Source organism: Papaver somniferum, chromosome 7 (genome assembly GCF_003573695.1).
Source record: "Papaver somniferum cultivar HN1 chromosome 7, ASM357369v1, whole genome shotgun sequence".
NCBI classification, from domain to species: Eukaryota; Viridiplantae; Streptophyta; class Magnoliopsida; order Ranunculales; family Papaveraceae; genus Papaver; species Papaver somniferum.
Window position 1 is genome coordinate 240761867 of NC_039364.1, and position 72089 is coordinate 240833955.

The window sequence follows — 72089 nt, forward strand, 5'->3', positions numbered from 1 at the left end:
ACAAACTATGTACACGTCTATAAAAATCCAAGGCCATGAAATCATGAGAGATCACAATGGTTGATAAAAATGTACACACGTACAAAAATCCAACATTTATACCACAAAACATGCATATATTATTGAGATAGCACAATGGTGTACAACTATGTACACACCTATAAAATATCCAACACCTATACACATTAGTGTTTCCCCTAATTTTTAGTTTGTATACATAAACTATAGTTCTGCAAGTGCACAACTATTTACACCTAAATAATCAATATGTGGACAACTATGTACACTAAATAACATAACATGTGTGTAAAACTATGTACATATTAATAATCATAAGGTGTACAACTATGTACAAATTAACAGCCAATAAGTAAACGACTATATACACATTAAAAATCAACATGTATGCTTCTACACAGGTGAACATCACAGGGTCAAGGAAATGAGAGTAACCAAAGAGGACCGACTAGTTCAAGTATAAAAAATAGAATTAAAGAGAGTGAACATCCATACATAGAGGTACAAATTTAGTGTTACATATTCATGTCTATGAACACACACCACTAGTCTATTGTTGTTTGTTAGATAACTAAGCTATCTTGGTTACAAACAGTAGCACTGCAGCTAAATAGAAAATTGAAAGCATACCAATTTATTATCCCGGTCTAAATACATCTGTGGTATGTACGCATAACAATTCCATCATGTTTCCTACTTAAGATGTTTCCCCACCAAAATGACGGTGGTTAGTCATTTTTTTCATTTGACATTAAATTGGGCGAACTACAGTTTGCATACTAGAATTGCGATGGTTCCCGGAATGCTACTTAACTTGCTCCTATTAATTATGGCTTGATATTTCTTTTCTATCATATAATTATCAAGATTTCACACGCTGATTACAACAACTGTTTAGCATGCCTATGTCTCATAAGGACCCTACATTGACCCTACTTAAAGAAGAAAACAAATGTTTGGAAAGCTTCAACGAAGTAAACAACAAATGATTTCCTATGTAAACATAAAATTGTAAAACATATATTCCAAACCTTTTTTGATCAATATTTGAGTTATCCTCTTCTCGAAGCTTACGACGATAATTTTGTTCGACTCTATTCAGGGCATGCTATTCATGATGTAATTCCTTACATAAATTTTTCAAATTCCTGCAGCTTCAGACATTGGATTAATAAACAAAAATACACAAATACACAAATACAAATACTAGAGTCAACAGAACAAAATATCAAGTGATTATAGTTCTAAACTCTCATCACGAATCGGATAAGAAATTCCAACTTCAATTGAAGTAATTAGGTTTTTGAAACCGTAATTTTTTCCTAATTAAAATCGATCTCGAAATCAATAAATTAACAATTGCGATCGAATTAAAGAATACGAGTAGATTAAACTTATCTTTCAAATGGCTTTCTATGACGAGTTCTAAAAATTAATTTGCTGAAACTAAATACGACTTTATATTCCCTTCGGTCTTTAAGAAAATGTACTGATGATGACAATATAGGGTTTTCAAGATAAATTTATTTGATTAACGTGTTTATTTGAATATCGGATTCATGTTTAGGGGTTGAATTTTCATCGAGACGAGATTAGATTTTAGGAATCGTTTCTCCGCTAGAAGAAAGAGCAGCGAACAACCATTTAAAAATTGGACGAGTGAACAAGAAAAGCTAACTAAAAAAAAAAACTAACAAGATTAAAATGATTGATGGGTATTTTTTTCATAAAAACATATTTTGGAATGAATCGTTTAAAAAATGACTGATTCGTTCCAATTCGGGTAAATTTGGACCTCTTAGTACCAGGCTTTAGAGGGGATGACTAGATCGTCCAAAGCCCAATAATTTTGGGACTAAACATTAATTCCTACTTTGAAAATCTCTTATAACTGACCAGAGTTTTCTCAGTAAGATGAAGGATTGAAATATATGCTCGAAGCCAGATGTTGGAAACCTGTCCATAAAAAAATGGCCCGGTCCGTTTGAATCCACGAATTTGAGATTGAATTCGTTGTATCACATAGGGGTGAATGTTTGGGATCGAGTCCACGTATCCGATATAAATTAATGGATTGGATGCGGAGTTAAAAACCCGTTGGACATCCACATCCTATGGGTTGATAGTTATTTTTTCGGTATGTTTATATTTTCCACAAGACTTAATATTAGTTGTTTAGTTGAAATACGGTACATAAATCTCATGATATCATTACACTACGCATTAGAAATTAAATTACTATATTTTATATATATACAACTTTAGTTGGATCAAGGGAGTATTATCAGGGGCGGAACCAGAAGATTTCCCTTGGGGAGACAAAATATTTTGAAGGAGGCAAAAGGTAAAAACATAAGCTTGGGATAGCGAAAGAGGGCTTATAATAGGGCAGAGTTGGGCTTGTGAGCCAGGCGGGTAGGAACCTCCTGCCCTTAGCATGGGTTGGCTTTGCTTCTGAGTATTAGATAAAATTGGGAATGTTATTATAAAATAAAATCGATGATTTTTTTACAGGAATTTGACGGGAAATGAGTTTCTTTACTGCTATTTGATGGGTGGGCAAAGAAATGTGGCAGGGGTTATGTGTATTTGAGTTGGTAATAAAAATCAGGTTAGTGGTAATGTGACCTTAATCATTTTGTAATAATTTCATAGAAAAATGTATCGGATCATCATCATTCAATTCGTTGGATGTTGGATTGGACGCAGATGTTAAAAATGAAATTTTCCATGGATTGGGTGCGGATGAGGCGAAAATCGGACCAACCCGGACCATGGGGCTTAGTTTGTTTTCTAAAATATATTTGTGGAAGAGAAAAAAGACAGATAAGTATATGACTTGTTGAGTCAAGGCGTGAACAAAACTCTCAAATATGTAGATTATATTCGACTAATCAATATTTTTGAAGGGTGGGCATCCTATCTGTTTTTCCGCGGATTTGACGCAAATGAATCTTTGAAACCTATTATTTTTACGGATTGGACGCAGGTGCAACATCACCATCCGCTGGACTTATGATCATAAGGATAATGTTATGATTGATATATGTGAAGGTTATCATAATAAATTGGTGGATAATATATAGAGTTTCATATGATTAAGGCTTAAGTATGTTTTCTCTTCATAAAAATTTGTTCCCTACTTCCCCATTCAGCGATCCCTCCCTTGTTCTCTTTGTGTTTTTCTGTTTTTCTTGCATTGAATCTTCATTTATTTCGTCGTGAATAAGAAATTTACATCATCTTTTCTATGGACAAATAAAATTAAGATCAAGTAAAAGTTTGGGGGAAATTAAAACATTGTGTTACTCTTGTTAAGTTGTAACTACTTAAACTTCAGTGATCTAAGTTTTAAAACTAAATTATATAACTCTTGTTAAATATTATTTACTTATTTTCTTATATTTATTTAAATATGGAAATCTTCTCATCCGCTTACCAGCATGCATTAATGTTAGAGCATTATTTGTTCGAACTCGCAAGCGTTGCTATCTCAAGCTTGTTTGTCAAATTTAGTTGTCAAAACTATGTGTCTTGATTTCTAGTCTACTTATAACTAAGTCTCGGACTAGGATAGTTAAGTGTAGTTGAGCTCCAGACTCCATGACGATCATCTTACGAAGACGAAGAACTACTTAAGGAACCAGTGGAACTTCATCCGACTAAAACGTATGTGGAGACTTGAACTTATATATCACTCAAAACTCTATCTACCCTATCTCCTACTCTTGAGATAAAAGTTGTATAAGCATGATAGTTTTCATACATACACATTTGTTATTTCGAGCCGAGTTTACTCGCCTATCTTTTTCTCGAAATATGTGTTGGTAAGCTTTCGCTTTAACCATTTTTCATCTTTACCCGTGACGAAAGTCATGATGACGTTTCAATCTTGAAAATAGCATTGATGATGGTAGTTGTGAATAACGACTATTATAACATTATAGAAGAATGTTTCAATGATTGAAATGTAGAGTTGAGATTACCATCTATAGATATAAGCATATATAGTGTGTTCGCACATTAGTGTATAAATCCATGTATCAGAGACCAAGTGTGTCCATATGTGTGCATACGGTATTGGTGAAAGAGACAGGTTGGGTACGCGTACTGGCAGAACTTTTCCTCCCGGAAAATTCTACTAAGTTTGGAGTTTACAAACTCATATACCAGTCACCTTAGGTACGCGTACCCATACGCGTACTAGCGGAACTTTTCTACCCGAAAAATTCTGTTGAGTTTGGAAACCAAAACCAACTCAAATCCGGTAGCTAAGGTACGCGTACCCAAGCTGGTTATTTCTCAAATCGGTAGTTCATGAACTTAAAACTATAAATTATAAGAAATGAAATCTTTGCAAACCTTGACTATATTGTTCATGAATTGATTCAAATGAATCAAATAAGATTTTTTTTCAATTGTGTCTATGAATAAATACCTAAGCAATTGAACAACTCTTCAACTATTTCTTATGAGTCATTTGAACTAGTTATGAGAAAGATGAATATGATTAATATGAAAGTGCTCATATGGCTAACCATTGGTTAACTATTTGTGAACCAACTAAGTGTACATGTTAAGGTACCTTTACTCAAACCTAAATGAAATATATTTCATTTGTGTGTGACAAGCTAAGTTTCGATCTAACGGTTGAAAGATATTAGCTTGTATCTAATCAGGTTTTCATCTAACGGTGAATTTTGAATGCTTTGTTACTAAGCTAACATAGATTGCAAACTCTTATTTGAAAACTATATAAGGGAGAACTCTAGCAACTAGAAAAACTAATCCCCAAACCTCCTGTGTGATACTAGTTGGTTTTGCTAGAGTCGATTCTCATTTAACCTTAGGTTTCTACTCGAGACCCTGTAGGTTAACGACTTAAAGACTTCATTGGGATTGTGAAGCCAGACGAAACTACTTCCTTTGTAGTTGAGCGATCTGATCTTGCCATTTTCTATCGTACGAGTTCAAAAAGAATTGACTTGAGGTTATATCTCCGATAGGGCAAGATAAAAAGAAATCACAAACAGCTTCGTCTCATCGTTTGTGATTCCACAATATCTTGTTTCGCAACCATACGATTAAGATTATTATGAGGTGGTTGATAATACTAGGATGTTCTTCGGGAATATAAGTCCGGGTTATCAATTAGTTCATGTTCACCTTGATTTCTATCAAAAGACGGAAAAAACTCTTAGGTTTATCTGTGGGAGACAAATTTATCTATTATCATAGACTTTTCTGTGTGATACAGATTTGTTTATTCAAGTCTTCGACTTTGGGTCGTAGCAACTCTTAGTTGTGGGTGAGATCAGCTAAGGGAATCAAGTGTGTAGTATCCTGTTGGGATCAGAGACGTAAGGAGCGCAACTGTACCGTGAATCAGTGTGAGATTGATTATGGTTCAACTACAATCCAGACCGAAGTTAGTTTGTAGTAGGCTAGTGTCTGTAGCGGCTTAATACAGTATGGTGTTCAATCTGGACTAGGTCTCGGGGTTTTTCTGCATTTGCGGTTTCCTCGTTAACAAAACTTCTGGTGTATGTGTTATTTCTATTCTGCATTATATTTTGTTATATAATTGAAATATCATAAGTTGTGTGTTGTATCGATCAATTGTGAAATCCAACCTTTGGTTGTTGATTGGAAATTGATTGATCCTTGGATATTGGTGTTTGGTACCATCCAAGTTTATATCTCTTGTATTTGACTCACATATTTTTATTTGTTTGAGTATTGATCAAATCGAGAGATAGAGATATTAACTCCTTGATATACTTTTTATTAATATTAAGTCTGACTGTCTAGTTGATTCTCTTAAAAGTATATTAGAGTTAGTCCATACAGATTGCTAATCGAAATATTGGGTGAGGTTGTTAGACCCCCTCTTTTTCAATTGTTATCAGAGAAGGCAAACACATTTAAGACCTCAAAAGTCTGTGTTTGTAGCGATATGACTCTATGGACAGAGGTGTTATCTCTATTAACATACCACCATTCTTCGATGGATCAAACTACTTATGGTAGAAAATCGCTATGCGAGCTTTTCTTCAATTGCGTGATTTTCAATCATGGGTATATGTTGTTAATGGCTATGATGCTCCCGTTGTGGCAATAGGTAACGCTACTGTTCCAAAGAATATTGGCGAATACGATGTTGCTGAGATACTTGCTGCAAAGAAAAACTCCGACGGTTTGAATGCCATCATACATGCCATTACCCCAAATCTTCAGCACCATGTGTCAAATTGCACTAGGTCTAAAGATGCTTGGGATATCTTAGAAACCGTATTCGAAGGAAATACCAGTGAAAATGAAGCCAGGCTTCATAACCTAAATTCCGATTGAGAAAACCTTCGTATGGCAGATGAAGATTCATTTGATGAGTTTAATCACAAAGTGTCTGAAATTGTTAATGCATCTTTTGCATTGGGTAAGACTATTCCTGAAAAGGACATTGTGATTAAAATTCTCAGATCGCTGCCATCTAGATACGATTCTAAGAAGCATGCCATCGTTGAGGGAAATAACCTTGATAATCTCTCAAGAAACAAGTTGGTTAGGAAGCTTAAGATCTTTGATCACGAACATTCATCCAAATCTAAGGATGTGGCGTTCAAAGCACTAAAAGATACAAAATTACTTGATAAAAGTAAAAATGTGTATATCTCTGAAGATGATCACTCTGAGACTGACTTATCAGATAAAGATCTTGACAAATCGGTCTCGATGATCACAATACAGTTTAGGGATCTTCTGTTGAAGAGAAGTAACGGTTCTCCAGAGATAAGCCAAAAGCATCAGTCAAACCTCATAATCGTATTCCTCCTAAAAACAAGGACACGGATGAAGCTAATGACGAGGATATGCCTCAGTGCTTTAAGTGTAAGAGGTTTGGTCATTTTGCAAACGAGTGCCCAAATCATAGAAAATACACTGGGAACAAAAGTCTTGCTGCGACACTTGATAAGATGTCTGACAATTATGATTCTGATGAAGACAAAAAATTAAGTGTTGCTCTTCTATGTGAAAATATTGATTTTGATAATTGTAGCAATACATATATCAATCTTGATAATATTTTAGAAGAGAACCCAATCAAGATGGAATAATCAATTGACCCCTTTGTTGGAAACTCTATGTTTAATGTTTCAGGATCAACTATGTGCCTAGCAGCTTGCGCATCTCGGGCGTCTGAACCATATTATGCGTTGACATGCTCCTATTGTTCTCTCAAGGGTCATGAACTTTCAAAGTGTTTCAAGTACAAACACAAGATGACATATATCAACAAGCTTCAACGAAGAACAGATCGTCTAGCTACCAAGCTTAAAATCGCGGAGAAAACAGCTGAGGTATGTAAGACCTTATCTTCCTCTAAGAAAACAGTTTCCAAAGATAGATTTAGATCATTAGAGAAGAAAACATGGTCTAAACATATGGAAAGTCAAGGTCCCATAAATTCCATCCAAAAGGGTCATGGTGGATAGATTGTTGTTCACCACAGCACAACTTGATTGTGTTGTCTCGTACATCCTGTCTCATGTGCATGTTCAAAAGAGACAAGATCTTGCACACCTCAGGCTTTAAAAGAATTTTTTTTTTTTAGCTTTGCGTTGTTTGGTGTTTGGAATTCCTCCATATCACTGTTGATATTGGAAAGGACCTGTTTGCCAAAAGAAGAGGGTTATTATCGACAATTCCACTCTTTATAGGGTTGTGAGCTGTGCGTACACAAACATTTTTAAAGGTTTAAAAACTCTACATTCATTTTTCCTTCTCTGATACTCTTTATATCTTAAGACTGCTTGTTGAGTTTTGAATATGAATTCCTCTCACAAAACAGTGCTTTCATGGAAACTCCAAGCATCGTGTCTTCTGATGGAAAAGATGTCAATATGATTGTTAAGCCATCAATCACTAAGGAAAAAGAGAAATCTCAATTGTCTCCAACTCTAAAAAAGAAAAAGAAGGAATGTGAGGAAGTCAAGAGTTGTTCCTTCAAACTCTCAGAAGTTTTCTGATGTTCTTGAAGAGTTAAAGCTGGCAACAAAAGAGATTCAGCAAATAAAGGCTTGTGTTTTAAGATCATTGGAAATTCAGAAGGCCCTGGTTCGACATCATCAACCAAGAAGGTTTATTGGTATTGACTCCTTTATCCATGATCCATATGTTCCAATGGCTGTTGACGACAAGGAGTTCGGGGACGACAAGGAATTTTTCAAAGATCTTAATGTCTAGGAAAATTCTTAAGAGAATTTTTATTCTTGTTTTGTTTAAGAAGGATAATTAGGGTTTGGAATAGTTATTATTGTGAGTACACATAGCTATGTCCAACGTTTTCATCTTGCAATGTTTTTAGATTTATTTATTTAAACTCTAAAGTTGATTTGGAAGATGATTTTTGCAGTATTAATCTTTATGGTTTTGTATATTGCAATATGTTATGGGATATGTGTGTTTGCGTCCGTGAACTATTATTGTCCCATACGATGTCAAAATTTATCTCTTTCATATGTCGATATGCATGTATTGATACAAGATCGATGAACTTTTGACAAACAAAAGTTAAGCCTATTATGTCATTTATTGATGGAAGATAGATTAAATCTTTTGTTTACGAGAATTATGTCTATTGTATGTCATTGTGCAAATAGTGATGGAAAATAGAATGAATCCTTGTCTATTCCGCAGTATTGATCTTCCCTGATCTATATTTTATGTATATACGTTGTGCGGCTCCATAAGTCTTCTTATGTGAGCATTTCCAACTAGACTAATCATGGATTCGTTTGTGGTTAATTTGGTTGTGTATTCCGATTGAATTAATCATGAGTCCTCTTGTGATTAGTTTAATTGAGATTTTTGGATACAAAATCATTCTTATGATTTTTGGTGTCCAAAGAAATCCTTCTTTTCTCGTAAAAGTAAGGTCGCTCTTGTTGTTCTTTCGGGAATGACATCAAATGGCGGAGAGTTCTTTTGAACTTGCGCTTAATTTCCACATCTTTGTGGGGAGTGCGGTTGTACGTGGAATATTTGAGGAGTTATCTTGTATCTTTATAAACTCCGCGATGAATGCATTTAGCTTCGGCTTTATGATTGCATCTAAACAAAGTTGATATGTACTTTTCTTTGGTCTTGAAGCTTCTCCATGAAAATTTCATTAGGATCCCGTTTTCGTACCTTTGCCAATTTTATTGACAAAAATGGGGAGAATTAATATGTAGCTCACACTACAAATAAATATGGTTTTCGGATCATTATGTAAGGGGGAGTGGTTTTCATGTTGAGATGAAAGTATTGACTAAGGGGGAGTGATACATATCACCATAGTATTGTTGTCAAAGTTGTGATACAATTGAACTTTGATACTGTGTAATAATACTATGACATTGTATAATAATGATCGAGAGCTTTTGTTTTATCATTGTTATGGATACGGATCTTCAACAACTATGATGCTGAACTGAACATCTATGGAATCATGGGAGTACTTGGAAAAGACGAAGTTTTCGAGTAATGTTAAAGCACCAAGGAGATCAAGTATGTGGACGAGAAGCTACAAAGTTTTATCTATTTTGTATTCCATATGTATTGATAGTTTTGTCACTAAAATTGACAAAGGGGGAGATTGTTAGATCATTGCTCGGTCGAACTCGCAAGTGTTTTTATCTCAAGCTTATTTGTCAAATTTAGTTGTCAAATCTATGTGTCTTGATTTCTAGTCTACTTATACCTAAGTCTCGGACTAGGATAGTTAAGTGTAGTTGAGCTCCAGACTCCATGTCGATCATCTTACGAAGACGAAGAACTACTCAAGGAACCAGTGAAACTTCATCCGACTAAAAGGTATGTGGAAACTTGAACTTATCTATCACTGAAACGTCTATCTACTCTATACCCTACTCTTGAGACAAAAGTCGTATAAGTATGATAGTTTTCATACATACACATTTGCTATTTCAAGCCGAGTTTACTCGCCTATCTTTTTCTCGGAATATGTGTTGGTAAGATTTCTCTTTAACCATTTTTCATCTTTACCCGTAACGAAAGTCATGATGACGTTTCAATCTTGAAAATGGCTTTGATAACGATAGTTGTGAATAACAATTATTATAACATTATAGAAGAATGTTTCAATGATTGAAATCTAGAGTTGAGATTACCATCTATGGATATAAGCATATATAGTGTGTTCGCAAGTTAGTGTATAAATCCATGTACCGGAAACCAAATGTGTTCATATGTGTGCATATGGTATTGGTGAAGGAGAAAGGTTGGGTACGCGTACTGGCGAAACTTTTCCTCCCGGAAAATTCTGCTGAGTTTGGAGTTTACGAACTCATAAACCAGTCACCTTAGGTACGCGTACCCGTCCGCGTACTGGCGGAACTTTTCTACCCGAAAAATTCTGTTGAGTTTGGAAACCAAAACCAACTCAAATCCGGTAGCTAAGGTACGCGTACTCAAGCTGGTTATTTCTCAAATCCGTAGTTCATGAACTTAAAAAAATAAATTATAAGGAATAAAATCTTTGCAAACCGTGGTTATATTGTTCATGAATTGATTCAAATGAATCAAAAAGATTTTATTTCAATTGTGTCTATGAATAAAGACCTAAGCAACTGAACAACTCTTCAACTAGTTCTTATGAGTCATTTGAACTAGTTATGAGAAAGATGAATACGGTTAATATGAAAGTGCTCATATGGCTAACCATTGGTTAACTATTTGTGAACCAACTAAGTGTACACATTTAGGTACGGTTACTCAAACCTAAATGAAATACATTTCATTTGTGTGTGACAAGCTAAGTTTCGATCTAACGGTTGAAAGATATTAGCTTGTATCTAATCAGGTTTTCATCTAACAGTGGATATTGAATGCTTTGTTACTAAGCTGACATAGATTGCAAACCCTGATTTGAAAACTATATAAGGGAGAACTCTAGCAACTGGAAAAACTAATCCCCACACCTCCTGTGTGATACTAGTTGGTTTTTCTAGATTCGATTCTCCTTTAACCTTAGGTTTCTTCTCGATACCCTGTAGGTTAACGACTTAGAGACTTCATTGGGATGTGAAGCCAGACGAAACTACTTATCTTGTAGTTGAGCGATCTGATCTTGCCATTTTCTATCGTACGAGTTCAATTGAAAGAATTGAACATTTTCATCTCATCGTTTGTGATTCCACAATATCTTGTTTCACTACCATACGATTAAGATTATTGTGAGGTGATTGATAATACTAGGCTGTTCTTAAGAATGATTTTTTTTATATCCAAAAACTCAATCAAATTAATCACAAGTAAAACCCGTGACTAATTTAATTTGTATACGCAATCAAATTAAACACAAAAAATGATCAATTCAATTGTTTGTGCTCAACATAAGAAAACTCATGGAGACACAAAAATACTCAACTAGATTAATTACAAGAGAATCCATAATTAATATAATTGGAATACACAACCAAACTAATTACGAAAGCATTCAATTTAATTGTCAATTGTTTTGCTTGACATAAGAAAACTTACGGAGCAATAACTGAATAACCAAACAATATGATTAATTTAGTTCAAAATTCTCAACATAAGACACATTACAGAGCCTCTATCATAGGAGCATCTGTTTTCCAAGAAGAAAATCTGTCAAAATTGCCGAATTATAATTCTGAATACTGAAAAAGCGGGGGTCTAACAACCTCACCCAATATTTCGTTTAGTCAATCTGTATGGACAAACTCCGATATAATTCCAAGAGAATCAACTAGACAGTCAGACTCAATCAATGAAAATATATCCAAGAGTTGTATCTCTGTTTCACAATGTAATCAGCAAATCAAACAAATAGAAATCCGTGAGCCTGATTATTATATGAAACAACATGAACGGTACCAAAGACCAATGTTCAAGTGTCAATCAATATAGTCAACAACCAAAGGTTGGATTCATAATCGATTGAACTTACGCACAACCTGTGATATTTCAATTATATAGAAAATATAATGCGGAAAAGAAATAACACAGACACCAGAAATTTTGTTAACGAGGAAACCGCAAATGCAGAAAACCCCGGGACCTAGTCCAGATTTGAACACCACTCTGTATTAAGCTGCTACAGACACTAGCCTACTACAAGTTAACTTCGGACTGGAATGTAGTTGAGTCCTAACCAATCTCACGCTGATTAAGGTACAGTTGCGTACCTTACGTCTCTGAATCCCAGCAGGACTCTACGCACTTGATTCCCTTAGTTGATCTCACCCACACCTAAGAGTTGCTACGACCCAAAGTCGAAGACTTGATAAACCAATCTGTGTCACACTGAAAAGTTTTTTGAATAGATAAATCTGTCTCCCACAGAAATAACTATGAGTTTTGTTCCGTCTTTTGATAAAATCAAGGTGAACAGGAACCAATTGATAAACTTACGGAGCAATAACTGAATAATCAAACAAGATGATTAATTTAGTTCAAAATGCTCAACATAAAGTACCTTACAGAACAACCAACAAAGCTAATCAAAAATAGTCAACTTGGTTGTATCGTGCTCAACATAAGACACATTACAGAGCCTCGCAGTAATACATACGAATATGGATCAGGGATGATCAATACTGCGGAATACACAAGGATTCATTATATCTTCAATCATTATTTGCATAACAACAATAATAGACATAATCCTTGAAAACAAAAGATTTTAACCTATCTTCCATCAACATAATTGACAATATATGCTTAACTTTTGTATTTGTCAAAAGTCCATTCATCCTTTTACCAGTACGTGAATGTCTAACACGAACGACTTTAATTTTGACAAACTATGGGACCTTCAAGTTCATGGACGCAAACATACATATCCCATAACAAGTTGCAATATCACAAATCATAACAATTAATACTGCAAAAACATCATCCTCCAAATATTTTTAGAATTTAAAATCAATAAACCTAAAAAATAATACAAGAAGATGAAAAATAATAGCTATGTGTAGTCACAATCATTGTTATTCAAAGCACTAGTTATTCTTCCAAGTAAAGCAAAAAGAAGACATACTAGGCAACAATAAACACACGTTACTCATCTTCTTCCTCATCGGAGATACTCCAAGATGCTTTAATTGTGTTCAATTCTTCCTCGAGCTCGGGAAACTTCGTTGCAACCAAAGACAATTGTTCTTGAACACACTTCACTCTTGAATCAACCTTACACACACACTTATGAATTTTTTGAAGAAGGCTCATGGTAGTAGGGTCACTAAAATCAAGAGAAGCGATTCTTTGTCGTTTGCAAGCATTTTCACTTATGCGCCTAAAGGTACACGGACGAACCGGTTTGGGGACCCCAAGAAAGTTTCCAATAGAATCACACCCACGATCACGACAAATTTGACTAATCAAGCAAGGGTAACCCAACATCTTGATGGGTGAAGTCATCGAAATCATTTGAGAGATAATGAAACAACAAATATCGAGACTTGAAATACCCGAAACAAGGAAATAGACCGATTCCGCAAACTCGTGACTCCACCAAGAATTTTCAATTGTGGAGGGACAAAGATTGGGGATACCAAGTTTTCCAAAAGCCATCAAAGCAATACTAAGATCATTAGTAGGGAACTTTCCTTGACTCCAAACGACCTTCTTTCCACAAATCCCAACCGATATCATCACAAGATGAGCGTTCATCACTTGGTCTAGGAAGCCGTACGTTCCCCAACAGGATTTTGGTAGTCCTTGAAATTAATTCTCTATCAACAAGAAACCTTTCTCTACGAATCATGGATTTGAATTCCATCTTGTTGTAATCAACATCATGAATATTGGCATAGAAAATCCTTGTAAGAGAATCAAATCCTTGACCAAGTCCATCAAAGATATTTCCAAGCTTGAATTTTTTAAAGCATACCAAATCCTCTGCATGCCCACAAGAAAAATCCAATTTCTTTTCTAGGATGAAACCTTTTGAAGCAATCTTATCAATCACTCTAACACAAGAATCATTCGCAAAAACTAATTCTAAGAGAGTTTTGGTCACAAGAAGAGTTCAAGCTAGATGTTTTTGGGTTTTTATTGCTCCTTTTATTGCTTCTAGAATTCATCATGGGACTAGAAAAATGAAAGGATCAAAAATACTTACTTGGATTGAATCTTGAACACCCTTTCTTTCAATTTTTCCAATGAAGCTTCAATGGAGGAAACACACAAAACCCTAGAGGTTCACGTACGCGGACGGGTGATGAAGAAGACTAGGGTGCGCGAACTTCTTCTTTATAAGGCCACAAATGGGCTTGGACCCGTTCATGAACCGAGACCCATATAAGAAAGATGGGATTTCCTTAGCCATTTGCACATTAAATGTTATGCATTCCGTGACAACACACATGTGAACGACAACAGATCGAACAAACACAAACTTATTAGGTTTAAGGTGTTTGCCTGCTCTGATACCAATTAAAAAAGCGGGGGTCTAACAACACCACCCAATATTTCGCTTAGCAATCTGTATGGAAAAACTCGAATATACTTTTAAGAGAATCATCCAGACTCAATCAATTAAAAGTATATCAACGAGTTTATATCTCTCTCTTGATTTGATTTCCTCAAACAGAAACTGCAAGTACTAATCAAATACAAGGAATAACTTGGATGGCACCAAAGACCAATATCCAAGTGTCAATCAATATCAATCAACAACCATTAGGTCGGATTCTCCAATTGATTGATCTAACGCACAACCTGTATTATTTCAATTATAAAGATAAAACAATATAAGGCGGAAATTGAAATAACACAGACACCAGAAATTTTGTTAACGAGGAAACCGCAAATGCATAAAAACCCCGGGACCTAGTCCAGATTGAACACACACTGTATTAAGCCGCTACAGACACTAGCCTACTCCAATCTAACTTCGGACTGGACTGTAGTTGAACCCCAATCAGTCTCCCACTGATCCAAGGTACAGTTGTACTCTCTATGCCTCTGATCCCAGCAGGATACTGCGCACTTGATTCACTTAGCTGATCTCACCCACAACTAAGAGTTGCTACGACCCAAAATCGCAGGCTTTGACAATAAACAAATCTGTCTCACACAGACAAGTTTATCAAAGGATCAATCTGTCTCCCACAGAAAAACCTAAAGTTTTTGTTACGTCTTTTGATAATAATCAAGGTGAACAGGAACCAATTGATAATCCGGTCTTATATTCCCGAAGAACAGCCTAGATTAATCAATCACCTCACAACAATCTTAATCATATGGTAGCGCAACAAGATGTTGTGGAATCACAAACAATGAGACAAAGATGTTTGTGATTACTTTTTATATCTTGCCTATCGGAGATACCAAATCTCAAGCCAATCAATCTGATTGTACTCGTACGATAGAAGATGCAAGATCAGATCACACAACTACGATAAAAGTAGTGTCGGTCTGGCTTCATAATCCCAAAGAAGTCTTTAAGTCGTTAACCTGGTTTTAGAAGAAGAAAACCAAAGGTTAAAGGAGAACCGACTCTAATACGCAAACTAGTATCACACGTAAGGTGTGGGGATTAGTTTGCACAATACTAGATGTCTCCTTTATATAGTCTTTCAAATCAGGGTTTTGCCTTGGTAATAAAGCAATCAATATTCATTGTTAGATGAAAACCTGATTTAGATTCAATCAAATATTTCTCAACCGTTAGATCAAAAACTTAGCTTGTTATACACAAATAAACTGCACACTTCTAGGTTTGTTAATCGTACCCAAACGTGTACATTGTTGGTTCAATAATAGTTAACCAAAAGGTTATCCATATGAGCATTTCATATCAACCATGTTCTTCTTCACCATAACTAGTTCAAATGACTCAAATGAACTAGTTAGAGAGTTGTTCAATTGCAAGGAAATCTTATGTAACTACACAAGACACAATTGAAGCAAAAATTATTTGATTAAGTTCATAAATCATCTTCAGAACTTTTATAGCCACGGTTTGCAAACTGCATTCCTTAGTCTTTTTAAAGTTTAAGTTCATAAATCATCTTCAGATATATAACCTTCTCAAGTTCGCAGACTAGGTTTGCGGACTTAAGACACCGGACAGAGTTTACAAACTCCAGCAGAAATTCTCGGGATGAGAACTTCGATGGTTCGCGGACTGGGTTCGCGGACTTAGCTCACGCAAGTAGATTGTCAACTCCAGCAAGAATTCTCGGGTTTGAGAACTTCGGCAGTTCGCGGAATGAGTTCGCGGACTTGGCAACAATCTATTCTTCCGGTTTCTCTTGATCAACAAAGTTCGCAAACTTTGGTTCAAGGAATAGGACTTATACATAAATGTGTTTCCACAACAATGCTTGTGTCCATCATTGGTTATGTAATCTAAACTCTCATTCCAATCATTGAAACATTCTTAGAGGACGTTATATATTTGTTACACCATTTCTCGTCAAAGCAATTTTCAAAGTGATTGCAACATATCATGACTTTTGTCACTAGGTAAAGATAAACTTGGTCGAAGCGAAAAGCTTACCAACACATATTTCGAGATATAGATAGGCGAGGTATACTCGGATCTAAATACCAAATGTGTATAATCTAAGTCTATATTTATAGCATACGACTTTTTGTCTCAAGAAGTAGGAGATAGAGTAGATAGACTTTTGAGTGACAGACAAGTTCAAGTCTTCACATACCTTTTTGTCGAGAAGTTCCACCGGTTCCTTGAGTAGTTCTTCTACTTGTATGATGAATCGCCATGAAGTCCTTGAGCTCAACTACACTTTCTATCCTAGTCCGAGACTTAGCTATAATAGACTAGAAATCAAGACTTATAGTTTTGATCACTAACATTGAAAAACATGCTTGAGATAACAACGCATGCGAGTTCGACCCATCAATGCTCTAACAATCTCCCCCTTTGTCAATTTTACTGACAAAACTATCAATACATATGGAATACAAAAAAGATAAAGAAACTTAAGTAGCTCCTATTCCACATGTCTAATCTTCAACATTCCTCGAAATCTTCGTCACTTACAAGTACTCCAATGATCCCAAAGGTTGTAAGTTTAGCATCACCGCTGTTGAAGATCCGTAACTATAACAATGAGAAAGCATCGGTCTCGATCATTGTTATACAGTGTCATAGTATTATTACACAGCGTCAAAGTTCAATTGTATCACAACTTCAACAATAATACTATGGTAATATGTATCACTCCCCCCTAGTCAATACTCCATATCACATGGAAACCGCACCCCCTTACATAATGACCCGAAGACCATATGTGTTTGTAGTGTGAACTACATATTAATTCTCCCCCTTTTTGTCAATAAAATTGGCAAAGGTACAAGAACGGGATCATAATGAAATTTCCGTAAGAGGCATTTCATGACTAAAAATAAAGAACACACATCATCTTATTTAGATGCGATCATATAGCCGAAGCTAATAACATTCATCAAGGAGTTTAAAGATACAAGATAACCCCTCTAAAAATTCCACATCCGCACACCCCTCAAGATATGACCATTAAGCACAAGTTCAAAAGAACTCTCCCCCATTTGATGTCATTCCCAAAAGAACAACAAGAGCGACCTTAATTTCAAAAGAAAAGAAGGATTTTATTGAACACCAAAAAACCATAAGAATGATTTTTTTTATATCCAAAACCTCAATCAAATTAATCACAAGTAAAACCCGTGACTAATTTAATCGGTATACGCAATCAAATTAAACACAAAAAATGATCAATACAATTGTTTGTGCTCAACATAAGAAAACTCATGGAGACACAAAAATACTCAACTAGATTAATTACAAGAGAACCCATAATTAATCTAATTGGAATACACAACCAAATTAATTACAAAAGTAATCAATTTAATTGTCAATTGTTTTGCTCGACATAAGAAAACTTACGGAGAAATAACTGAATAACCAAACAAGATGATTAATTTAGTTCAAAATGCTCAACATAAAGTACCTTACAGAACAACCAACAAAGCTAATCAAAAATAATCAACTTGGTTGTATCGTGCTCAACATAAGACATATTACAGAGCCTCACAGTAATACATACGAATATGGATCAGGGATAATCAATACTGCGGAATACACAAGGATTCGTTCTATCTTCAATCATTATTTACATAACAACAATAATAGACATAATCCTTGAAAACAAAATATTTTAACCTATCGTCCATCAATATAATTGACAATATAGGCTTAACTTTTGTATTTGTCAAAAGTCCATTCATCCTTTTAGCAGTACGTGAATAACGAACACGAACGACTTTACTTTTGACAAAGTATGGGACCTTCAAGTTCACGGACGCAAACATACATATCCCATAACAAGTTGCAATATCACAAATCATAAAGATTAATACTGCAAAAACATCATCCTCCAAATATTTTTAGAATTTAAAACCAATAAACCTAAAAAATAATACAAGAAGATGAAAAACAATAGCTATATGTAGTCACAATCATTGCTATTCAAAGCACTAGTTATTCTTCCAACTAAACCAAAAAGAAGACATACTAGGCAACAATAAACACACGTTACTCATATTCTTCCTCATCGGAGATACTCCAAGATGCTTTAATTGTGTTCAACTCTTCCTCGAGCTCGGAAAACTTTGTTGCAACTAAAAACAATTGTTCTTGAACACACTTCACTCTTGAATCAACCTTACACACACCTTTATGAATTTTTTGAAGAATGCTCATGGTAGTAGGGTCACCAAAATCATGAGAAGCGATTATTTGTCGCTTGCAAGCATTTTCACTTATGCGCCTAAAGGTACACTGACGAACCGGTTTGGGGACCCCAAGAGAGTTTCCAATTGAATCACACCCACGATCACGGGAAATTTGACTAATCAAGCAAGGGTAACCCAACATTTTGACGGGTAAAGTCATCGAAATCATTTGAGAGATAATGAAACCACAAATATCGAGACTTGAAATACCCGAAACAAGGAAATAGACCAATTCCGCAAACTCGTGACTCCACCAAGAATTTTCAATTGTGGAGGGACAAAGATTGGGGATACCAAGTTTTCCAAAAGCCATCAGAGCAATACTAAGATCATTAGTAGGGAACTTTCCTTGACTCCAAACGACCTTCTTGCTACAAAGCCCAACCGAGATATCATCACAAGATGGACGTTCATCACTTGGTCTAGGAAGCCGTACATTCCCCAACAGGATTTTGGTAGTCCTTGAAATTAATTCTCTATTAACAAGAAACTTTCTCTACTAACAAGAAACCTTTCTCTACCAATCATGGATTTGAATTCCATCTTGTTGTAATCAACATCATGAATATTGGCATAGAAAATCCTTGTAAGAGAATCAAATCCTTGACCAAGACCTTTTGAATTCCATCATGAATAGGATGAAACCTTTTGAAGCAATGCTCTAACAATTAGTTCCTGTTCACCTTGAGTTTTATCAAAAGACAGAACAAACTCTTAGGTTTATTTGTGGGAGACAGATTTATCTATTATCGTAGACTTTTTTGTGTGATACAGAGTTGTTTATTCAAGTCTTCGACTTTGGGTCGTAGCAACTCTTAGTTGTGGGTGATATCAGCTAAGACAATCAAGTGCGTAGTATCCTGCTGGGATCAAAGACGTAAGGAGCGCAACAGTACCTTGAATCAGTGTGAGATTGATTAGGGTTCAATTACAGTCCAGACCGAAGTTAGTTTGTAGTAGGCTAGTGTCTGTAGCGGCTTAATACAGTGTGATGTTCAATCTGGACTAGGTCCCGAGGTTTTTCTGCATTTGCGGTTTCCTCGTTAACAAAACTTCTGGTGTCTGTGTTATTTTTATTCCGCATTATATTTTGTTATATAATTGAAATATCACAGGTTGTGTGTTGTATCGATCAATTATAAAATCCAACCTTTGGTTGTTGATTGGAAATCGATTGATCCTTGGATATTGGTCTTTGGTACCATCCAAGTTTGTATCTCTTGTATTTGATAAAGACTCACAGATTTCTATTTGTTTGAGTATAGATCAAATCGAGAGATAGAGATATTAACTCCTTGATATACTTTTTATTAAGATTGAGTCTAACTGTCTAGTTGATTTTCTTAAAAGTATATTAGAGTTAGTCCATACAGATTGTTAATCAAAATATTGGGTGAGGTTGTTAGACCCCCGCTTTTTCAATTAAATCCCACGGGTGATGGGCAAAGTATCGGTGGAGATTGGTCATTCAGATGGATTGAATGCAGGTGATAGCAAATCCGCATCCTCCCATCTGATGCTCACCCCTAGTTCCATCGCTAATGACTAATAGGGTTCTATATAAGATTGGATATTCTGGTGTAAAAAGTAGAGTTACAACTGCATTGATCTGAGGCTTTACTCTGTGGGGGAAAGTTGTCATGTATTTCTGAATTGGGCTTTGAAAATATGACTCAATACGGATATTATTTTGGGCCAGTGAGAGCAGTTATCCCACTTGCCTCATGCTCCGTCCATTCCCTGAGCAGGAAGTTTTTGTAGTGCATGTCGTCCCTATTTAAGTGTCCTTAATTATTCAAGAAGATGCACACCATGTAAACAACAAACTTGTTCACAACCGCGAAAGGACATTAATATTTTCCATTTTATTATGAAGACACGCCAAGAAAATAAAGCTGAAAATATATACAATGAATTCTTGTTAACATAATTACAAACATGCAAAATTATGTTGTAGACACCGAATTCTGACCTTCTTTGCTAAAATATCTGTGATAGTATTGAATGTTGTAATATATGTAACATCCGCATGTTGTAAGTCGGGAAATTTTTTTCTACACTATTGAATAATGGTCTTCGCATGCCAGAATCTAGTTGGTGTCAGGCGGTTGGCAATGTCCAATAATTGCTTACATTCTGCATAAACTACAAGTTTATTTTTGTGTATTCTTCACTAAAGAGTGCATGTGTTGACGTGTTAGTTTGATTAGTAGATTAGTTAAAGGATGGCTAATTAACAACAGCACCGGTCCATCAATTTTCAACAAGCAACTGGGCCTCGGCATGGAGATCTGACTGAGCTCTATCTAGGGGTGAGCAAAAAGTCCGGAACCACAGATTTCATCCGTATCCGTCCGCAAAATTGCGGGTGAAACTCAATCCGCAAGATCTATGGGCTGGACACGGGTGGGATTCTCAAATCCACACTTTTAGCGGTTTGGTTGCAGTTGGACTTTGAAATCCACGGATTCACCCACACCGTAGTTTACAAGAAAATTTTGATATCTTATTGATGCCGAACTTATTTCCTTGATCTTTCTTTTTCTCATCCGCAATATAAACATGGATCAATCACCAAAAATAACTTGATTTTTCTATAAATCAGCAGACCTGTTGGCATACTCTTGAACTAATGCACCAAATATAGATTGGCGTTCCAGCAAAGGAGCAGGACTATCAAATTCCTTCGCATATCCTGCCAAAGCAACATAGGTTTCAATAAGAAAGTTTACTTTATATATCCCCAGGTAAAGAGCAATTACCAGAATAAATCATTCACTGGAGACATCTTTAGAATGAGAGGTAGGAGGGGAACTTACATGCATCTATTAAAACTCTGCAACAGATACCAATTATTGCAACGATTACTTAAAAATTATCCGTTACAAAATCGGGTGTTACAAATTCCCTGATTTCGTATAGTGAATGCTGATGATAGTACAAGCACTAAAGTCTTCTTGTATGATTCGTTGAATAACACCATCGGTTTGTGAACTAGTAGAAAGTCGTAGCTTCATCTGTTACGCTTCCGAGACAGAGCAACTGTGTTTGTCCCGCACTCCAATTGTCTCCACTATCAACAACTATAAAAAGGAAACGACACGGTACAAAAATATTTTTTTACTTGTTTTACTCTCTTTTTTTCACTAAATCTGTTGTTACTCCGCATCCAACCCATATAACTCGTTGGTCCGCAGATGTAAATTCGTGGATGATTGTGCCGGACACGGTTCGATTTTCCAAATCCGCAACTTCGTTGGATTGGACGTGGTGACCCTACTCCGCGTCCGTCTGTTGCTCCCCTAGCTCTACCGGATCCAGCAGCAAAATGTTCGGATCTTGGAGATGGTTTAAATCCATTTAAGGGAATGTCAGAAAAATAGTTGGAAAATCCAAACAGACCCTAATTTCGTACTTTATTACGTGTCATAAATAAGTGTCCCTTCTAGAGACGTCTAGAGACACAGACACTTTGTCTGGACGGACCTTCTTTTTTCTTTCTCTTTCCCTCTTTAAATTTCACCATTAACACAAACCTAAACCCTAACCTAATTTCCTAAAGGTTTAAATTTTTGCATCAATTGTTTCAGGGCTTTGATTCTTCTCCGTGATTAAGAAAAAGGGTTGTCGTTGAATTTTAACTTAGAAGCTATTTTTATTGATAATTTTGTTGAAGAAGGAAAAAAAATGGATGGATATTTACCCATGAAAATGAAGAGAAAAGATCTTGAAGAAGTTTCTGATGAATTCTCTGATTTCTCCTTGTCTTCTCCTGCTAGAAAAATCCGTAGATTGGTGCGTTAATTTCTTACATTTTCTCTTCAATTTTGGGGTAATTTACAGTTTTGCTTCCTTTTTTACTGAATTGGTTTGTTTTGGTTGTGCTGTAGGATGCTGAGCTATCACCAATAATGGAAGAACCAATAGGTTATGATCAAATTATACCTGATGAGGAGCAAAGGGTTTCTCCAATAATCCCTGTGGTGGAAGAAGTAGAAGATGATGTGATTATTCTCCCTGCTGAAAATGAGGAGAGGGCTATCGTTCTGTATAAACCAATGCAGAATTCTCCTTCGTTGAACTCGTTGTCGTCTTTTGAGGTTACTGTCAATTCGGACTTGATTCCTAGCATCAAGGGTAAGAATCATAATCCTCCTTAATGTTTGCAAATACGTTACTAGATTTGAATTTGGCTGAAATCTTTGTGCCTATGTTGAATCATTATATTGTATGGACATAGGATGCATGTTTAGTATGAGCCGTGTTGGTATCTTTAGTATAATGCAACCCAAAATATTATCAGCTGTTAGCAGCTGTGATGTGCATTTCATCATTACTTAGGTCTTTAGATGGACGGTGTCGCATGATCTAGGAAGATAACATTGGCAATCTACTGGTTGCGTTCGCTGATTTAACTGATTTATTTCAGTTGACCGGATGCTCATATGATGTGCATTCTGGTTTCTCGATTATTGAAAAGACATGATTTGGCTTTCTGGTTGTTAGAGTTGTTCTGACAATTCTTTGTTGCGCAGATCGACATGGTCTTTGGTCTGGTCATCGGGGTTTACTGAAAGATTTAGACAATGAGGAAGAGCGGAGAAGGAAAGAAAATGCAGGCGGAAAGGGTGAGTGCTTGGCTGTTGTTCCATGGGTGGCTTCTCAATTTCCTTCAGCATCGGGAAATAACATGGCAACGGCAGATGTTACTACTAATGACCCTATGGAAGCTGAGGTGGAAGTAGATAATGCAGATATGGATATTGAAATGGACCAAATGGTTAATGACGTGGGTGTCGTTAAAGGACAAGAACAACCCATAGCTATGGGAGCTGGTGGGGGATTTCAGCAATGGAGTCAACCGCAGCAGCACTGTATGACTCCACCACAATTCCCCCAAAATAATTCCACTCCTATCATGTGGTCTTGGTGATCCACAGACGAGAGATGCTCGTGTGTTTATCCTGTTGTGATATCTTCAGATGGAGGAGGATAGCTGGATAAGAATGGTGGAGGAAAGGCACGGAAGATTGCCTTCCCTCATAATTCAGTAGTTCGTTGCAGAGACTTTGTTGCAGAGATATTGTTGATCTCTTTAGTTTTAGTAAGGTGTGGTAGCGAGTGAAATGTGTAGGTGATGTTTTTGTACAGAGTAAGATGTAGGTCTGCGATAAACAGCGGAAAACTGCTGAAATTTTATATGAAATATGTTGTTAAAGTCTCTGCAACAAGATGTAGAGTGCGCATCTCTACTTTTTTGTCATCTTGCGAAATTTATTTATCTTTTTTGGTTTCAGGCCAATTGCTCCGAGTGGTGATCATTGCACCTATAGAAATGATTTACCGATTAGGATGCAAGAGGTTGAAGGCAGCAGGCACTGCCTAAGCTAGGGTTGTCCAAGTGGGGAAACGCATTTCTTTGACATGGACATTAAACGACTTTGAATTTAATGTTCTGTTTTACACCTATTTCAAGCTAATGAACTGAACTAATTTTAACCCAATTGAAAACTACGTCCACCAACATGAAAAGCAAAGGGAATCTTTCTGTATAGTGGAAATAATATCTGATCTTGGTTACCCCGGCCCTTTCTGTATAGTGGAAATAATATCTGATCTTATTTTTACTGTTAATTTTGCAACCCAAATAACCCTGATTTAGAGTTTCTTTGCTTAGTGTTGCAAAATGACCAAGCTGTATTGGTTTGCATCACCCTGATTTTTATGTTTCTGATGGAGAAGAGAATTATATTAAAAGTTTGCATCATATTTCTCACAAGCCAGAAAGTGCCTGGTTATGTCGTGCTCATTTTTTTTCCACAGTGACAGTTCAAACCCTTGCACAGGATCCCGTTACATAGACAGTCAAGCTGAGTGCGACTTGGTTAACAAAACAAATATCATTCTATAACCTTTGGACATGGATGTAAACGACACAACTCACATATGTTCGAAACAAAATTGGGAGTACATAACAGCAAAACCACTTCTAAGTTCGAAACAAAATTGGGAGTACATAACAGCAAAACCACTTCTAAGTTCTAACTTCTACAGCAGTGTCAGTCAGAAATGCATACAACAAAAAGAAGAAAAAAATGGATTTGTACGTATGTGCTGTATCACAAAACAGAAGCATCATCACAAGTATTTGTCTAATTCGCGTTGAAATATATTATCTACTGTTCTTCTATTCTTCGTTACGAACAAATGGACAGGGAGAACCTATCAGTAATACATATTCTTCAGTAGTTACCAGGAACCCTAGGGAAGGAGACTCATTAACGTTTTCTTCTTTTTTTTCTCCTTCTGTTTTCCATTATGTTTCTTCTTGACACCAAAAAAAAATACAAGAATAGGCGTGATTATGATGACCTTCACTATGTAGCATAACACCAAGGATCCTGAGAGATGGGATGAAGCAGGGTAGAAAAAGAGGTTGCAGACCTTCAGCTGTCTAAAGAACTGTTGGAACATGGTTTGTTCTTCACTTTAACGTAGCACCAAGAAACAGTTTGTACGACCTTTTCAGTCGCCTGAAACAAACGTCTTCCCAGCATAGTATCTCTTTTCGCTTTCTTCCTTTTTTGCATTACGTTTCTGCATATGAAGTTGAAAGTTGGTAAAGGTAATTGCTCAACAGAGATGAATCACTTTTATCGAAAGAGACAATATGACGATAGCAAGCTAACTTTCATTTCCCATCACTTTTGCAATAATTTATCCACGTCAAGGAGTCGGTGTAAAGTTCAACATACGTTACTGTAACTGGCAGAGTGTAGTTACAGAATCAAACTAAGATGTTCAAGAAAAAGATCTAGTATTAAAGTACCTTGTAAGCTTCAAGATTAGCAATTATCCTTTTCGCCACTGAGGTGGTGGTTATATTCTTAGGGCTATCAAGCGTGCAAAAAATCCCCATACTCCTTGGAGCTGAATAAGGATCGGGTGAATCCTACATAATTCATGATTGCCTTGTTAGATCTTTCTATTTGAATGCACTTTGAACTGAAGATCGAAAAAAACCTGTTTACACAATCATGCCCATTGATGTACACAATAACTTAAACTTACTTTAAGTAAAGGATTGCTCTCTGCTATGGTTCCATGAACAACCAAAGAGATGTTGAAAGTTGTTATCTGCTCGAGCAAAAGATATTTATCAGCACAGACAAAGGAAGGTCGGAATCTAAAGGACGCTAAACTTTTGTTTCAAGAAGAAGTACAAGACATGTATAGCCAGATGAACAAGAAAAGAAGATAGGTTTGTAAACCGCAAAGCTTATACAGCTACTAATTGCTATAAAGAATAAATACTTGGACAAATACACAACACACCAAATAAGCTCACGTACCATGTCCTTCGTTACTTCCCAGGGTGCCCCGATGATAACCTCATCAACATACCGGCATGCTAACACACTAAGACTACGCTCATGAAGATGCATAATGGGAAGGTTATTTCCTCTGTGCTCACTGCATTGAAGCTAGGAAACGTTAAAAACTCTAATCATACGTAACTGAAATATCGCAAGCCCTGTGAAGACCAGTGATCTCAGATGGAATTCTAGCACGAATTTACATATGAAGGGCGTTGCAAATAAAAAAATAAGTGTGAGAGAGAAAACAATACCTCACAGTTTGGTCAGTGTGGATGCCCACAAGCAGAAAATCTCCAAGCTTCCTCGCACTCCTAAGGATCTGAGCAGAGATAGAAAGAACCCCTAAGTACATTATTCCTATTTTATGCGTAACTCAAATGCATAAGTTCTGTAAGTTTAACAAATGGCAATGACGAAATGGCTTAGCAGCTTTCATGTATTTGCAGACAACTCCTGTCAGCATTGGATATCAAAATATATCCACCTTGTTAGTCGTTAGACCTTATATAGCTTTCCGTTACAGGCTCTTTAGTTAAGTAAGAAATTACTATCCTAAGAAGCAATATACTTTAGATTACCAACTAGACAGAGAAACTAAACATCAAAAATAAGATGTTCAACAAACCAATGACAGCTGTTCAGCAGCAACGAAACCAAATGAACCAAGCACCATGCATGACGACATAAAGTGAGCATACTTCTGCAAATTTTGGTTACAGTACCTCCACATGTCCGGCATGAAAGAGATCAAAAGCACCATCAATATATACCACACGAGCATTTGGTCCAGGTCCCTGAAGAAAAGAAAATGACCATGCGTTGGTAAATCTTCAGAATGTTATATAGTAATGTCTTCACGTTATATTCATTTTCTCACTGTCACCTAATCGGTTTGGAAGATCCAGTTTTACTCCCAAAAATCACTTCGAAGAATTGATGCAAAATTTACTTGATTAATCAAAAGAAAATAAAACTGAAATACCTTGCCATTTGAAAACTGAACAATCCGTCTAGAAGTAGGTAGAAATGATACTTGGGTTTTGCTACCAGTTTTTTCTTGAGCTTGCGTGGCATTCGTGGTTTGGAGGGGTTCAGGCACTGTTGCATTACTAACATTTTCAACAACTTGTGTATCTTTCATCGACGAAAGTATCCTTCCTAGATAATAACAAAAACTAAAGAAGATCAGCACAGGAGAACAGACATAACAAACCAGTACCCCAAAACTTGAGCACCGTAGAAAACTTAAAAATAATTTACTGTTAGATGGATAGGTAGAAATATAGTACCTACAATGTCTGTGCTCGAAACACCTTCAGTTCTTTTTATCTGCTTGTAACGACCCACTTTCTTCGCTAGAGCATAAGCATCAGTACCATCTGGGAGTAGACAAGGATCATCACCGTGAATAACGAAGTCAATCTGATGCTCATTGAATAAACGACTCATGAATTGCTCCGTAATTTCGTATGGAGCGTTGGCAATGACTTCATCTACCCATTTCAAGCCCTTAACAAGAACCAATCTATGAAAGAGTCCTCACATTAGATCACATTACTCAACATCTAGCATGCAAATTCATAGGATTCTCAAATTTATATTAAAGCAAGCCAAAAGATATTATACCTTTCTTCCATAGATAAAACAGGAGGACCTTTGTTTGCGATAATCTCTTCATCACTAACAACACCCACAACCAAAACATCACCCAAAGCTTTAGCTTGTCTCAACGCATTTGCATGACCATAATGCATAAGATCAAAACAACCATCCATATATACTCTGACAGGTTTCTTCACATATTTCTTCTTATGAAACAATCTCAAATCTGGCCAGTAAAATGGCAAATAATGCACACCAATTCCGCTGAAATAACTCGTGGACAACCCGAGAACAGCAGCTGTAAGCATTATACCTCCAAAAAAGTGTGGGTAATAATATACACCATCCCAGATCCAATTATGACTATCATACTCCATGGATCCCATTTTCTCCTTCACCCTGTAAAAACAACAACAAATCCATGGTCAACAAATGGTCAACGAGGGTCAATGCCAACCCCATCTCCAAACAAAATTGAATTCCCAAGTGGAAAAGAAAAAAAACCTAAAAGCAAACAGTAAGACAGGATTTCATTCCATCAAAACACTCAATCTGAAATCTAAAAGAGAAGTTTTTGCAAAACCCACGTTGCAGATACCCTTAATCCTTATACGCAATCACTAAAACATGAAATTAAAGAGAAATCAGAGGTAATGGAGAGAAACCCAGATTTAATTCAACAAGAAAAACATGAAAACATCATAAAGGTACCTCCTTTGAGAGGTTTTAAGAGTTTTTCTCAACAAAATTTAATAGAAGGAACAACAGGAAACAGGGGTTTTAATTGATTTCTGCTCACCTTTTTCAATATTGAAACTATCGAAAGCTGGATGAATGGGTGGATATATGTACGAAATTTGTCAGAAAGGATCTTACAATTTCTTGTTGTGAAGAAAACTTTCAGTTTTGATGAGAAGTTTCCTTCCTTTCTCACTCTTAAAAAAATTACTTTCTTTTTCAGAGAGAGAGGAGGACCTCCAAACTCCAACGGGAGCTCCCATATAATGGATTCTTTGTAATTTTATAATCCCGTAATTATCATATTTAATTTGATAGCAAATACTAACTTATTTAAATAAAAAAATAATTTTCTTATAATTTTTTAATACATTTTGGTTATGAACTGGCTTTTAGTATACAACAAATTTACACCGTCAAATGTGTTTTCACAACCATGTGATAGAGGGGTGGCAGGTTTTAGTCACAAGATTGTGTTTGTTTACTTGCTACTAGCTAGTTGCTTGTCAGGATAAAATAGGATGGAGAGGTTGCCCATATCGTGAGCCTGAAATCTTTTGCCTCTTCTGTTTGATCACTTGTTAATGTAATTTTACATTTCATCCACGAATACCAAATTTTCATGATTTTGAGTAGGGGAGCAAAATATGATCGATATTCCTTCGTAAGCTACGTTCGTTCATAATAAGAGGACTTGAGAATTTTTAAAGGATGGCAAATTGTATCTATTTGGTTTCAGAGATCTTAGACCCGTACCTAATAATTCTATCACTTGTGGTTCATTCTTGTTTATCAGTGACCATTTATTTAAGGTGAATGCTTGTCGGAAAATCAAGACAATATCAAGCATACTATCTTAAGTAGATTTTTCAAACCTATTTTTGTCGCGGCTAAGAAATTGTTGGGCTTGAAGTTTTTTTCGTAAAAAACGTGGAAAAAGTCTTAGTTGAGTCCACGGACGTTGGTATGTCAGATTTGTTGTCCAGAGCTTGGATGCCAAAACTCATACTTGAATCACGTGATAAAGTTGGACTTCCGATTATATTAGGTTGATGAGGTTATAGTGTTTTCCCAACTTTCGTGTAACCCATGGTCGGAAAACATGTGATGTCGTTAGTCATCACTGATTCACTATTGAACTTTTGAAAATAAAAAGATGTAACTTCTAGTAATTGCATAATTTCCGAAAACAAAAACTCTGAACTTTCAGAAATTAAACGTGCAAAATAAAACATATGATACTTTCATAATTAGGTCATCTGTTATCGTAAGTTAGTGAAATAAACATGTTTCACACTCTCGAAAACTGAGTCATCTAGTTGTCGGAAGTGAATTTTTTTTCCTCGCTGCCAAGATTTTAGAAATTGTATTACCTAGCTTTTGAAAGTTAGCTCCTTCTGGACAACTTTCAAATTCATTCGGAAGTCACTTTCTAAACCTGGTATGAGCTAGATTCAATAGTAAGATGAGTTAAAAAGAAAAATCAATTGTTAAACAGGTGAGGATGAACTTCATGCATGCCCCTTGCATAGTTTTCGAATGAAACTCTTTCACGAATATTTTGAAATTATCAATGTTCTAAGGAAAGGTGGTGTCTATGATGGACAAAGGAGGGATGAGATTTTCTCTAAGTTGGATGGATGAGATTGCGTCGCGGCCCACTCAAAGCAAACCATAACCTATAGGCCATCTTGCGACCAGTTGGGACCAGCCGCTCCAACAAAATTCTCAACACCGGAAAACCATGGTGTGTTAGGGTTTTGTTAACCGAGATATAATATGTATCGAGATAATTTGTAAGTCACGACTTACAATAATGTTTTTAACGAAATTGAAATCATTACTCTCGATTATCACTGATTTCTTCCTTAATATTAGAAGCATTATTCATCATCGTAGCCCTCTACTAAACATCAAAATAATGTATTAATCCATCTTGCTCACATCGAAAAGTAAGCTACTTCTTCCTAACTTTAACTCTATGGGTTTTGTTTTTGAAAAACCACTCATTTTTATCAATAGCCCAATGAGTTTTACTTTTAATTTTGGAATTTATAGCTAGATCACATCGAAAGGAACACCAATGACAAAATCAGCAACCGAAGGGGTAGGGCTGACCATAACAACTATCCAGAGAAAATTCCCAACGGAACTCCATCTGGGATTTTAAAGTATGGTTATATTTTTAATTTCCTCAATGAGATCATTTAGTTGATGTTAATATTATCAAGTATTAATAAACTGGTTTTAGCAAATTCCTCTTATCGATTATGACATTGATACTAAAGTAAGAATCTTTGTTCGTAATAATTTAATGTCACTACAGACAGACCAAGCAATAGCGTAATAACAAACATGATGCAAGATGGTTCCATTGATTTTGTGATCGATAGTTGAGATCGTCGAAGTAACTTGAGTTTACAAGGAATTTGGAAATATCGGGACGAATCAGTAGACAGTTTGAGGGTCACTTTAATTCCAATAAAACAGTGGGGAAGAAGATATATTTGGATTTATGAATGGATGATGGAATATTATGAAGGTTCAGAAGACATTGGGTTTTATCAGATTCTATTTTGCAGCAACAATTCAGCTTGAAGAATCATAGCAGGCTTTACACCACCAGGTTACTTACCTTAGCCTTAGCCAGTTAAACTTAAAGTTTCATTCAGTTTCAGTTAAAATAAAACTTCTGCCCGACATTGATGAAACTCTGAATGAGTTCATATAACTTTTGTTTTTTAAATAATTTTGAAATTTGGTAGTGATCTTATATTCTTATGCATGTGTTTAGAGTGTCGTTAAAAATAAACGTTTTAGGCGCCAACTTGAATCAAGGTGAATTATTCTTTACTCGGATCTTTGTATCATACAGAGTGTATGAAGTTCCAATAAGTGTTTCAGCTAGCTACAAAGAGGGAATCAAGGTTTCTTTAAACAAGTCTGAGTGGCATCTTTAAACTTTTGGGAAATTAAGTTTACGAAAGAAATTGGGAATCAAGAAGGAAGTGTTGATGGTGTTCGTTTGATTCAATTTTTGATCTCAAGGTTTCTTTGTTCATGATTTCATATTTTGAATTTTTGTCGTTACGGGATTCTCAGTTTGTCCAGTAGTTTTTCTGGTCATCCGAATTTGTAATCCTAAATATTATTTCATGTTCTTTTTTCGGTTTTACATCAACTCTTAACTTACCGAAGATGTTCACAGATGGTGCCATATCTATAGCCTGAAGTGAAGAAGATTATATTTGAGGCTTAATTCTAACAACTTGACATGCTATATCTATTGGGCCTAGGTTTGTTTTGTTGACTACATTTGTTGATTGACGTACTTATGCTAATTCTAACAACTTGACATGATTGATTGAAAGAAAATATCTCAATCCTAACGACTCATCCGTTACCGTAAATCATTCTCATTAAAACTCCTGCTCTTCCAGCATCACACCCAAAATATAATAAGGTAGCTACCAAAACTAATGAGAAAAAATCTTTGTTCATACCGTTTAAACGATATTGGTTTGTAATAAAAAGTTCTTATTATCTCCCTCTGTTTGACGTGTATTTCTTACGCTAACTTGGTGCATATGACGAGCTTCTATTGTATTTGATCTCATTATAACCTTGGCTTCCGGATGATGGGTTTGGTACATTGAGTTTGATGTGCCAAATTTTCACGGTAGATATTTGACGACATATTTGCATTCATATATTTGCACAGTAGGTGCGCCAAAAAATCTTATTGGTACGAATACATTGATTCGACATATTACAAAACGGTACATAAAGATCCGAGTAATACATTTAAACATATAGTCCACAATGCCTTTGTGTTGTTTGAACACAACTTCAAAATTAAAAAAAAACTAAACTTCTAAGCTTAACCCAACCTTAATCTAGCCATGTCGGAATCATAGTTCTGGACTAATCTTAAAAACTCCTAAAAAGTGGAAGAACTAAACTTCTTAGGTTGATCTAACCATAACACATATGGCGACACCTGCTAACCCTAACAGCCGATTATCTAAAAAACAGGTTGAGCCCCGCCGTAGACCTGGTGATACCTAGTATTATTATATATAGATTTTGTTAATTTGGTGGGATTCTCAAAAGAAACTAATTGCCAAAATATTAAAAATCTAACAATGTGCGCAAAACCAATAAAAATAATCGTTGTCAACACCTACATTTTGCTTATTCAAAGTCTTTCGCAAGTACACTTGCGTGTATATATAAAAGTTCAAAAAGAACATATAAGTTCATCTAAAATGCAGGCACGGCTAATGGCTTGCCATTACTTTTTTCTTTTTCTTTTCCTTTTTCTTTTTGATCGAGTCCATGCCAGGCCCTTACTTCAAACCCCACGTATATTAGTGGAACTAATTAGCGGCTATCAGCTAATTAGGAACTAAAGTGATTCTACTAAAGAAGTCTGATGTATTTAATATTATTATTCAGGAGAATGATGTTGTTTAGCACTAACCATATTTTTTGTTTGTTTACCAAAGGTAAGCATAAGTGTGAACTTTTCTTACATCTTCTCGAGTGATGATCAACAAGTTTTCAAACCTCTTTTCGGTACATATGGTTGCCTTTCACGTCTTCCATCTTCAACTCGTCATACACGTATGTCGTGTGGAATTTTAGTATGCATGCCTTATAGGGCAGGTCTTCCAATTGGTTTGAGATCATGAAGCAATATTTGTGTGAGCAGATACCTGCACTAGATTGCGTTCAGGTTCAGGATTTCAGTTTGCATTTGCACAATGTGCATGCTACTTAAGTACAGTGTGAAATGTGGATGGACGTACGGATCAGCTGCCTTTGTTATTTTTCTTCTTCTTTAGCTAACAAGTAGCGGTAGTCATGGCAGCTTCCAACACCACAAGATTGGTTCTTCACTTACTCATTTTCACTACTATGTTTTCTCTTCATCTAGGAAGTAGCCTCATGCCAGAATCCTCAGCTTCAGAGGCTGCAAGTGCGATTCTTGGAGATCGAAAGATAAAGATTGGTCCATGCATAAAGTGTTGGAGCGATCATGCTGGTGTGGCTAGGGATTGTTGGTGTTGTCAGGCTAATCCCTCCAGTCCCTTCAATGATGGATGTTGGACATTCAAGTCGGATTGCCTTGCTGAATGCAAAGGGAATTAATAGATCATTTAAATCAAACTATGACTAGAAGAGCCAAATTTATAAAGGGAATGGAGTTTAATTTTCGTTCAAATCTTGATTAGTTTATTTTTTTATTTTTTAGAGGCGACCCCGAAAGAATTAGGGGGGACACAAAAAGACAAAAAATGTCACCAAACGTAAAATGTAGCTATCTCTTATCTCCCGTTTTTTTAATGGCCAAACTACCCATTACAATCGGTAGATAACTTCACAATCGAGAAGTTAATCCACAATCGGGAGTCAATTTAGTTTGTATAACTTCCGAATATAAAGTATCCCCAAAATAAAATCCTCTATCTTTTGAATTTTGATTCTCCTATAATCGGTAGTAAAAAAATTTATCTTGACTCCCGATTAAAGTAGATTTTGGCTAAAATGCTATCATAATCGGTAGTGAATTTAGTTTATTTAACTCCCGAATATAGAGTAGCCCCAAAATAAGATTTTGCAACAATTCTCAATCTTTTGAATTTTGGTTGAGCCTATAATCGGGTAGTAAATGAAGGTATATATCCTGACTTCCGATTATACAGTGACTCTCTTTGCAAATATCCTACTATAATCGGCAGTCAAGGTAGTTCAAATAACTACTGAATACAGAGTTGCCCCAAAATGTGATTTTGCAAAAATCCTCAATTTTTTGAATTTTGGTTGAGCCTATAATCGGTAGTAAATGAAGTTATCCTGACTTCCGACTATACAGTAAATCTCTTTACCGAAATCCTACCATAATCGGTAGTCAAGATAGTTCATATAACTACCGAATATAGAGTTGCCCCAAAATGTGATTTTGCAAAAATCCTCAATTTTTTGAATTTTTGTTGAGCCCATAATCGATAGTAAATGAAGTTATCCTAACTTCCGATTATACAGTGACTCTCTTTGCAAATATCCTACCATAATCGGTAGTCAAGGTAGTTCATATAACTACCGAATATAGAGTTGCCCCAAAATATGATTTTGCAAAAAATTCAATTTTTTGAATTTTGGTTGAGCCTATAATCGGTAGTAAATGAAGTTATCCTGACTTCCGATTATACAGTAGATCTCTTTACCGAAATCCTACCATAATCGGTAGTCAAGATAGTTCATATAACTACCGAATATAGAGTTGCCCTAAATTGTGATTTTGCAAAAATCCTCAATTTTTTGAATTTTGATTGAGCCTATGATCGGTAGCAAATGAATTTATCGTTAACTTCCGATTAATAGTAGCCCCAAATACGCATTTAGCACAAATTTATATCAATCGGTAGTATCTTTGTGTTACTTAACTACCGATTTAATATTAACAATCGGACACAAAATAACTTCCGATTGCGGAAGGACATTAACGTATTCTTCTATCTTTTGGACATCCCTTAACCTTGGCTATGGATTGGGAATAAAAAAGTCGTCCCTGATTTTTTTGGGATCGCCCCTGAAAATGCCAGGTAAAATAGTGATACATTTCTTTCAGAAAATTCTTTATTAAAAATAAATAAATGTTAGAATGGTCTGGCATGGTATGGATAGACAAAGCATGCATACCATGCATTGTTAGCTCTCTTTTGAGCCTTTTCTTTTAATATAATTTTCTCTTCGGGGAAAAAAAAAGAAAAAAAGACCTCCATAACCTAACCTTGTAACCTTGAGCTTGTTCTCTTGTTTTTGAAACGCATTTACAATCTTCAATTCTATTTGTGAAAATTTTCATACATTGCTAGTAAAGCATACCAACTTGCAAAGAATACCCCATGTAAATTAATTGGTACTCATTAGCAACCATGTAAATTTAAGGTGTCCAAAAATGGTATTGCCCACTACTCTATAATCGTCTTGTTTTTGCGAAGTACCACTCAATTATTAGTGGTGAGCTGAGCTTTCCCTTTCTTTTGCCGACCGATTTTGGATGAAATACAAGAAGCGAAAGAATCCAGAGTCCTATTGAACACGTCTCGTATTACAATTGGGGATTGCATTCTATAAAATATCTACCGACACACATTTCCACGTCGGTTTTTTGTTGGACTCTGAATATTTCGCCTTTACGAGAAAAAGAGAGGATCTATTCGAAACACAAACTTTTTGTTCTCTAATGTTTAGGGTTGTTCATGGTCGGTTTTGATTCGGTTTCTAGCCAAACCAAAACCGAAATCAATATTATTGGTTTCTAAAAATCTAAACCAAACCAATCCATTAATCATTGATTCGGTTTTCAAATGGTTCCAGTTGGTTTCAGTTTGTCCCGGTGGTTTTTGATTAACCAATAATTATGTCAAACCAAAAAAAAAATACAAATTTACAGATAAAAAAATCGTAGTTGCCGACAGTATTAGTTTACACAAATTTACAGACAAAAAAAAACAAAAAATATCAAGAATAGTTAAAGATTACTCTAATTCTAGAGATCAAAAGAAGATATATAATATATCTTAATTTATTTATTGACAAATAAAAAAGAAGGAAGAAGGGAAGAAAAAAGTCGAGTAGCAGCGGGTGTAGTTGGGGGTGGAGAAGGGAGGCGACTGAGAGAAGGAGAAAGAGAAAGAGGGAGAGTATCATAATGAAATATTAGATTTAGGGTTTCTAGTTATCCTCTAAATCAATGGGTAGAATCTAATACTTGTAAATTAACGGTAGAAACTAAGTTTAAAAATTAATCGGTTTTTCAATGGTTTTTGGTTCGGTTTTAGAGATCAAACCAAACCAAAACCAACACTATCGGTTTTCCACTTTCTACACCGTAACCAATCCATTAGTAAATGGTTCGGACTGGTTTCTTCCTAATTGGTATTGTTTGGTCCGGTTCCAGCGAAAAACCGAAACCATGTTCAGCCCTAGTAATGCTCTCTACTTATCAGCAACTTATTATGTAGAGTCGGAGCAAGACTCCGATGAGAATTAAGGTTAAGATGGTGTTTAGATGTACATTCAGAACTTATTTTTTGATTTTTAACAGTCAAAAAGTCAGAAATCAGTTCGGGAATAAATATTTAGAATGATTTTTAGAATTAAAAAGATCTGTTTTTTGTGAAGCAAAATAGTTTTGCTTCCGACTTCTGTTTCTGGTATCCAATTATGCTATAAGACCAAGTGTATTACAAACATCTTAAAAGATTTCTCGTTCTTTAATCTTGAGCTTCTATGCTCCGTTATTCTCGTTCTTCGAGTGTATTCCGAATCTCCGATTGTTTTCTCTAATCCCAGTTTATTTTTTTCCCGTATTATTTCTTTTATGGTAAAGCGTTTTGCTTTTATAAAGTTCATTCATACAGGCGGGAAACAAACTCGAAGCAAGCTTTATTAAGTGGCTTTGGATGTTTAGCCGTAAGAGTAACAGTGACCATCACTATTAACGCTTTTAATTAGAGTTTCTGGGTCATGCACATGATGACTTTATATAAATAAACAATGCTCCAGACATCACTTTCCCTTTTTAATTTTATGGTATCAAGGCTTGTACAGCCATTTCCTGTTCTCCGCAATATCGACTTCTTTTGTCTAAAACTGACTCTTAAGAACTCTGATTTTGTTGTTGTAACGCGCAATCAATGGCAACAGAAGGTGGTATAGAATTAGCGGCCTGTATTGGAGCAGCACCTCCTGAATTTGCTTCTAACCCCCACCAGATTATCTATGCTGGCATTATCAGTCTCTTTCTAGTAGGCCTGGTTGGGACCTCAATAATTCTTGATCACAAATCATCATACCATGTGTATGATTCTTACTGTTTCATAATTCGATCATGAATAATTCCAAAATGATTTACAGACAGCTCTTTCACAGACAGAAGAATATATGGATTAGCAAGACCCGCCTTGTAGGCGTGCAAGGGGACTTCATGGTCATAGACCCAGTTCATGAATATATCGAATAGCATCCAAATAAGCGTTTCATGATCACCCGAGTGATGATCAACAAATTTTCAAACTTCCTTTGGTATATATGGTTGCCTTTCACGTCTTCCATCTTCAACTCGCCATACACGTAAATCGTGTGGTTTTTTAGTATGCCTGCCTTATAGGGCAGGTCTTCCTTGTTAGTGTGAGATCATGAAGCAATATTTGTGTGACCAGATACCTGTAATAGATTGCGTTCAGGTTCACGACTTCTTGAGCATGCATACTACTTAAGTACAGTGCAAAAATGTGGATGGACGTACGAACCAGCCGCTTTTGTTATTTTCCTTCGTCTTTAGTAGAAAGTCATGGCAGCTTCTAGCACCACAAGATTGGTCCTTCTCTTACTCATTTTCACTACTATGTTTTCTCTCCATCTAGGAAGCAGCGCCATGCCAGAATCCTCAGCTCCAGAGGGCGCAAGCGCGACTTTTGGAGATCGAAAGATAAAAAATAAGTCCATTCATAAAGTGTCGTTGGGTCAAAAAAGTTATCCGGGCTGGGGATTGTTGGTGTTGTCAGACCGATCCCGCCGACTTATGTTGGATATTCAAGGCGGACTGCCTTGATAATTGCAAATGGAACTAATAGATCATTCATCCCGATGGTTATTTTAAACACAAAATAATCTATTGTGATACTTTTATTCCTTGTATACATGATTATAAGTTAAGCATAATATAAAAAAGTTTAAGGAGCTGCAATTGATAAGACTTGCATGATCCTAAGCTTGTCACCTTGACACTTGGATCAAATGTTTGTTCTCTTGTTTTTAGAATGCACTTTTTACGGTCTTTAGTTCTACCTGTGAAATTATAACAACTTGCAAAAGAATGATCTTTTAGGATCATGATCTTTTTGAGGGTATCATGGTTTTATTAGGCCACCTTCCCTATAGTGATAAGGGATGTCCTAAAACGTTGAAATGACTAACCAACCCTTATCTTAATTTAATTTAAAACCAACCTAATAACCATCTATATATATATAACCACCACCTCCTCCCACGACCACCGCCCACCACCGCGGATTACCACCACCACCACCTCCGATTATCACCACCACCAACCACCGATTACCACCACCACCACCACTGCCCACCGCCGCCAATTACCACCACCACCTCCTCCGATTATCACCACCACCAACCACCGATTACCACCACCACCTCCTCCCATCACCACCACAACCGCCTATTTAAGAAATGTAACAACATCAATGCAATCACAATTAAGTTCGGTTACATAATAATTTTATCGAGTATAAAAGACGCCAGCCGCAACCCGATTCTGGCATGGGAACACTCCGGAGGTATTTTCCAACAAACCCTTCGCTTTAATTTGATTTTGATTGCTTCAATTGAATAGAAATCATCAAAATATGGTTTTAATAGGAGTTACAAAGCCATGTTCGGTTAGGTCGATTTTCCAAACAATCCTAGTTTACTAACCGAACTTCTTGAAAATGAAGAACACGAAGAACAGTTCGGTTCTATTGGATTTAAAACTAAGTCACCGAACTCTCTGTTCGGTTGTTTCGCAAAAAAATTTAAAATTACAAAGTAACCGAACTCCACCCTTAGAACCGAAAAAAACACAAACAAATCCAGTCTAACCGAACTGTGTTGTTGTGGCCACTATGTTGAGTTCCAAAATAACCGAACTTAGCCAATAGAGTTCGGTTTGTTCGCAAAAAATTTTAAAACTACAAAGTAACCGAACTTAGCCAATAGATGCTGGAACTTCACATTTTTTTTGTTTGTTAAGTTCGGTAACTTCACAATTTTATCGCAGAAACCGAACTCAAAGTTCGGTTGGCTAGTTGTTAGGTTCAAGTTTGCGAAAGAAACGAACTTTGTAAACTTATATACTCTTATATTACGTAAAGTTCGGTTAGATCAAAAGTGCATGCAGTTTGCGAACCAACCGAACTTTGTACACCAAAGTTCGGTTAGTTGAGAACCAACCGAACATAACGCTGTAACTCCTAGAAATTATTAGAGAGTTCGGTAACCTGCGTGTTTGGAACAAGTAACCGAACTACACTTTCAGATGAGTTCGGTTACTTGTTCATCTCACGGGGCAACCGAACTACAGCTTCAGATGAGTTCGGTTACTTGTTCTTCATATAAAGTAACTGAACTGTTCAAAATCCAGTTCAAATCCGGATTATTTTGAAGATTAACAAATATTCTAGGAGAGGATGGAGATGAAGAATCAGATGAGTTTTCATCATTTGAATACTCAAACTTAGTGAATTAGAAAAAATAATTATTTCCCATGTTTTTCTCCTTCATCTTCTCTAACTCTAATCTCTCAATAATTCTACTCAACTAATAATAAACCCATCTTTTAATTTAATCTCACTAATTATTTTCAACTAAATCATTCACTAATCATAACCTAAAATTAATTAAGAGGATAGATTAAATAAATAAATAATTAGATATGAGATGACTTAGAATTACTTCTAATGCCTTTAACCAAAATAAAATCATGATCCCAAAAAACCATCGTCCCGAAAAATCGTTCTTGCAAAAAGAAACAGCCCATGTAAATTGCTACCCATTAGCAGCCAGCTATGTACATTTAAGGTGTCCAAAAAAGTACAATATCGTCCACACTGTCTTGTTTGTGCAAGGCAGCAGCAGCACTCAACTTTTCCCAATTATTAGTGGTTAGCTAAGCTCTGCCTTCCTTTTTCTGACCGATTTGGGATGAAATACATACGAAAAAACGGAAGAATCCAAAAACCTTATGAACACGTGTCGTCTTATAATTGAGGTTGCATTATCTGTCGACACACATTTCCGTGTCGGTTTTTGTTGGACTCTGAAATTTTTACTTTTACGAGGAAAAGAGGGAATCTATTCTAAACAGAAACTTCTGTTTTCTAATGCTCTACTTGGAATCAAGCCTTAAAGAGAATCAGACCTAGTGGCATTTGAAAACAATAATGCGAGGTAGTAGAAGTGGCTTTGGAAATTTCAATGCATTTTATAGAGACCAACTTCGTGTGTTTTAATCTCTCATTCGTTTCTTGCAGATTCATTGGTTCTGGATTTATCCCAAATAAACTCGATCTTACTTAAGCCCCCTGTTTATCTCAATAGTAGAATTGGCTTTCCAAACTTAAATCTACTTCATTTATTTCTAGTTTTTTTTTTTTAATATGAAACGTTTGCTTTTACCAAGTTCATTTTTTATCTTAACCACAACCACTTCGTTAGTAAGTGGCTTTGAGTGACCGTCGAATGCTAATAGTGACCGTCGAATAATGCTTTTAATTAGCAGAAAATGGATCATTTGATCAGGCAAGAATTATTTTTGGTTCAAATAGACGAGTAAATTTTCTGCTGGGTGAAATGGACGAGAGATATTTAAAAGTGTAACCGGCAGAAACACCCTTTATCTATCTTCTCTCTATTTTCTCTCTGCCATCTCGTTCTCTCCGCCACATCAAAAATCCGATCTATTTCTACTCCTTCTGTTTTCTCCACCACAATCACTTGTTCCAAATGCTGAAATTAGTTTCTCCACCGTCTTCATCATCTTTATCCATCATTTTCATCATCTTTTTCCACCTTCTACATCAACAATATCATCATCTTTGTCCACTGTTTACATCAACAATATCATCACAGTTGAAATTGAAGACTTCATTGTTGAAATTGGCTTTTCGCCGTCTGCAAACACCATGTCGAGCAGCCTAATTAGGGTTTGAAAAGATCAATTTCACAAAATGTCACATAGAACTCGTAAGTTCCCAAATCCTAACTCTATTTTGAAACTGGTTTGCATCTTGTTGTTGTATCTGTATTGGATGAAACTAGTTTTCAAAAGTGCATGCTTAAATTTTTGAATTGGTTGAACTACCTGGGTGTAACTTGGTTACTTTTATTTATTTTAGCATAAATTAGGTTGTTGTTGTAATTCATATGTGTTGGAGGAAACTAGTTTTCATATTGTTTTGTTGTAATTGATGGTTAGTTGTATTGGATGAACCTATATTTGAGGTCAGCTGTAGTGGATGAAACTGGTTTGCATCTGGTTGTTATAATAATGATGTAACTGGTTATCTGTATTACATGAAGAGATGAAACTAGTCTGGTGCCAAATGCAAAATGGTTTTAGGTCATCAAACTGATATGTAGAAACTGGGTTTCATCTAGCTCTAATATAAGATGTAACTGGTTTCATCTGATACCTGCTGAAACTGGTTCTCGTCTAGCTTTAAAGATATGATGTAACTGATTTTCATCTAGCTTTAAAATAGGATTTAACTGGTTTCGATTTAAATTGTTGCAGGAAGCGATGGGGATATTGAGTTGGAAGCAAAGGATAAGACAATCTTGGACAGAAGAAACATATAGAATTGTCTATAGTTTCAAGATGGAAAAGAGGTGTTGATATTCATGGGGTCGATACTGTTGCTGGTGATGACATTGGAGGAGAAATGGGTTTCTAATGAATCTGATGGGTGGTCACCGTTGCTGCAATAATAGGTTTGTGATTGGTATTGCTGCCAGAGATGGATGTGTAGAGCAATAGAAGAGAGTATGAATCTCAGGTTGTTGTTGACTAGCTGAGTAGATGGATCTGGTGTTGTTACCATGAACTTGAAGTTATACTCTAGGTTTTACTGAGATAGTGACTATGTAGCAGGTTGAGATTGCAGTTGACCTAGTGGTGCTGGTGAAACATGGATGAGCTGGTGAAGTTTTGAAGTGGGTGCTACAATGGCATGACTAATAGATTGCAGGTTTGCTCGATTTGTGGAGTTTGCAAGGGAGTTACAGAATGATTTGAAGAGAATCAGTTGATTCTTGTATTGTTTGTTCATGGGGTGTAGTCTAAGGAAGAAGATGATCACAAAATGAGTAGACCTTGTATATGGAATACTCAATGATGAAAGTAGGTGATGGAAGTTGAACAAGGACTAACAATGCCGTTTCATTTCAGTTTTTTTAGCAATAAGTCGCAACAAAAAAATATTAATGTAATTAAGTTTAAGTTTTTTGTTTGTAAAACTTTATATTTGCATGCGTTTATGAACCTGGATTCATCCATGGATGTATATTCTTAATTTCAGGTCAATTAATATGAAAATTTTACTTAAATTAATTGGAACTTGTTGATATTTCATACAATCTAGTCTGAATATGCAGGATGAAAACCAGATGCATCTTGACAAAAAAAATATATTTTTGTTTGAATATGCAGGATGAAACTGGTTTTATCCAAGATTTTTTGTTTCAGAGTGTCTAGGATAAAAAAAAATGTTGAAATGATCAGGATGCAATTGGTTTCATCTTGTCCAAAAATCTGGGTTTTTCAAAATATGCAGGATGAAAACAGTTTCATCCTGGTTTAATCTGTATTGTTCCTGAATTCATTCAAGTTTTACCATAAAAAAAATGAAGAGCATCTACGATTGAACACGAGTCAGTAGAATGCATAACCATAGAAAGAATTTAGAAATTCAAAGCATTTGCAAGAAGTATATGAATAAAGTCAGTGTTATTATTCAGTTGAATACATAAAGAAACAAAAAATGAAAAGCTAATACAAGATGAACCTGGATTCATCTATGCTAAATCATCACATGAAAAAACACAGTTCACAAACAATTGAATTAGATTATTATCTAAATTGTACCTAAATCATTAGATGATGGTCACCAAAATCACACAATAACATCCAACATAGTTTCGTAAGAATAACAGAAAATATGAAGAGGTAAAATCATCAGATGATGGTCTTGGAATCTGATAACCCTAGAAAATCAAGATGATTCGAAAATTACACTAAAATGAAATTAAAAACACATCATCTGAAAGCTAATTCGGTACGATTAATATTGAATTCGAAAACCCTTAGAAGATCATGAGTAAAAATCCAAAGTTAATAAAAATTAAAACACACCATCAATAGCTAATGAAACTTCAATTCTTCTTCAACCCGGAGCTTATACCAGCGGAACCCATTTTCAGGCAAACATCGAGAACCTAGTCTTCTCATCACCGTCGACTTCCATTTCGATCAAATACCATATCCAAACTTGAACGAAAATCTGTAATATTCTTTTGAATAATGACAATGGAGGACATAAAGATTAAAGAAGCCTGTTCTTCCGATTAAGAGAATATGTTTTACAAACTTGAAACAGAATCTGAAGAATTTGTTTTGAATATTTTCAAAAGATGCTTGGTAATTTTTCATCGAGAATCGGTCTGAGGATGAAGAAGCCTGTTCTTCTTTGGATCAAAAGTCTTTTTCACCCAAAATTAAAGAAGATAAGGACATATTGGTCCATTCCAATTAATTAATAAGCAAAATTCTGGGTGAAATATCCAAAATGGATAATTGAAAAGTATTTTTTTTTATTCCCGTCCATTTAAACAACATCAAATTTTATAAATCTTTTTCACCCAGAAATCGTTGTTTTTGGTCTATTTGGCCAATTTTGTGTTTAATTAGAGTGTCCGGGGCATGCACATGAATCATGATGACCATAAACTCAGAATGATTGACACTTTAGACATCACTTTCATTTTAATATTTTGGTATTAAGGCATGCCCTCCTGCTCGGCAATATCTCATCTATCATCTATAAAAGCGTCGACTTCATTTTTCCTTAAACTGACTCGAGAACTCTGATTTTGTTGTTGTGACGTGCAATCAATGGCAACAACAGGTGGTCTAGAATTAGCGGCCTGTATTTGGGCACCACCTGAATTTGCTTCTAACCCCACCACACTATCTATGCTGGCAATGGCATTACCAATGTCTTTTCCACTGGGCCTAGTTGGGACCTCAATAATTCTTGATCACAAATCATCATACCATCTGTATGATTCTTACTGTTTCATAATCGACCATAAATGATTCGAAAATGATTTACGGACAGCTCTTTCACAGACAGAAGAATATATCGATTAGCGCAAGACCCACCTTGTAGGCGTGCAAGGGGACTTCATGATTTTAGACCCACGTTTCCAGTTTCCACAATGCTCTAGACTAGAGTATCTGAAGAAGGTACACTAGTTGCACATAACCTGAAATAAATATCACTACCCCCCCTGGAGCGAGAGACCCATCCTCCATCATAGATTAATGTGATTGATCCACCCAATCGACCAAGTTAGGTAATCCTTAATGTGATTGATCCACCCTGTGCCCTACGTGTCCAGTATTAGTGCAGATGGTACATATTCAAGTACTTCACTCAACCTCCATTTCAGAAAAAGTTTTCAAGTGAGCTGTTAGAGTCCGATACACAATTAGCATAGCTTTACATGAAAAGGAACTTGGACAAAATACCAATATGAGCTATGTTAGAAAAGAGCAGAAGTCTAGGGCTAACACCCAAATGGGTTGTCATTTTAACATTACTAGTTCAAGCAGAGAGAAGAAACATTGGAAGAGGGTAGAAAAAAGAAAACAAAATAAAGGGGCCGCAGTGAAACTCAATTTTAGATAGCTTAACCAACTACTTTACCAGATCATGGAATGCGTAACTGTTCATGTCAAATGCTGAGAAAAAGATGTACAAAAAAGAAGTATAAAGTATAAAGAACTTCTCATAGAAACACTGGTGCCATAACTAGAGTAATTGTTGCGAGCATCTTGATAAGGACATGGATTGAAGGGCCAGCAGTGTCTTTGAAAGGATCTCCTACACTGCATGAAAGTAAAAATAGTTTCATGTTAGGAATCTTTCAGTATTTTTTAACATGACTTACAACAGGCTTATGCTGCAAAGACAAGAACTCTTCTCCTCTCCTATAAGGTAAGCACATACAAGTTACAAAACAAAATTAAACCACTAATTTGTCTGCCTAGTCATGCATGTTCGTTTTTAGAAGATGATTGGGCATTAAGCAAAGATCATTTGGAAAGGTAGAACTTTTTAAATGGATATGCAAACTTACGTGTCTCCTGTGATCGCAGCTTTGTGGCAATCACTTCCCTTGCCTCCTAGTGCACCAGTTTCTATGTACTTCTTTGCATTATCCCATGCACCACCAGCAGTATTCAGGAAGAGAGCCATAAGGATACCAGTGACGGTTGCAAACATCAACATAGATGCCACAACTTTGGCACCAAGTAGAGGATGTCCCGTGAAGTGCCCTAACCATCGAAACATAAAACCTGCATCCGAAAATAGTTAAAGCAATGACAGTCACATGGAGACAAATAACATAAGAAAACAATTTACAGGTTTAGAGGAATGTTTTCTTCTACAAAAGTAGCTTTTGTAGGGTAGAGAAAGATTTGCATCATCATGACATGCTATCAGTTTAAGGATACAGAAGTGAGATTAATGTTACCTACAGATTGCTTATCGTGGACACAACTAGTTATTTGCGGAAAACCAGATAGTTTTTACATGCCTAATAACTAATAACAGAATTTTGGACCTATATCCAACTAATGGGAGTCCTACAGGCCCCACACCGCAACAAAGACGGCAAAAAATAAAAAATGGGATGCATAATCTCATACTGTAGAGAGAGGGGAGAAAAGGGGAACTCACCAACTGCAATGGGTGATATAATTGCCAAGGCACCGGGCTTTATCATTTCCCGCAATGATGCAGATGCCACAATTGCGACACACCGACCATAATCAGGTTTCTCCTTGTATTCCTGGTAAACAATATTTAATTTAATCAATTGGCCACCAGTGAAAGGGAGACAGAACCCCCTACAAAAAGAATACATCACACAGCACGTTAGAAACATATACTCACCATTATACCAGGTCTCTCAATGAATTGTCTCCTCACTTCATTAACCACCTCTTGAGCAGTTCGGCCAACCGCCGAACAGGCCCAGGCACTGAATAAAAAGATGAGCATAGAGCCCAACAGGCCACCTACGAAAACTTCCGGAATTGCGATGTCAACCTAAAAAAAGTGCCAATTTTAATGAGAAGGACAGCTAGGGATGGTAAACATTTGGAAACTCAAACTTAGAACTCTGTGCACCTGGTTGAAAGGTGTGTTAGCAAATGAAGCTACTTCATCCATATAAGCACTAAATAGCAGGAAAGCAGCAAGGGCAGCTGATCCAATAGCAAAACCCTTGGTGGTAGCCTTTGTTGTGTTCCCAACGGCATCAAGAAGGTCGGTGATCTCACGAACACTTTCAGGCTGTAAGAGACATGAAAATCTCAAATCGCTAAGAATAACAAACTTTTATCTTCTTAATAAATGAGCAACTTTTATATCGAATCTATGAGATGTTACACCTGTTGGCTCATTTCAACAATTCCACCGGCATTATCAGCTATCGGACCAAACATATCCATGGTGAGAACATATGCAGCTGTGCTAAGCATACCCATGGTTGCTACAGCAGTCCCAAACAGACCGCCAGTAGGGACTCCAGTTTCATCCACCAAGCCCGACGTGTGACCAAGCCAGAAAGCAGAAACGATGGCTACACTAATTACAAGAACTGGAAGAGCAGTTGATTCTAAACCTAAACTGATGCCTGCAATTATGTTGGTTCCATGCCCTGTAGAACTGGCAAGAGCTAACGTGCGGACAGGCTCATGCTTGTAATCGGTATAATACTTAGTAATATAGACAAACGTGTAGGCTGTCATAATCCCAACCAAGCCACACAGGGCAAAGTTCAACCATGCGGTAGGCGCTTGCTCAGTGTAAAGCATCCAACGAGTAGACTGGAGATATAATCCAACAGAAAAACATTTGAATGTCAAATAAAGACGGCATAACCAAATAATTACCGACTTCTAATTTTAAGGTAACAAAGTAACCACAACAAATACTTTTATGAAGTGGAAACTTCCTGCTGAAGATGTAGTATTACCGCGCCAAACGTAATAACAGCTAAAACAATCGTAATTGAATAGCCTCTCTGAAGAATCGCCATTGGATCCTCTATAAGTGTCCCAGCATCACGTGTACCCCTGATTGAAAGAATCCCAATTGAAGATATAACCAGGTCGAAAGAGTGTATAACAAGGGGGAACAATATGAATCCAGTTGGATCTGCAAAAAATGAAATAAAGAGGAATCCAACCAATAATTAATGAATTCACACGTTTATAATGTCACTATAACTCAATTTTGAAGTAAAGAAAATATAAGGATTTGCAGGTGCAGATTAAGGGGGATCACGTTAGAAGACAAAAAAGAGTTATCAGCCCAGAAAAGACCTCCACATAAGAGGACGTTTCATCAAACAAAACTACCAATCAGAGCTCTGAAATTCTTCATATAGCTGACAGCTAATCAAGTAGGGTAGAGTACTCGAGCGTATGAACTTAATACCAAACAAATGTAAAAGCACAATGGAACACTGCAGTATAAACTAAAGGTTCTTTTCCTTCCTGTTTAATTGAACACTGCAGTATTTCCTAAGGAACAATAGGTACTGTTTCGAAAGAACCAGGTGATTCACAAAGCAAAATAGGGCATGGCCAAGAAGTGCAATACAATAAAAAAGTGAATTTTAACGGAACCATCATCAGATCAAGTCATCAAGTAAAAAAGAGAGATCATATTTGATTGGATCATATAATTTTACCAACGTTTAGCATAAAGAGAAGCTGAGCATACTGAACAAAGAAGGTGAATCACATCCCAGGATTCCCAACTCATAATTTTCGAACTCCTCATTTCATTTTTGTAGTTTGCAGACAGGAGTTGTTAGGTTTAAAGTTAACAGGCAGTACCGTTTATCTATTGTTTCAAAATACATCAGTATGAACTGTAGCATTTCTATTTAAATGTTCTGTTAGATTGTACTATAGCAAAACTGAACGAAGCATGCCACAAAATCATTTGCAAGAATTATATATATATATTCCATTTACATAGTGTTTCAGCCATCAGATATCGATTTCAACAGGAAATAAAGAAAGAAACTGTAAAATCCTTGCCTTCAATTTTGCAACGCTTAGCCATTGTGCCCCCAAGTATCATAGCGCTGATTATTTCTGCAGCAATACTCTCAAAGAGATCAGCACCTCGTGCTGCACAATCACCCACATTGTCTCCAACCTTCAACACATATACAAATAAACCCTCATTAATACAAGTATTGGAACTAGAAAAGGAAAAAAAAAACAATAATGTGAGGATGTGGTTTAACACATAAACCTTAGAACACACTACCAATGCATCCGGTCAAATGCTACTTATGTGATGCATAATTTAAGACATCAGAACAAAGTTCAGGACGAACTCTGAAACCAAAAAAACATCTATGGGATGGTATCCAACTTTTCAGAAACATAATTCAATAGAGCATTCCTAAGAAACTAACAATAACACGTAATCTCGAGGCATGTCTTAGATATATAAAGGTTGTTGACTAAAGCATTCCTAGAATCCTAAGTAGTATCAAGAAATCTGCTGAAAAGTAAAGTAATTAGGATAAAAGGTTAAATACCAAATCAGCAATGACTGCCGGATTTCGAGGATCGTCTTCAGGTATCCCTTGCTCTACTTTTCCGACGAGATCAGCTCCAACATCAGCTGCTTTAGTGTATATTCCGCCACCTAACTGGGCAAAGAGGGCAACAAACGAAGCTCCGAAACCATATCCCACCAGGACAAGAGGCACTACAAAGCATGTAGAACAAAGTCAGTGAAAGATCAAAGACACGAGACACAATTTAAGCGGCTAACAAAACAAATATGAAGGAAAATCCCTTTTGTCTCTAAAGGAGATGACCAAAATAATACCACTTAGACAATCAATAGTCAAGATGCCACCGGTTCTCATATTAACATTTTCTCAGATTATCGTTGGTACCACAAAGGGGCAGGAAACACAAACATATCTTTGCTACAGCAATAGATGGTAGATAAACGACACAACATAACACTTAATCCTCCTGTAGGAAACAGGTGCTTAGAAAAGCGAGATTGATCGGTATAGTAAGGGAAAATGAGTGTCAAAGACATGATATCGTTAACATGCAAACCATGTGCATATTGGTTTCTCTAAAGAAGATGCTTACAATCAGTGACCTTCATTGAACCTGGTGTGTCTACACCCAATATTACGTAAAATGTGGCATAGAGGATTGCAACTCCAAGCACAGCCATGCCGACAACAATAATTGCTGAGAAGCCCCCAGCACGCACAGCTATCTGCGTAGAATTAATTGCTATTAAGACATACAAATAGGCCAATTTGTGAAGGCAGCATAAACAAATTGCAGAGATTATGCGGACAGAGAACCTGCAAAGCCTCTCTTGCAGACCGCCTGGCAGCACTAGATACTCGAACATTTGCACGTACGGATACCCACATACCAACGTACCCAGCCATACCAGAACATAGAGCCCCTAAAAGAAAAGAAGCAACTGTAATATAAGCAGACGCTGCCCTGGAAGAAAGCAAGGGATGAGAAAACAGTCAACATTTGACATGAAATGGAATATCCATAAAGTGAACAATTAGGGCAGAGAAAGAGAGGTGATAAAATACCGTACCTCCCAAGTGATTCCTGATGAGGACTCATTGTGCGGAATAAATAGATTACAAAGATCACCAAAGCAAGCACAAATGCCATCTTGGAAATAGTCCCATATTGGGTCCTAAAGAAGCCTTCTGCCCCATCCCGTATTGCTTCTGAAATCTACAAAATGAATGGCGAAGTCAATCAAATTCACAAAACTAGGATTAGAAGAGAGAGATTGACATTTTAACTATGTGATATAAACAAAAGAAAGAAAAGGAACCGCGTTATCATTAACGAAAAAGTGGACAAAACTATACAATAATCTGAGTAATACCTGAACCATCTCTGGAGGCCCCTCATCCTTTGCAAGCACCCATTTAGTAAGATATATAGCGAAAAGAAAGCTGATAAAGCAGACCGAGAAGACAAACAGAATAATTGGAGAGGTTCTTGCTCCAATATATACCAAGCCTCCCAAAGCCAGGAACAGAAGAACTAAAAGTACGCGTACATTAATTCTCATTAGAATCCTTAAAACCTGTATTAATACCCAGTGAAGAAAATAATTAAGTTATTGCACCCTATGGGATGGACACAAGAAGTTGATAAATAAATACAAACAAATGAAAAAAAGAAAAGTGCAAAAAGTTTTCAAGTTTCTACAAAGTGGTCAAGCTTCTCGAATAACAACTATTATAGTTTATATTCCAGTATTGCAAAACTGCGTAGATGTTCACATTTATTCCATCCCAAATCTGTTCATGTTATTCGACTTTCCTTATTATTCCATGAAAAGTTGTGGAGCCACCAATTGTAATGATAGGAACTTCAATTGTTTTTCAATTTCTGAAGAGAAAATCCTGAACTAAAAAAGGATCCTAGAGTGTCTAGAGTTCATCTTGACGGAGTTGTTTCGCATAGATTTGCCAGCAGGGATCACTCTAAATAAGCAAAATGTACATCACATCTCTTCCAGCCTTTCCACTAATAGCCACGGAAAAATCAGCCTTATATATACAACAGCACTTGCAGCTTTATATTTTTTAATTGCAAGAAACTTAGACAAAAGCAGTAACTATCTAATAGCTGGGTGCCAAAATCTCTCTGACATTCGTTACTTCTAATGCTATATAATGTTCACTAATTCATAACTACTGAGGCATTCATTCTGCGAAATTTGATTCCTTGATCCCACACAATTCAGTGTAGCACTGTCTTCAAAAAAATAAATCACTTTGTTTGGCCGGTAACAGTACAAATCATATTCCATAGAAGCTAATCATAAAATTGAATGCAATAACTATAGTGAAATTGATGGAGTAATAGAACCTTACCAGGGGAGTATAAGATTTACTACGCATTACTGGGAAAGTCCTGGGCCTATCTTGGTACGGCCCCAAAATCCCATCCTCCAAATCCGCATCCATCATTATTGCATGTGACGAGTTAACCTTCCGGGTAGTAGCAGGAAAAGGGTTGAACTCCCCACCCTGGGGCAAGTCACCCCCAGAACCTGGACGCTGAATTTTGAGTGAAGCTGGTTTAATCTATAAAGTACAACTTTAACACCATACAATTACAACTTTGTCAATAGGTCGTGTAGTTTGATGCCTCTCCCCCAAGTAGCTTGGAGTTCCTTTTCTGTTGAACTGGCCGTGAGAAGAGAAATCCGGATTCAAATTCTTCAATACCAAGCGGCTTCCTAGAGGAAACAGACATGAAAATATACTCAGACCATGACTACTTCATAAAACCTACCTACATCTACCATACAACAAACCAATGATAGAGATGGAGTTTGACAATAAAAACTCATGCAACCTTATAACCTTAACCCACATTAACAAAACATCTCTTACAAAAAAGCAAGTCGCAACTCAAGCAAAACATCTCAAAGTCAAAAGGATAACAATTACCAAACAGAAAATCTACTTTCTTGAACAAATTTCAGGGTCTTGGGCGATATCAGATTAAGATAAACCCTAATCACAATGTCATTAAAAAATCTAACATATTCCAGTCACACAATGAAACTGGCCAGTCCTAGTTTGACATTTGCATGCATGAAAAACTAAAATTCCTAAATGTCAACCTTAGCTATGACCAATTCAAAAACCCCATGTAATCTGATACCCAAAATGTCAACCTAAAAATTAAAAAGCGCAAGCCCTAAATTACACCCTTATCCATTATCAAACAAAACCCCAGACTACAACCATTATGAGAGAAAACCCTAGGCTTACCCTCTCCAAATTGATCAACAAAATCGTGAAATTCACACAACTAAGACCTGAAAACTGTAAGATCTGAACAAAAACAAAAAAAAAATCTAAGAATGTCAATATTCTTCCCCAATTTCCATCGTAAAATACGAATCAAGATCTCAAGAAATACCTAAACTAAACTGAAAAGTAATAACCAAACCTTGGTTATTTGATAGTCATTCACATCATCTATCTGAAATTATTGGTGACAGATTTAAGAAGAAGAAGAAGAAGAAGAAGATTAGTATATTTACCTTACCTACCCTCAAATTGACTTTGTTAGTAGTCGTCGTGGTAAGAAAGTGATTAAGCGTTGAAGTTGAGGTTTAGCCAGTAGTGAATTAGAAGAGTAGTAACTGCCATTAACGGGAACCACGTTGTTTTAGGTTTATACTCTGAATTTTTACAGAGATTCTGGAAAGAGAGAAAAAGAGAGAGAGAGAAAATGAGGGCATAAAAAGTAATTTCCTTTGCATGAAAGAAAATAAATTCTTAATTTTGTCTTCTTCTTTTTCTGCACAACTGGGCTCACTCTCCACGACCAATCCCATTTCTTGATCCAACCGTCATCCCAGCAATACGATTCTCATCTCATTCCAACAAGAGAGATAGTGGATCCAACCCTTTTAATGGGAATCGATCCTCTAACCTCTCTATTAGATAGTGAAAAATATTCGCAAAAAACTTGATGAGCATTTTCGACCTAGCCCACCATACGTAAAATAGTTGGCCGTGATGCTACTGGATTAAAAGTGCTCTAGTAGAGCAAAAGCGAAAATAATTCCAAACTACTACCACTCTTTTCTTTAATTATATAAGAACTAGGTTACAATTTCACGTTGGTATGTGGTAATGGTACTCATCGAGTCATGTATAATAATTTTTTTGATAGATTTCCAATTTGACTTCCATCTGTCACATGGTTGGCCATGTCATCTGCTGCCTGGTTTTCTTCTCTATAGTTGTGTTGCATAGCGGCTTGCAGGATCTATCGCATTCTTCCCTTTATTTCATCAACCATCTCTGAAATATACCAAGGTGGTGTAGCAGAAGAGGTAATAAATCGAAAAAGGTTTTATGAATCTGTCGCAAAATGAAATTTTGGCCATTATCTTTCCATCGCGATTTTGGATGCCAAAAGCAAGGCACATATTTTCGTTGTTAAGGCAGTCGTAATTCCTAATTGTTGTGCCAAAGCCATCGCAGTTCGCGTACCCACTTTTCTGCAAATGAAACTTGCACCTGCAAAATCTGGGTGTCCCCTGCCCCCCTAATTGGTCTTTATCTAGTCCATGTTTGAGGCGGTCCATCCTATTGAGATTATCGTCGTCATTCTGGTGCTTCCTAATTAGTTATGAACTGGTAGATTGCCCGGCAACATATGACGGAGGTAAGGTTTCTATATATATCCCAAGAATACTCCTGATGTTGTTTTAGATCCTAAGATAGGATATCTTCATATGTTGTTTTCTTTTTTATACTAGCTCATTTCTAGATAACCATAAGGTTCGGAATAGAAAACAGAAAGTTTGGATAGTTGATGTTTGAGAAATTGTTGTTTGAAGATAGCAGTTGTGGAGATATAGTTGGGACTCAGGATGGTGAAGAGACTGCTCGATCAAACTCGCAAGCATTGCTATCTTAACCTTGTTTGTCAAGTTTAGTTGTCAAAACTATAAGTCTTGATTTCTAGTCTACTTATAGCTAAGTCTCGGATTAGGATAGTAAGTGCAGTTGAGCATTAGACTTCACGGCGTTCATCGATTGAAGATGGAGAACTACTAAGGGGAGCTTGTGGAACTTCATCAACAAAAGGTATGTGGATACTTGAACTCATCTATCACTCAAAAGTCTATCTACTCTATCTCCTATTTGAGACAAAAGTCGTATAGCTATATAGACTTCGATTATACACATTTGATATTTCGTGATGAGTTCAACTCGCTTACATATTTCTCGAAATATGTGTTGGTAAGATTTCGCTTTAACCAAGTTCATCTTATATTCTTGACAAAATTCAAAAGATGATCATGTGAAAATCGCTTTGTAACATCTTACATGATTTGTGTGAGACGGTCATTTGATCTAGACTCGGAATGTTTCGTATTGATCATTCGATTACGTGAAAATTTCTTTGAAGCTAATAGTTTGTGTGAGACAACTATTGTCGTTTTCTAAGAATGTTTCAATGATTGAAATGGGAGTTTAGAACAATTAACCATGATTGGATATAGCACAGTATGCGTAAATGTTCATGAATTGATGAGAATACAAACAATTGGACAACTCTAGAACTAGTTTCATTTGAGTCGTTTGAACTAGTTATGGTTAAGATGAATAAGGTTGATATGAAAGTGTTCATATGGCTAACTTCGGTTAACTATTGTTGAGCCAACAAGGTGCACACGTTTAGGTACGGTTACTCACATCTAAAGTCACTTTTCATTTGTGTGTAACAGGCTAAGCTCGATATAACGGTTGAAAGATATTAGATTGAGTCTAATCAGGTTTTCATCTAACGGTGAATATTGAATGCTTTGTTACCAAGGCAGCATTAATTGCAAACCCTGATTTGAAGACTATGTTAGAGCACTGCTCGGTCGATAAATAATTGAACAACTCTAGAACTAGTTTCATTTGAGTCATTTGAACTAGTTATGGTTAAGATGAATAAGGTTGATATGAAAGTGTTCATATGGCTAACTTCGGTTAACTATTGTTGAGCCAACAAAGGTGTACACATTTAGGTACGATTACTCATATCTAAATGAAGTCACTTTTCATTTGTGTGTAACAAGCTAAGTTCGATCTAACGGTTGAAAGATATTAGCTTGAGTCTAATCAGGTTTTCATCTAACGGTGAATATTGAATGCTTTGTTACCAAGGTAACACTGATTGCAAACCCTGATTTGAAGACTATATAAGGGAGAACTCTAGCAAATGGGAAACCTAATCCCCACACCTCATGTGTGATACTAGTTGCGACTAGAGTCGATTTTCCTTTAACCTTATGTTTTTCCAAAACCTTGTAGGTTAACGACTTGAAGACTTCATTGGGATTGTGAAGCCAGACCCAACTATTTTCTCTTTAGTTGCGTGTTCTGATCTTGTTGGTTTCTATCGTGATTGAGTACTATCTTCTCTAAGATTTGTTCGAGATTTAATCTCCGATAGGCAAGATAATCAAAAAGTAGTCACAAACATCTCCGTCTCATCGTTTGTGATTCCACAATATCTTGTTTCGTTTCCATAAGATTAAGATTATTGTGAGGTGATTGATATTTCGGGAATATAAGTCCGGTATATCAATTGGTTCATGTTCACCTTGATCTATCAAAAGACGGAACAAAACTCATAGGTATATCTGTGGGAGACATATTTATCTATTCAATAGACTTTTCTGTGTGAGACAGATTGGTTTATCAAGTCTTTGACTTTGGGTCGTAACAACTCTTAGTTGTGGGTGAGATCAGCTAAGGGAATCAAGTGCGTAGAGTCCTGCTGGGATTCAGAGATGTAAGGAGCGCAACTGTACCTTGATCAGTGTGAGATTGTTTAGGGCTCAACTATATTCCAGTCCGAAGTTAACTTGGAGTAGGCTAGTGTCTGTAGCGTCTTAATACAATGTGGTGTTCAAATCTGGACTAGGTCCCAGGGTTTTTCTGCATTTGCGATTTCCTCGTTAACAAAAATTCTGGTGTCTGTGTTATTTCTTTTCCGCATTATATTTGTTTATATAATTGAAATATCACAGGTTGTGCGTAAGTTTAATAAATTGTGAATCCAACCTTTGGTTGTTGATTAAATTGATTGACACTTGGATATTGGTTTTTGATACTGTCCAAGTTATTTCTTATATTCAATCGGGCTCGCAAATTCCTATTTGTTTGATTGCGGATTGAATTGAGAAATTGAGATATAACTCTTTGATATACTTTTTCTTAAGATTGAGTCTGACTGTCTAGTTGATTCTCTTGAAAGTATATTGGAGTTAGTCCATATAGATTGCTAAGCGAAATATTGGGTGTGGTTGTTAGACCCCCTCTTTTTTAATTGGTATCAGAGCAGGCAAACACGTTTAAGACCTTATAAGTCTGTGTTTGTGGCGATCTGACTCTATGGACAGAAGTGATATCTCAATAAACGTACCATCAGTCTTCGATGGCTCGAATTACTTGTGGTGGAAAATTGCTATGCGTGCTTTTCTTCAAGCGCGTGATTTTCAATCATGGATTTATGTTGTTAATAGCTATATGGTTGTTACAATAGGAAATGTAACTGTTCCAAAGAATATTGGTGATTATGATGCCGTCGAGATTCTTTCTACAAACCAAAATTCTGACGGATTGAATGCAATCATCCATGCCATTATCCCTGATCTTCAGCACCATGTGACTATGTGCACTCGGTCTAAAGATGCTTGGGATATCTTAGAAACCGTATTTGAAAGGAATACCTGTGAAAAACAATCTAGGCTTCAAAACCTAAATTATGATTGGGAAAAACTTCATATGGCAGATGAAGATTCATTTGATGAGTTTAATCAAAAAGTGTCTGAAATTGTTAATGCATCTTTTGCATTGGGTAAGACTATTCCTGAAAAGGACATTGTGATGAAAATTCTCATATCATTACCATCTAGATACGATTCTAAGAAACATGTCATCGTTGGAGGAAATAACCTTGATGCGCTTTCCAGAAATACTCTTGTTGGGAAGTTAAAGATCTTTGATCATGAGCATGTATCCAAATCTGGAAAGGATATTGCTTTCAAAGCATAAAAGAACACTAAATGACTTGATAAAAGTAAAAGTGTTGGTATCTCTGAAGATGATCCTTCTGAGACTGATTCATCAGATGAAGATCTTGACAAGTCAGTCTCTTTGATCACAAGATAGTTTAGAGATCTTCTTTTGAAGAGAAATAAACGGTTCACTAGAGATAAACCTAAGTCATCAGTTAAAGCTCATAATCGTGTTCCTCCTAAAAACAGGGATACTGACGATACTGATGACGAGGATATGCCACAGTGCTCAAGTGTAAAGGCTTTGGTCATTTTTCTAATGAGTGTCCAAATCGTAGAAAATACACTGGAAACAAAGGTCTTGCTGCAACTCTTGATGAAATGTTTGATCACTATGATTCTAATGAAAACGAAAAATCAAGTGTTGCACTCCTCTGTGAAAAAATTGATTTTGACAATTGTAGCAATACATACATCAATATCGATATTATTCCGGGAGAAACCTCAACCACCTTGGAGGATAAAATTGATTTCTCTTTGTCTAATGGAAATTCTGTTTCTAATTTTTCAGGTTCTACCATTTGTCTAGCAGCCTGCACAGTCATACGTCTGAACCATCCTCCATATTGGCATGTTCTTATTGTACTCTCAAGGTTCATGAACTCTCCAAATGTTTCAAGTACAAACATAAGATAAGATATGTCAATAAATTTCAACGAAGAGCAAATCAATTAGCAAACAAGCTCAAATTTGTCCAGAAATCGACTGAGGTTTTTTATCTCATATCTTCCCCGAAGAAGTTAATTTCCAAAGAAAGAATTAGACCACTAGAGAAAAGAATACGGTCTAAACAGTCTTTGAAACGGGTTTCTAAGAATTCCATTCAAGAAGGTTATGGTGGACAGATTATTGTTCACCCCAGCACAACTTAAATGTGTTGGTTGTGTATCTTGTCTCATGTGCCTGGTTCAAAAGAGACAAGGGTTTGCACACTTCAGGCTTTAGAAAAAGAGAAAAAGAATTTTTTATGTTTTGTTTCTTCTATTTGGTCTAGTTTTCACCATTTTGGAATTCTTCCATCTTTTCATATCTAATTGATATTGAAAAGGGTTTTCCTGTTTGATTCATAAAAGAGGGTTAATATCGACAATTCTGCCTCTCTAGGGTTGTGAGTTGTGCGTACATGAACTTTTTGATTGTTTAAAGGTTCCATAACTCTACATTACTTTTTCCTTCTCTAGAAACTCTTTTTATCATAAGATTGTTTGTTGAGATTGATTTGTGATTTCCTCCCACAATCTCATACTTGTATGAAGACTCCAAGTATCATGTCTTCTGATGGAAAAGATGTTAATATGATTGTTAAGCCATCAATCATGAAGGAAAAAGATAAATATCCTTTACCTCAAACTTTGAAAAGAAAAAAAAGAAATGTGTGGAAGCCAAGGGTTGTTCCTTCAAATTCCCAGAAGTGTTCTGGTGTTCTTGAAGAGTTGAAGGAAACAAGAAAGGAGGTTCAGCAAATAAAGGCTATTGTTTTGAGGACTCTCGAAGTTCAGAAGGCCCTGGTTCGGCATCAGTCTATAAGGTTTGTTGGAATTGACTCATATCTTCATGAACCTTATGTTCCCATGGATGTTGACGACAAGGAGTTCGGGGACGATAAAGAATTTTTTAGAGGCCTTAATGTATAGGAAACTTCTTATGAGGATTTATTCTTGTGTTTTAAGAAGGATAACTAGGGTTTGGAATAGGCATTATTATGAGTACACATAGCTATTTCCAACGATTTTCATTTTGCAATGTTTTTAGATTTATTTATTTAAATTCTAAAGTTTGTTTGCAAGATGATTTTGCATTATTAATCTTTATGGTTTTATATATTGCAACTTTTTATGTGATATGTGTGTTTGCGTCCGTGAACTATGATTGTCCCATATTCGCTCAAAAGTTAAGTCTATCATATGCTTTTATGCAAATATTGATAAAAGATAGAATGAACTTTTGACAACAAAAGTTAAGCCTATTATGTCATTATTCAAATATGGATGGAAGATAGGATGAAATTTTGTTTACAAAGATTAAGTCTATTACATGTCTCTATGAAAATATTGATGAAAAATAGAATGAATCTTTGAATATTCTGCAGTATTGATCCTTCCCTGATCCACATGTTTGTGTAAGTACTGTGCGGCTCCATAAGTTCTCTTATGTTGAGCATTTTCGATTAAATTAAACATGGGTTCTCTTGTGGTTAATTTAATTGAGTATTTTAGATACAAATTCATGTTTCATATGATTGGTTAATGTCCAAAGAAATCCTTCTTTTCTTGTGAAAGTAAGGTCGCTCTTGTTGTTCTTTCGGGAATGACATTTTATGGGTGAGAATTCTTAATTGAACTTGTGCTTAATTGCCAAATCTTTGTGGGGAGTGCGGCTGTGGAATATTATAGGAGTTTTCTTGTATCTTTATAAACTCCTCGATGAATACGCTAGTTTCGACTATGTGAAATTATCGAAACAAAGTTGATATGTTCTCTTTTGGTCATGAAGTATCTCTATGCAAATTTCATTAGGATCCCACTAGTTTTCGTACTTTTGCCAATTTATATTGACAAAAAGGGGGAGAATTAATGTGTAGTTCACACTACAAATATATATGGTTTACGGATCATTATGTAAGGGGGAGTGGTTTTCATGTGAGATGAAGTATTGACTAAGGGGGAGTGATATATATCACAATAGTATTGTTGTCAAAGTTGTGATACAATTAGACTTTGATGTTGTATAATAATACTATGACATTGTATAACAATGATTGAGAGCTATTATTTTCTCATTGTTATAGCAATGGATCTTCAACAACTATGATGCTGAGTTGAACACATTCAGAATCACTGGAGTACTTGGAAGTGACGAAGATTTCGAGTAATGTTGAAGAACCAAGGAAATCAAGCATTTGGATTGAGAGCTACAAAGTTTATTTATTTTGTATTTCATATGTATAGATAGTTTTGTCACTAAAATTGACAAAGGGGAAGATTTTTAGAGCACTGCTCGGTCGAACTCGCAAGCGTTGCTATCTCAAGCTTGTTTGTCAAGTTTAATTGCCAAAATTATAAGTATTGATTTCTAGTCTACTTATATCTAAGTCTCGGATTAGGATAAAAAGTGCAGTTGAGCATTAGACTTCACGGTGTTGATCGATTGAAGACGAAGAACTACTAAGGAAAGCTTGTGTAACTTCATCAACAAAAGGTATGTGGAGACTTGAACTCATTTATCACTCAAAAGCCTATCTACTCTATCTCCAATTTGAGACAAAATTCGTATAGCTATACAGACTTCAATTATACACATTTGATTTTTCGAGCTGAGTTTAACTCGCTTCTATTTCTCTAAATATGTGTTGGTAAGCTTTCGCTTTAACCAAGTTCATCTTATATTCTTAACGAAAGTCAAAAGATGATCATGTGAAAATCGTTAGGTAACATTTAACATGATTTGTGTGAGACAGTCATTTGATGTAGACTCAGAATGTTTCGTATTGATCATTCGATCACTTGAAAATTGCCTTGAAGCTAATAGTTTGTGTGAGACAGCTATTGTCGTCTTCCGAGAATGTTCCAATGATTGAAACGAGAGTTTAGAACAATTGGATATAAGCACAATATGCGTACTTGCATATGTGCTATCCAAGTCCGGGAACCATGGTATGCATACCCGTATGCGTACTGATTGGTTTAGTAGAGGTCCGAGAACTAAGTACGCATACTGGTATGCGTACTGGCGTGAGGTTCAAGTTCTGGGACTTTACTGAGTTTGGTGATATGCGTACCCGTTCGTATACTAGCGAACCTAAACTTAGTCCGGCCACCTAGGTATGCGTACCCGTTTGCATACTTGAGTGGGTTATGTTCTAAAATTGGTTTGTTCATGAATTAATACATTTATATAACTAGGTGTGCAATCTTTTGAAAACCGTGGATATAACGTTCATGACTTCATTCGAGTGAATCAAAATCGATTTTGCTTCAATTTTGTCTTGTATACTTCTATGAGAATATAAATAATTGAACAACTCTAGAACTAGTTTCATTTGAGTCATTTGAACTAGTTATGGTTAAGATGAATAAGGTTGATATGGAAGTGTTCATATGGCTAACTTCGGTTAACTATTGTTGAGCCAACAAAGGTGTACAAGTTTAGGTACGGTTACTCGTATCTAAATGAAGTCACTTTTCAATTGTGTGTAACAAGCTAAGTTTGATCTAACGGTTGAAAAATATTAGCTTGAGTCTAATCAGGTTTTCATCTAACGGTGAATATTGAATGCTTTGTTACCAAGGTAACATTGATTGCAAACCCTTATTTGAAGATTGTATAAGGGAGAAATCTAGCAATTGGGAAACCTAATCCCCACACCTCCTGTGTGATACTAGTTGCGACTAGAGTCGATTCTCCTTTAACCTTAGGTTTTTCCAAAACCTTGTAGGTTAACGACTTGAAGACTTCATTGGGATTGTGAAGCCAAACCCAACTATTTTCTCTTTAGTTGCGTGTTCTGACCTTGTTGTTTTCTATCGTGATTGAGTACTATCTTCTCTAAGATTTGTTCGAGATTTAATCTCCGATAGGCAAGATAATCAAAAAGTAGTCACAAACATCTCCGTCTCATCGTTTGTGATTCCACAATATCTTGTTTCGTTTCCATACGATTAAGATTATTGTGAGGTGATTGATATTTCTGGGCTGTTCTTCGGGAATATAAGTCCGGTATATCAATTGGTTCCTGTTCACCTTGATTTATCAAAAGATGGAACAAAACTCATAGGTATATCCGTGGGAGACAGATTATCTATTCAATAGACTTTTCTGTGTGAGACAGATTGGTTTATCAAGTTTTCGACTTTGGGTCGTAGCAACTCTTAGTTGTGGGTGAGATCAGCTAAGGGAATCAAGTGCGTAGAGTCCTGCTGGGATTCAGAGACGTAAGGACGGCAACTGTACCTTGATCAGTGTGAGATTGGTTAGGGATCAACCACATTCCAGTCCGAAGTTAACTTGGAATAGGCTAGTGTATGTGGCAGATTAATATAGTGTGGTGTTCAAATATGGACTAGGTCCCGGGGTTTTTCTGCATTTATAGTTTCCTCGTTAACAAAACTTTTGGTGTCTATGTTATTTATTTTCCGCATTATATTTGTTTATATCATTGAAATATCACAGGTTGTGCGTAAGTTCAATCAATTGTGAAACCAACCTTTGGTTGTTGATTAAATTGATCGACACTTGGATATTGGTTTTTGATACCGTCCAAGTTATTTCTTATATCAGTCGGGCTCGCAATTCCTATTTGTTTGATTACGGATTGAATTGAGAAATTGAGATATAAATCTTTGATATACTTTTTCTGAAGATTGAGTCTGACTATTTAGTTGATTCTCTTGAAAGTATATTGGATTTAGTCGATACAGATTGCTAAGCGAAATATTTGGTGTGGTTGTTAGACCCCCCGCTTTTTCAGACTATATAAGGGAGAACTCTAGCAACTGGAAAACCAATCCCCACACCTACTGTGTGATACTAGTTGCGACTAGAGTCGGTTCTCCTTTAACCTTAGGTTTTTCCAAAACCTTGTAGGTTAACGACTTGAAGACTTCATTGGGATTGTGAAACCAGACCCAACTAGTTTCTCTATGGTTTCGTGTTCTAATCTTGCTGTTTTCTATCGTATTGAGTACTATCTTCTCTAAGATTTGCTCGAGATTTAATCTCCGATAGGCAAGATAAAAAGTAGTCACAAACATCTTGGTCTCATCGTTTGTGGTTCCACAATATCTTGTTTCGCTACCATACGATTAAGATTATTGTGAGGTGATTGATATTACTAGGATGTTCTTTGGGAATATAAGACTGATATATCAATTGGTTCATGTTCGCCTTGATTTATCAAAAGACGTAACAAAACTCATTGGTATTTCTGTGGGAGACAGATTTATCTATTCAATAGACTTTTCTGTGTGAGACAGATTGGTTTATCAAGTCTTCTACATTGGGTCGTAACAACTCTTAGTTGTGGGTGAGATCAACTAAGGGAATCAAGTTCGCAGAGTCCTGCTGGAATTCAGAGGCGTAAGGAACGCGATTGTACCTTGATCAGTGTGAGATTGGTTAGGGATCAACTACATTCCCGTCCGAAGTTAACTTGGAGTAGGCTAGTGTCTGTAGCAGCTTAATACAGTGTGGTGTTCAAATATGGACTAGGTTCCGGGGTTTTTCTGCATTTGCGGTTTCCTCGTTTACAAAACTTATGGTGTCTGTGTTATTTCTTTTCCGCTATATATTTTTTTATATAATTGAAATATCACAGGTTGTGCGTAGTTCAATCAATTAGATAATCCAACATTTGGTTGTTGATATAAATTGATTGACACTTGAACATTGGTCTTAGGTACCGTTCAAGTTGTTTCACATAATAATCAGGCTCGCGTATTTCTATTTGTTTGATTTGCTGATTACATTGTGAAAAAGAGATACAACTCTTTGATATACTTCCATTGATTGAGTCTGACTGTCTAGTTGATTCTCTTGGAATTATATTGGAGTTTGTCCATACAGATTGCCTAAGCGAAATATTAGGTGAGGTTGTTAGACCCCCGCTTTTTCAATTGGTATCAGAGCGGGAAAACACGTTTAAGACCTTATAAGTCTTTGTTTGTAGCGATCTGACTTTATGAACTATAGTGTTATATCTGATAAACGCATCACCAGAGACAAAAGTTCTGTTTCTATGAAATCTCTTAAAGAGAAAGACTTTTAGATCTCACATATAGATGAACATTATGTTCCTACGAAACAGACTAGTATTGATATGTGTTACCCTGATACTCTTACTGACGAATCTGATTCTGAAGTAAAAAGGGAAGCATCCCGAGAGACTACATCGATTCTAAATCTTGTTGGAATCCAGGAAGTTGAAATCAATAGGCTGAAACACAAGGTTAATACAATGGTTGGTATGGTAAAAGATCGTGATTCCCAACTAAAGGCTCTTCGAGAGAAAAATGTTGTAAGTTGTTCATCACGTACCTTACTCGAGGCTAAGCTCAAAGAATATGCCTGTGAAATTGAACGAATATTGAGTTATAATCTCTCTATTCAAGGTAAAAGTCGTTCTGGGGAGTCTGTCATACAAAATACTTCTAACTCTGCTGTGAATACAGCTTCAGAAGCTAAACTGCAACCCCTTCCTGTTGATAAAAAGGTTCTTCCACTAATCATGGACTTACCACGTCTTATGTAAGGAAGAAATCTTCTAAAGAATTTTCTAATGCTACACACTCTAATCACTCTGGTGATCAGAAAGTATGTCTTTTTTTGTGATTCAAAAGGACATGTTCAACAGAAAAGCAAACTGAACCCAAATGACAATTATTTTTGTCGACTTCATCACACCTTAGATTTAATACTCAAAGGTGTAAATGACATTCGGATGTCTAAACCTATTAGTTTTAGTACTCACCCTGTGAATTCTTCCAGGAAAGTCAGATCAGTTTGCTCGTCGAACGTTCAAATCAATTGTAGCATCAATGCAAATCGTTCAAGGAGATTTCAAAAAGGTTCCTCTCAACCTAATATGATGAATGATGTTCAAGATGTGAAAAAGGCTCATGTAGATAAAAGCAACAATGGAGATATGAAGGACAACCTTAATCTGATAATTGAAGGATACAAGGATCTTATCAACAGGCTGTCAAAATCCTCCATACAAACTTCTTCTGGTAAGGACTCTAACTTAGTCTCATATTTTGATGACAACAATTTTTACGATAATCTTTCACATCAAAAAGGATTCTCTCCTAGAATTGGAAGAAAGAAAAGACTCAATCATGAACACCATTCATTTAATGAGCTTAGGGCTCATACTTGTGCTAATTAATCACAAGGGTTGAATGCTTACTCATAAAAATCATGTTGAGTAAGTTTTGCTAATAGTCAGGTATAATTTTGGAAAAATGCTTTCTGATTAGTTGAGCTATTTTCTTATCGTACGTAGCTAAACTATTGTCCACAGATAGCTTTGCCTAAGCATCGGTTATGTCTCGAGAATCTCTTCGACTGTTTTCTTTTTGTTTTTTGAAAAAGTTTTTTTTTGTTGTTGCAACTAATTTGCCTACTACTCTTGTGCTCTAAATTTTTCTCTCTGTGAAAATATAAAATTTATTGAGCCAAAAATTGTGAAAGAAAATCTTCACGTAGCAAAATTATATTGTTTTGTCTTACCTTGTGAAAGGGTGCGTTACGGGCTTAGTTTTGTTTTTCTTTTGGGTTTGGCTTGTGTTCATACAAGTTCCCTTGACTTACTTGTCACGAACTATTTTCAGAAATCCTAAATATTACCGTCCCTAAGAAACCATTTAAATACCCAACCTATCGAGTCACATATGTGTACTTTAGGTTACTTTCTTCTTGTCAAGAATGTCTTCATCTTCTCGCTCCTGTGATTTTGAAAGAGGTTTTCTTGATAAAGGTATTGGTTTCTCATCCAAAGGGAGGAAGAAAAGAACCCTAGTAGATGTTGATGGTCAAAATCCTGATGCCTCATGCTACTATGCCTATTCTCATCAAGATGTTAAGAATGAGGAGATGGTTTCATCCGAAGTGGTTCATGATTTTCTTAAATACTTTGAGGAAGCAAAACTGCAACTCGTTGATACTATGAAGGGTCTCGATGTGTTAAGAACTGAGTTAAAAAAGGTTAACTCTGACCTTGTTCTCATGAAAACACATGTTAAAGATCTTCTCAATGAGGATATCTTCTCCGAAGAAGCAGTGGATGCTTTCAACCACAAGCTCAAAGGACTCAGGACTCGTGAGGGTTCCGGAGAAGCTCTTTGATTTCAGTTCATGATCGGTTTTGCTGGCTTAAGTTTCTGTTTTTGCTTGTTAACTTTTATTTTGTCTAGGAAACCTCTTATGAGAATTTATTCTTGTGTTTTAAGAAGGATAATTAGTGTTTGGAATAGCAATTATTGTGAGTACACATAGCAATTGCCAACAGTTTTCATCTTGCAATGTTTTTAGATTTATTTATTTAAATTATAAAGTTTATTTGGAAGATGATTTTGCAGTATTGATCTTTATTGATTTCATATATTACAAAACTTATTATGGGATATGTGTGTTTGCGTCCGTGAACTGTGATTTTCCCATATATGTCAAAAGTTAAGCTTATTGTGTCATTATGCAAATATTGATGGAAGATATGATGAACTTTTGATTACAAAGATTAAGTCTATGACATCATTATGAAAATATTGATAAAAATAGAATGAATCTTTGAATATTCCGCAATATTGATCTTCCCTGATCCACTTCTATGTGAAAGTATTGTGCGGCTCCGTAAGATCTCTTATATTGAGCATTTCCGATTAAATTAACCATGGGTCACTTGTGGTTAACTTAATTGAGTTTTCTGGATACAAATTCATGTTTCATATAATTTGTTAATGTCCAAAGAAATCCTTATTTTCTTGCAAAAGTAAGGTCGCTCTTGTTGTTATTTCGGGAATGACATTTTATGGGGGGGGGGGGAGTTCTTATTTGAACTTGTGCTTAATTGCCAAATATTTGTGGGGAGTGCGGATGTGGAATGTTGTAGGAGTTTTCTTGTATTTTTATAAACTCCTTGATGAATGCATTTAGTTTCGACTATATGATTGCATCTAAACAAAGTTGGTAAGTTTTCTTTTAGTCATGAAGAATCTCTATGAGAATTTCATTATGATCCCACTAGTTTTCGTACCTTTGCCAATTTCTATTAACAAAAATGGTAGAATTAATGTATAGTTCATACTACAAATACATATGGTTTACGGATCATTATGTAAGAGGGAGTGGTTTTCATGTGAGATGAAGTATTGACTAATGGGGAGTGATACATATCACCATAGTATTGTTGTCAAAGTTGTGATACAAATGGACTTTGATGCTGTGTAATGATACTTTGACAATGTATAACAATACGAAAACATCTTGTATTTATATATTGTTATAACTGCGGATCTTCAACAACTATGATGCTGAGTTGAACACGTTCAGAATCACTGGAGTACTTGGAAGTGACGAAGATTTCGAGTAATGTTGAAGAACCAAGGAAATCAAGCATTTGGATGAAAAGCTACAAAGTTTATTTATTTTGTAATCCATATGTATTGATAGTTTTGTCTCTAAAATTGACAAAGGAGGAGATTGTTAGAGCACTGCTCGATCGAACTCGCAAGCGTTGCTATCTCAAGCTTGTTTGTCAAGTTTAGTTGCCAAAACTATAAGTCTTGATTTCTAGTCTACTTATAGATAAGTCTCTTAGGATAGTAAGTGTAGTTGATCATTATACTTCACGACGTTATCGATTGAAGACGAAGAACTACTAAGGGGAGCTTGTGGAACTTCATCAACAAAAGGTATGTGGAGACTTGAACTCATCTATCACTCAAAAGTTTATCCATTCTATCTCATATTTAAGACAAAAGTCATATAGCTATATAGACTTCGATTATACACATTTGATATTTCGAGCTGAGTTTAACTCGCTTACATATTTCTCGAAATATGTTTTGGTAAGCTTTCGCTTTAACCAAGTTCATCTTATATTCTTGACGAAAGTCAAAAGATGATCATGTGAAAATCTCCTGGTAACATCTTACATGATTTGTGTGAGACAGTCATTTGATGTAGACTCGGAATGTTTCGTATTGATCATTCGATCACGTGAAAATTGCTTTGAAGCTAATAGTTTGTGTGAGACAACTATTGTCGTTTTCTAAGAATGTTTAAATGATTTAAATGGGAGTTTAGAACAATTAACTATGATTGGATATAGTACAGTATGCGTACTTGTATGCTAAACTGTTGCATGTTATTCCAAGTCCGGGAACCATAATATGCATACTCGTATGTGTACTGGTTGGCTAATGAAAGTCCGAGAACTTAGTATGCATACCCGTATGCGTACTAGCGTAAAGTTCATATCCGGAAATTGAACTGAGTTTGGAGGTATGCGTACCCGTTCGCATACTGGTGAGCCCAAACTTAGTCCGACCACTTAAGTATGCGTACCCGTTTGCGTACTTGAGTAGGTTATGTTCTAAAATCGGTTTGTTCATGAACTAATACATTTATATATTAAGGAATGCAATCTTTTGAAAATCGTGGCTATAATGTTCATGAATTGATTCGAGTGAATCAAAATTGATTTTGCTTCAATTGTGTCTTGTATACTTCTACGAGAATATAAAAAATTGAACAACTCTAGAACTAGTTTCATTTAAGTCATTTGAACTAGTTATGGTTAAGATGAATAAGGTTGATATGAAAGTGTTCATATGGATAACTTCGGTTAACTATTGTTGAGACAACAAGGTGCACACGTGTAGGTACGGTTACTCATATCTAAATGAAATCACTTTTCATTTGTGTGTAACAAGCTAAGTTCGATCTAACGGTTGAAAGATATTAGCTTGAGTCTAATAAGGTTTTCATCTAACGATCAATATTGAATTCTTTGTTACCAAGGTAGCATTGATTGCAAACCCTGATTTGAAGACTATATAAGGGAGAATTCTAGCAACTGGGAAACCTAATCCCCACACCTCCTGTGTGATACTAGTTGCGACTAGAGTCGATTATCCTTTAACCTTAGGTTTTTCCAAAACCTTGTAGGTTAACGACTTGAAGACTTCATTGGGATTGTGAAGCCAGACCCAACTATTTTATCTGTAGTTGCGTATTCTGATCTTGCTATTTTCTATCGTATTGAGTACTATTTTTTCTAAGATTTGCTCGAGATTTAATCTCCGATAGGCAAGATAAAAAGTAGTCACAAACATCTTCGTCTCATCGTTTGTGATTCCATAATATATTGTTTCGCTACCATACGATTACGATTATTGTGAGGTGATTGATATTACTAGGACGTTCTTCGGGAATATAAGACCGATGTATCAATTGGTTCATGTTCACCTTGATCTATCAAAAGACGGAAAAAAACTCATAGGTATTTCTGTGGGAGACATATTTGAATTCACTGAATTGAGCAATACTTGCTCAGTTGCTCGAATATTGATCCAACTATCAATATTCAGTAATTCTTCGAATTGAGCAACTCGAATATCGACCTAACTATCATTCTATCTTCCTTGTCTATCTTGCTCTCTTCTCAACTGAGTTTTAATAAACTCTATCAGACTGCCACAAGTTTGAATCACAGCTCCATCAACTCTAACACACATACCACTTCCTTTGTTGATTTGATTTCACGGAACAAGCTCAAACCAAAATGCACTTTTCAGATTCAAAAACCCATTTCAGCTCAGTTGTCCCTCTTCCTTTTTATCGACTCCTATGACTCAGCTCAACCCAGTGCAGACACCAGAATATTGCAAGCATCCACACAAACCATTGCAGCAACAACCCTTGCGGACAAACTGTTGGTTGACAAGAAGATGACGATTCAGGTCTTTTATCGAACAACATATGTGTTATTCTCATCTTGTTGTAGCATTGAAGTTCTACAGCTTTTATACTCACCCAAACACTTGCAAATTCAATTCACAGTAAACCCATAATTCATAAATTTAACATTCATATGTATTCACATTTGGTCCTCATTTAACCACCGGTAGCACCGTTACATTCTCTGGTCAATTAATCTTGAAACTCCAGCAGATGTTCATCACTTCGAACCCAATTCAGCCTGCAATCTTGAGTTACAACCAACTTCTCCTGGTAAAGCTAATCCGACATAAGCGTCCTTAGCAGGTACATTTACCTTGTTTATTTCCCTGGAAGAAAAAAAAGCTGTACTAAAAACTTTGTTTGTGCTTGTATGTATGCATGCGTTAATCATTCAGTTTCACATATCTATACACTTTCTGTATGCATTCATGTCTCTCTCTATATATGATATTTTTTATCAAAAGACATACCTGTCTCTGGCAAGTTATTTCCCTTGAACTGAACCTCTTTAATCCGCTTTCTGGTAGTCGGGGGAACCTAGCAAACTATATGGCCAGTTCTTAGTTTCTTTTTGAAGCTGAAAATACGAGTTAGACTTAGATGACTCATCCAATATAAATAAGAGCTGCCAATGACCGCAACTGGAGAAGAAGAAATACCAGTTTCTCAGCATCATCATATAGTGCACTTTCTTTTGTACCAGCAGGACCCGCATTAAGATAGATGAAAACTGGGTTACTGAGATAATTGAGAGTCTAACAAGTTTACTAAATATAAACTCCTATATATTTGAATACAACAACACAACTTACCAGTAGAGAATTGAGAGGCAAAGCTACCTCCAGCAACAACCTTAGAAGCATCCCTGACAATCACCAACAATAAACTACTAAGTACAAAGCACAACTAATAAACAAAAAACAAACAGGACGAGGAAAACTTATAACATAAAACAGATGCAGAAATATCCCCACAGGCAGCAAATTTAACTGAGCTAAACTAATATAATACTTTAAGAAACAAACACGGGGACTAACCAAAATGTACATTACAAAACCTAAACTCACCATGCAAACAAGCAGTAAGGTAACTGTTCGAAAAAACCCATGATGTATGTAAATAGGTCGATCCCAAAATCGAATTACATTGTTCCTAATGTTGTTGAACCCACAAAGTGATAACAGATACAAAAAATAGACTGATAATTTTATCTAGTTTAGCTCTTATCAGCTTGTATTCGATTGCCAAGGCTGGAATTGCCACAAATTAATACTCTGAAGTTCCTAAAAACAACGAGATATAAACTCCAGAGATTCATTCTTCCAAAATATTACATTGAATGCCTACACACTGTTCTATCAATATCAACTGTAGAAAAGGTTTGAAAATGCCAGGAAGAAGAAAATTTACCCCATCTTGGATCATTCAGATCACAGATAGAAAATTAATGTGCCCACACGATCAGATCCTGTGAAGTTGTCTTTTGCCTAAATCTTCATTGAACTCTATCCATAAACACCACAATACTCGTACCCCTTGGTTGGTTTTGAGTGGAGTTGTTGATATCTGATGAATAACCGTCGAACCCTTGGATGGCGGCAACAAAACTAGCATAGCATCTCACCGGTGAAAGCTCGACCTCCTCTTCTCACAGATTTGGTTTCTAAAGAGACATGACTTCCTTTTCTTCTCAAACGCACATGTGTGACTCCTGGTTCCCTGACAACAAATATCAAGAGAATGAATTCTATTTTAAATCCAGTGGAAGCTTGTCTTGGTTTTCAAATCCGTGCTAACCCGAGCTTTAAGCGTCTATGCCAATATGCTCAAATGGATGCTATTGCTTCCTATATTGAAATTCAAGCCATTACACCACCAACTTCTACCACTAACAAGCAGTTAAAATACCAAAAAACTAAAATCAAAAAAAGTAGATGCTTTTAAAACAACATCAAATAGTAAACGGAAAGAAAAATTGCAAAATATTTACAAAATACTACCTAGAAAAAGACGTTATTCACAAAATCAAGCAATGATAACAAAAACAGGTAAAAGAATATGGTTTATACATGGTGAAATGTTCTTCTTGTACTCTCAGCTGTGTAGGGTTTGCTTTGATTTCAGGAGAAAAATTAACTAAATCTAGGGTTATAAAATTAGGGGATATAAAATTTTGATTCTGAGATGGGTTTTGAATCAAAGATGCGGTTAGGATTAGGTTTTGAAATCAGGCTTGATTCGGTGATGAGAGTTGTATGGATATGAAGGCTATCAATCTCCTTCTCATACAGAAAACAAGTGAGGGAAAATGAGACGAGGGTTTGTTTTTGGTTAAATCCATGGTTATGAAAGAGGGGTTTTCTTTTAAATCTGATACATGGTTTTTGATTTTGAGATGGGTTAGGACTAGTCTTTGATTTGTGAGAGTTGAGGTTGAATCTCTGAGATTTTCAGAAGGGAGTTTATGAGAGAGATAATAAAAAGAAAAAGAAATCCGCAAAAATCCGAGGATTTTATCACTCCTCAAATCTAAATAAAATAT

At 36.0% G+C, this 72089-nt stretch overlaps 3 protein-coding genes across 11 annotated transcripts; 1 reads left to right on the top strand and 2 right to left on the bottom strand.

Moving 5' to 3' along the window:
- The first annotated feature begins 22266 nt into the window (after window positions 1-22266).
- On the top strand, window positions 22267-24091 carry LOC113299983. The gene is made up of 3 exons (XM_026549112.1): window positions 22267-22590; window positions 22686-22932; window positions 23331-24091. Exons 1-3 carry the CDS (start codon window positions 22483-22485, stop codon window positions 23726-23728), a joined length of 753 nt encoding a protein of 250 aa, XP_026404897.1. The 5' UTR covers window positions 22267-22482; the 3' UTR covers window positions 23729-24091.
- Window positions 24092-24680: 589 nt separating this feature from the next.
- On the bottom strand, window positions 24681-29182 carry LOC113299982 (ethanolamine-phosphate cytidylyltransferase-like). Of its 3 annotated transcripts, none has more exons than XM_026549111.1 (11): window positions 28576-29182; window positions 28364-28396; window positions 27801-28175; window positions 27464-27699; window positions 27157-27332; window positions 26897-26968; window positions 26426-26493; window positions 26148-26268; window positions 25867-25932; window positions 25625-25747; window positions 24681-25392 (listed from the first exon to the last, which is right to left on the bottom strand). In XM_026549111.1, exons 3-11 carry the CDS (start codon window positions 28160-28162, stop codon window positions 25321-25323), a joined length of 1296 nt encoding a protein of 431 aa, XP_026404896.1. In that variant the 5' UTR covers window positions 28163-28175; window positions 28364-28396; window positions 28576-29182; the 3' UTR covers window positions 24681-25320. The 3 variants fall into 3 exon arrangements, with proteins under 3 accessions (XP_026404896.1, XP_026404895.1, XP_026404894.1); XM_026549110.1 differs by having other exon boundaries at window positions 28281-28396; XM_026549109.1 differs by lacking the exon at window positions 28364-28396 and having other exon boundaries at window positions 28576-29180.
- Window positions 29183-44923: 15741 nt separating this feature from the next.
- Window positions 44924-52726, bottom strand: LOC113299984 (pyrophosphate-energized membrane proton pump 3-like). Of its 7 annotated transcripts, none has more exons than XM_026549114.1 (16): window positions 52444-52506; window positions 52263-52325; window positions 51354-51721; window positions 50354-50557; window positions 50051-50196; window positions 49797-49944; window positions 49573-49705; window positions 48999-49171; window positions 48487-48607; window positions 47412-47593; window positions 46825-47262; window positions 46562-46726; window positions 46325-46480; window positions 46109-46220; window positions 45504-45723; window positions 44926-45252 (listed from the first exon to the last, which is right to left on the bottom strand). In XM_026549114.1, exons 3-16 carry the CDS (start codon window positions 51447-51449, stop codon window positions 45153-45155), a joined length of 2394 nt encoding a protein of 797 aa, XP_026404899.1. In that variant the 5' UTR covers window positions 51450-51721; window positions 52263-52325; window positions 52444-52506; the 3' UTR covers window positions 44926-45152. The 7 variants fall into 7 exon arrangements, with proteins under 7 accessions (XP_026404904.1, XP_026404899.1, XP_026404901.1 ...); XM_026549116.1 differs by lacking the exon at window positions 52444-52506 and adding an exon at window positions 52414-52431; XM_026549119.1 differs by lacking the exons at window positions 52263-52325; window positions 52444-52506 and adding an exon at window positions 52538-52726 and having other exon boundaries at window positions 44924-45252.
- Between the last annotated feature and the right edge of the window lie 19363 nt (window positions 52727-72089).

Excerpts from the sequence above, each read along its gene's own strand:
- LOC113299983 (XM_026549112.1), top strand. The coding sequence starts at position 22,483 with ATGGATGGATATTTACCCATGAAAATGAAGAGAAAAGATCTTGAAGAA. Across the intron at positions 22,591-22,685 it reads CTAGAAAAATCCGTAGATTG|GATGCTGAGCTATCACCAAT; the intron begins GTGCGTTAATTT and ends GTTGTGCTGTAG. Across the intron at positions 22,933-23,330 it reads CTTGATTCCTAGCATCAAGG|ATCGACATGGTCTTTGGTCT; the intron begins GTAAGAATCATA and ends TTTGTTGCGCAG.
- LOC113299982 (XM_026549111.1), bottom strand. The coding sequence starts at position 28,162 with ATGGGATCCATGGAGTATGATAGTCATAATTGGATCTGGGATGGTGTA. Across the intron at positions 26,969-27,156 it reads TTCAGTTTTCAAATGGCAAG|GGACCTGGACCAAATGCTCG; the intron begins GTATTTCAGTTT and ends TCTTTTCTTCAG. Across the intron at positions 25,748-25,866 it reads AGAGCAATCCTTTACTTAAA|GATTCACCCGATCCTTATTC; the intron begins GTAAGTTTAAGT and ends TGAATTATGTAG.
- LOC113299984 (XM_026549119.1), bottom strand. The coding sequence starts at position 51,449 with ATGATGGATGCGGATTTGGAGGATGGGATTTTGGGGCCGTACCAAGAT. Across the intron at positions 46,481-46,561 it reads CTAACACACCTTTCAACCAG|GTTGACATCGCAATTCCGGA; the intron begins GTGCACAGAGTT and ends CACTTTTTTTAG. Across the intron at positions 45,253-45,503 it reads GCTGCGATCACAGGAGACAC|TGTAGGAGATCCTTTCAAAG; the intron begins GTAAGTTTGCAT and ends ACTTTCATGCAG.